The sequence below is a fragment of the Dromaius novaehollandiae genome, chromosome 1 (genome assembly GCF_036370855.1).
Source record: "Dromaius novaehollandiae isolate bDroNov1 chromosome 1, bDroNov1.hap1, whole genome shotgun sequence".
NCBI lineage: Eukaryota > Metazoa > Chordata > Aves > Casuariiformes > Dromaiidae > Dromaius > Dromaius novaehollandiae.
Genome location: NC_088098.1, coordinates 79,586,636 through 79,638,001, shown reverse-complemented (window position 1 = coordinate 79,638,001; position 51,366 = coordinate 79,586,636). Strand labels below are relative to the sequence as shown.

The following is a 51,366-nucleotide window of genomic DNA, read 5'->3' as shown; positions in this document are numbered from 1 at the left end:
CTATTTTGTCATTTACTTAAGTAAATCCAAAGTGCAGCATTTCTATAGCCTTTAAATTTCTTCTCATTCTTTTAATAAAAACTATTCACCTATTTTGACACAATTCTTGTTTAGTTCTTATTGTCCCTTTCTCCCAGCTCAGCCTTGAGGTGAAAAGATCCCAAAACTTGCTGAAGCTTAGTTATGAGACCCTTAAGGTAGGATTTAATTTGAGGTTAACACGCCGACATATATACGGAAGTCTAAATATATACAGGAGCACCCATGTTCATTACGTGTTGGTAGAGACCTAGAGTTCAGTTCAACTGCCCACACACAGGTGTCTAGTCCCATTCAAGATGACTGGTGGTATTCCACTGGGCCTCATCTGCTGCCCTAGCAGGGCATGGGTCTCTGGCGAGTCCTGTCTTATCTCTGTTAGCCCTATGTGGATGTCTTCGGCATACTAAGACATCTAAAATGGCAATGTAATTCATCAGTGAGGACAACCAAAGGAGCCTATTTCTCATAATTTTGACACTTCTGTTGTGATAGGTGATAGGAACAAAACTAAACTTTGCTGTCTAAAATGCTTGTCTTCTTGTACCATTTTCATGACTTTGTCCTTCATTTTATAAAGGTGTTAAGTATCACAACTCTGCAACTATGCTCATGCCAAGACTGAAATATACTTTTTTGTTTCCTTTTTGTGTTTGTTTTTGGGGGGGGGGGGGCTATGCAAATATGCTATATTTTGATTTAGAGTAGAATGGTGAGAAGTTCACTGTCTGTGAAACAGTAAAGGGAACAAATGTAGAAGTAGTTGAGTTGGTCACTTGTCCTTCAGATGAAATATTTCTTTCCCAGAAATGTGGATTATTGAAACCAAAACTTTTCACATACACATACCACAATTATCAAAATTTTGTCAGGGAATGGTTTCAGTCCCCAGTGGAATCTAGGGACAAAAAACAAAGAAAAAGAAACAACTGCCCTAATGAGCTAGTGAGAAAGAACATTTGGTAGGTTGATATCCAGCTTCTGGACCGTGTGGTATTTGGAGCAAGGCTTGAACTGGAATCTACTATCCCAAGTCAATACACAGTTAACAGAATATTGGCTATTAGGAAGGGAGGAACTGTAGCACCATAGTCCTTTTGCCCCCTTTCCCCCCCCCCCCCCCGCCCCCCAAGCTTCAAAGTGGTGATGGAATCGCTGTTGAAGACAGGAGCATTGTAGGTCAGGGACAGAGGCATTTTGGAACTGATGCAAACAGCACAGCGTCTACATAGGCATTTTGCTGACAGACTTGTCATTTGAAGGCTAGGAGCACTGAGAAGTACAGAGAGAGGGTCAGAGATGATCGAGGCTGACAAACTGGCTTTTGCCTTTTTTTCTGACATATAGGTAATAAAGGTTTGATGCATACATAAGAGACTGGTCTTTACTTCATGGTATTGTCTATAACACCCAAAAGCTAGCATTACAAATACCTTATACTCTTGGTTACCACCATTGCTCCAGGACAGTTGATTCCCTACTTATTCATACCAATGTTACAGAGGTCGTAAAATATTATATGCACATTGTGTAATGTGAAATCAAAGCAATGCAAAAAAAAAAAAAAAAAAAAAAAAAAAGAGAGAGAGAGAGAGAGAAAGAGAGAAGCTGCAAAAGCTCTGCCCTAGATTTCTTGTACTTTGTTCTGAGAGTTTTTTAGGTACATTGATCCAGAGAAGCAATCACTAACCTCAGTCTTTTTTTTTTCGATTTACTACAGATGGATACCGCTGCACCCCTGTGGCTCAATTCTACCCTCAAATAAAGTAAGGTGCTTTTTTTGTTGTTGTTATTTGGGATGAGGTGTAACCCTTAAGGACTCTGTTCCCAGATTAAGCTACAGTATTCTAGGTGCAAGCACAGACCTCACTGTTATTGTACATTGTTCTGAGTTGTATTTGGTGGGCATATCACTCTTGTATAGGGGATTGAAGAGCTGCCAATAACCATGCACTCAAACTTGCACATGCCAGCCTGTTACAACACTAGATGGCATTCGAACATTAGCAAAGGATCTGAAACCAATGTACAGGCAACACTTCACACAGCTGCATCTTCATGTTATTTGGATTCGGACTGTGGGGTTTTAAGATTGTGGTATCTTGATGAAATGAGTATCTTGATATCTTTAATGAAATTAAATGATATCTTTATTGACCTCGAATACAGAACTAACTTCAGGCTGAAGCATGTGGAAGAGCAGGGCACAAGAGTTACAATCCTCATGGTCTGTTCTGGGCTCTGGCAGTGACTGTGAGTGTGACTTATGGCTATGATACTCACACAGCTTCCTAAGAGGGGCAGTGGAGTGTAATTTTTGAAAAATGCATTAAATTCCTGAAAGGAAGCAGAACCTAGGAGCATGCATTATCATTAGTTTTTACAGACATTTTGTCAGAAGTTTCAAAGAGAGAAGAAATATAAGCACTTATTCGATGAACAGTTGTATTCTCACCACTTGATTTCTTGCAGTTCTGTGTCCTACCTCCTGTAAACACCAACAGTTGCAGCAGTGCTGGCTCCTGCAACTTTCGTTCACCTCAACATCGTTACTTCCCTCCACTTCCCCTATAGGTCCCATACCATGCTACTCATTCTAGCCATACACCCTCTCAACCCAGTTATCTCCACTGTAATATCCCCAGCCCCTTCCATCTCCCACAGTCCCTACCTGCCTTTGTTTGGTCTGCTCTCTGGACCAAAGGAACAGCACACCCTTCAAATGATGCAAAAAGATGCATGTGCTGACTGTCCAGCCAGGGTTTCTTACTGCTTGGTATGCAAAGAGACAACTGACTATAACCAAATTCTCCTGCTTTTCCCTCACTGGTTACACTAATAGGATCTCTCTCTTCTACTCGACATCAACTAGAAGATGGGCATACCAATGAGCAGACAGACAGGAAAGCAATCACCTAAGCCTCACTTTTTGGCAAATATGGCTAAACAATGAGTCAGAGGAATCTTTTCAATATTTTGAAGATTTTCCTGTATCTGATGGATCTGCTTGTGTCTTTTCTGCAGAAGAAATGAAGGCAGGGCTGATACTTGAAGGCTAGATCTTTCTGTCAGGGCATTTCTATCAAGTATATTACTTGTGGTCTCTGAAAAAATCTAACAGTTATCTAAAAGAGCCCTTATCATGAAAGATTCTGAAGATGGAAATCACTGTGGAGGCTGAAGGAATTAACAGAGGAAAACAGGACAGCAAGTAAGGGAAGACAGGAAATACATGGGAGCCAATTAGCTACATTAAAAAGATAACAGTCTGCTTTCCATGAACAGAAGGATAATCAAACCAAATTGCAGTCCCAGCTGACTGACTTCTCCCTCAACACTGAATGCCTTGAAAACCCATCAGCATATGCTGTAAGAAGTAATATGATGCTGCTTGCTACAAAAGGCTATTGAAATGCCTTAACTGTGAAGAAAATGCAGCTACAGCAAATGAGCCCATACGTCAGACTGGATTTACAGCTTTATTAGGACTAAGCACTACTATCAAGAACAGCTTGGTATAATTGACCTCAAACTTTGCCTCTAAGGTAAAGACATACACGCAACTGCATAATTCTGGTAAGAGATATTTTAACTTGGAGGAGTCTAAGCAGTCATGTGAACATACCACAACAGAGATGAAAAATGAACAGCAAGTGAATTGAAACATTACAAATTCCATTTCCAAGAATGCAAGCCAGGATATCAGGATACCCTTTTGCAGTTTTTAATCTGCACTGAACTCTTGCACTTAAACATAAACCCTTGGCTTTTATCTTCTGTGTTACCTGCAAACAGCCCAAATCTTCCTCAAATACCTACACCAATTTATCTGAATACTCCATGTAACAAGGGATGAATCATTCAGCTCTCATCAGGGGTGGAAATCCTTCTCTGTGAAACATTATAAGGCTCTGCCCACATCTTTATCTCTATGTTCTGCAAGATGGTCACCCACCTTGGATATTCTATGTCATTACAGAAATGTAATGCACAAGAGAACTCACTTCTCCTCGTACATCACTACGGTCAATATGGGAGCATTTTATATTTCCAGGATGGCTCAGCTACAAAGGACTGTGTTTGAAGCCAGAGGTACTGGCATTCTGGTACTGCAAGCTGACCAGCCTGTCAGTGATGGCTTTATCACAGAAGGATGATATTTGTCTGTCAAAATATCTTTATAATTCACTGCTCAATTACATTCAATAATGGGCTACTCCCCTGCTTGGGTTACTCGTCTTCCAGATGATTCTTCATGAATCCCAAGACTTGCCTGAAACTAACAAAATGATCATACCGTATCTTGCATACCATTTTCTATGCTCCAGTTCTTCTGAGATCACTGTTATCACTATAACTTTGTACTCAGTAGGAGAGCACACCGCTGTAGGCCTTTTGTCATAAAGTCACCTCTGTACCCTACCAGATGGCTGGTGTACACAAGAGCTGTGTTATGAGTGTTCTCATGTCCTGTGGGTTTTTCCTTTGCACATAGAACCTGTGGGAGCTTGCTGTTATGGTGACTCTTAACACCTACAATCACTTAGTCTCTTGGGATGACTGCAATATCACTGTTACAGTAGTGGCTGCATTTTGTAGGATAATTTCCTCTTTTTTTAAAACAAAATTACAGTACTATTTATAGGCCACAGTAAAGGATAATAGTCATAATGAAATGGATGCTTTATAAATGCAAAGAAAAGATAGTGTATTGTCCAAAGAGCTTAATGCTTAAATTAATTATGACTCTGCTCAGGAGTCATAGAAATCTGTTCTTCCAGAGTATTAACTAAAACTCTGCCTGGAGGATAATTTACTTGAATCAAAACTTGCTGAAATTCATCCTTCTTGTTGATATGAATACAGAGTGGGTTCCCTGCAGAAGTGGGCACAGAATATGATTCCCCTTTGTTGCTGCTAAAGAGCTAAAGAACATAATCTACATTTCTGACTCTACTAAGAAGTGATGCCAATGGCTTCTATGTAGTGCTTCATTCAGAGAGAGGGAGAAAGGGAGGAAGACGGAGATGCTGGGTTTGATTTCTTTTACTATTTATACAGAAGTAAACTAGTAATCCTATCCGTGAATTCCTCCTGATTTATGATGATACAAGTGAAAGGATTCAGATTCTTTGACGTATTTGTTTGTTTAGCTCCAGGAAGCAGAAACCCTTAAATGCGAAAGTCTATTATAATATCAAGTGTAAGCTGCTCTCCACCTCTACAGTCTCCATTTTATCAGAAATAGTGCCTCTAGCTGTGAAGCAGCTCTGATCATAACAAGGATGTTAGTGAGGAAAAAGACTGTTTTTTACATTTTGTTTTGGTTGCTTGGATATTCTACAGTAAAAAGAACATTAAGAGTATCTACAACATGTGCAGCCCATATGCAGAGAGATACAGTTTAAAGTGATGTTCCTGAGTACATACCTATAAAATATACTACATATGGGACTGAACCAATCATTGCTTGTATTAAATATTACTTAATCGTTGGGGGAAAAAAAAGAATTTTTTTGAAGAGCTGTTTCACTACTGTGTTCTGCTTGATTTTTTTTGATAGCCTTTTCCACTTGGGTCTTCAATTGCTTCTCTGGAATAACAGGTTTCCTTGTGTTCTGCACTTCATTTTCTACTGAGCATGTGGAGGGCACAGTGGGAGTCAGTCTTTCAGCCAGTTCACTTTTCACTTTGTAAACATTGTCTTGACAGATATTTTCTATTAAAAAAACAAAAAGATAGCGTGAGACTGCAAACTGTCTGAAACAGGTGAACGACTCATCACCACAAACTCACAAAAGATCAGTTGATTTTTTTTTCTCTGGGATCTCACAACTATCAATGCATTCTTCAGTCTAAAAGCAAAGTGGACTATGATCTGGTATCAGATACCATATCTGATTATTTTGCAATAAAGACAGAAAAACAGAAAAGCTCTTTCTGTGTGAACCTTTAGTGCTGTCAGTCGTCTTCTTGGCAGCCATTACATGACATAACCATTAGGTAGATCTGTTTCTACAGAAGTGAGAAACAGTGGCTCTGTCCACCAGAATCCATTATATGCATACTGTTTATCATCACCTCATGTCACTTCAGAAAAATACTGTTAAACATAAAGAAACACCAAACACTGATATAAATGCACTTAGTTCTCCAGTTGGCACATGCTTACAAATATTCTCTTTTCTCTTTTCTGGTGTAAAGAAAGAGCCATCACTCATCTTCCTTGAAATCTGTGTTTTCTGTCTTCCTCTGAATGTTTTTGGTTCCTGGATCCATGCATGCTTCATTGCTTCATCTGGAGTCATACGCAGGGCAGGTTCCCACCTTAAATCCACAGTAGATAGATAGTTATTCAACAGTATTCAACAGCAGCTGCAACTGAAAGATAGTTTAGAAACTAACATCCAAAACATGTCCTACTGTCTCCTGAAAGTCATGTCTTGAGGACATTTTCTGAAAGAAAAGAATTTTAACTGAAAACAAAGGAAAATCTTATATGATATTCTTCATACTTCTACTTGCTAAAATATTCTCTTCATTTCAGTGCTCTATGCACTGCTGATCAAATCCTTTGCAGCATAAAGACATTTCTAGAGGAAAACACATGAGTTCGCAGTGTTATTAGCATCTCTATATTTGTTTCAAGGTTTTCAAATTCTGTTGATATTACCTCCCAGAAAGGGAACACAAATGAGACACAGTGTTAATTCACTGGAAGAAAAATCTTCCCTAATTTAGCTGTACCTGAGACTACTGCAGAGATTTAGTGTAATAAAATTCATTATGAGATCTTATTACAGAAGGGGAAGGTGATATTTATTTACAAATTTTATCCACTCACAGTTCCCTCAGAGATTTTGTTCACTCAGTTCTCACACCCACATACTCACAAGTACCAAGTGTTCTGGCCAAGATCACTTGTGCGTGACACTGAGGACAAGCGATGTCAGCTACTGAGCCCACGTCACACCTCTGTGGTTCTTCTTGATTAGTGATGATGAAATAGTCTTTGGACAGATCTTTTATACCCCTAAAGAGTCATCAGCTGCTTGGGCATAGTCCTTCACTTCAGAACCTTGCTGACTTTATTCTCCATAAATCTTAGGCAAGGTACCTGCTCGTGGTCTGTTCTTCCTCGCAAGTTTGGAATATATGCCTGTTTTCCTTTGGGGATAACAGGAAAAGGAATGGCATATGTGATATTCTGCAATGCTGTTGCTACCCTCCTGCTGTGAGTTTGCAGATTTTTCACTGATGGGTCATCTGTGCTGTGGTCTTATATCAGAGTGCTGGCTTTCTGGTTTGTGACATAAACAACACATTCCTCAGTTTTACTTGTGGGAGTAGAGTCCTGGGAACAGCGTCCTTCATTATCAATACAGGCCATTCTTCCAACCATTGTTCTGCTGTTTCTCCCAGTGTTAACACACACATACATTGCCACTCATACTGCATTCATACCAGTCCTAATATTTCTGTTACAAATCTCTACATTAGTTGCAGAGTAGTTTGTTCTGATTTTTCTAATATCAATGCTGTCCAAAACTGTACAGAAATAGGGTTTAAAAAGATACTTTTGCTACCGCAAGAGCTGAGTGAATTTTTTTGTGTCTGATGTTTTCATCTGCAAAACATGTATATACAAGTCGATCAAAACTATTTATGAAGTCATGACAAATGTATCAAGCTGCTTTGGACAAACAAACTCAACTGAATTGGGAAATGAAAAAGGCAAAACAGTTCAATATCTTTTTTGTCTCAAAATGAGTTTTCATTTCAAACCTTGCTTTATTCCTTTGAAAATTAAAAAAACCACCACCATATAATATTGTTTTCTTTGTAACCTGAAATGACTTCTATTTACTGGAGCTTTTTTCTTCATTGAGACTACTTTTTAAATATTCTGATTCAGCCAGCAAACCAAAATGAATCACTGATTCATACAACTTTAGCAAATAAAGAGGAATATTAAAAGCAACCTTCCTGTGAAAAAGAGAGGGATTTTTTTCATGTAAACAGAAGTTTGCTCAGGTTTCTTTAGGAAAGTAATACTTAAGTGCTAGCAAGAATCTCACAGTCAGCACTAAACAAAGTACAAAATATTATTCTTACATAAGCCACAGGTTACACTGGAAAAGGCATGGGACCAGCTTTTGCTGCCATTACACAATATAAATTAGGAGACAAGCTCTCCATCTGAAGCCTTACTCCATCTATGCATGAGGTCACTATTTAAGGCAGCCAGACAAAAATCTATTCCTGCACTCTCAGTCTTTTAGGTTGCTGGATGAGTAAAACCCACTAGCAACCCTCTTCCAAGATAAAAGACACATATTCAGAAAATAACACCTCATACCAGCAAGGTCCATAAAGTTCCATCCTGTAAAATCCACAGCAACCTGAGCTCCCTGCAGAGACTCATGATCAGTTTTGAGCAGTCAGATAAAGTTCTGCTTCTCCTGCACCACTTCATTTATAAACAAGTCACATTTACTTTGTGATGATAGATGATATGCTGGTGACATCCTGAAACCTCAAGCATAGCATTTTAATTTCCACATGAATGCATACTTTTTTTCCGAAAAGAAAAAAAAATTAAGACAGTCCTTATACTTGCTGATAGCTTTTCATTTTTTGTGTGGTGCCCACAGTATGAAAGACACTTTACAAGTCAGAAGAAAGACAGTCCAGTCTAAAGGGCTGTGACCAACAGTATGGAGTCCAAGTGGAAGGTGTTGGCTGGTTGTAGTTGCATTCCTCAGGGGCTGATACTAGAGCTCCTAGAGTTTAATATCAATATGACCTGGATGATGATGGAAAGCATTCTCAGCCAGTTTGAGGACTATACCAAATTTAGGGAGAGCAGGCAATACATTGGAGAGTAGGGCTGCTATCCAGATGGTTACAGCACAGAAAATGCTAATCGGATATTAGGAAAAATGTTTTCACCCTGGGGGTGGTTAATATTGGAATAGGTGCCCACGAAGGGTGTGGAATCTCCATTCTTGGAGATATTCAGAACCTGACAAGGCCCCGAGCAACCTGCTCTAAGTTTGCTCTGCTTTCAGTGGGGGTGGTTGGACTAGATGACCTCCAGAGGTCTCTTCCAACTTGAGTTATTCTACAACACTATGTAAAGAGCTCCTGGTACCAAGAATATGTCTGATTTCTACCTTCTGTGTAGACTGTCACCAATTTCATGTTATTTGCATTTACCAGTCTACAAAACATTGAAATCATTTAAGAAAATATCTTTAGAGCACTTGCCATACTAAGCATCCAGTGGCAAAATTCTTGTTGACTTGAGTAGAGTCAACATTTTATCCCAGAAATGAACAGACTCTGATACATATTACACTCTTATTTGATTCTGAATTCCACTGATTTATGAGATTCTATTCCAATCAAGAGAATGGAAAAATATACTATATAATTCTTGAAATGCACAATGGTTCTGAAAGCAGACAATTCTTTTTGACACTGATGTTATTTTTCGTGACAGGAAAAGGAAGACAGTGAGTAGAGAAGAGGAAATGGTAGGAAAGAGCAAGAGGAAAAGCTTTGAAGAGAAAAACAGTTAACATGAAAATAAAAGTCTTATTTCCATAACTGCCTGAGATTAAATGGTTGTTGCTTAGCAGTGAATATTTAATGCCAGCCTGACATAATACGTAGTTGGTAGCATTTCCAGAGAGCCTACAGTTTTGTTGTCTCCATTCTTCAACCAGTGAAGTAAGTATATACTCTTCTCAGTTTAATGATGAGGAAGCAGAAGTGCATAGAGGATATATACCCTGCTCTGCTTGTATTGTATTTCATATTCAGCTCCAAAAAGAGAAGGCAAGCCAGGAGCCACATATTGCAGCAAAGCAGACAGGACAGTGATCTCATGAACAAGGGTGCAATCCCAGAGTAGCTGAGCAAGGAGAGCGGAGTAGGTCTAGTGACAGTAACCATGGTCAGCCAACAGTTCAGATCACCAGGCAAGTCCATAGTGATGAGGCAGGTTCAAGACCAAGCTAGAATGTCAAGTCAGCAGGTTAGGTATAGGATCTGGATCAGCGAGGTACATGGCCAAACACAGGCATAGCTGCAGTGTAGCTCAGCCAAGGACTTGCGGTAAGAGTCTCAGCTTAAAAGCAGCTCTTGAGTGAAGGAGGAGCCAGGCCCCTGCTTCCCACAGCTCTTTCTCACACAGCCCACTGATTCAAGGTTGCACAGCTGCACTATGAGAGTTGGATCTGAATCCAGGCAACCAAAGCCCGAGGAAGAAGGGGTGGGGGATGTGCTCAGGGCCCTGACAGGTGTATTCTTTTTTAAAAAAAGCAATGTAGGCATATCTGACTCCTGACTACATCTGCTTTCAGGCAGATATGTCCCTGCCTCCCAGCAGTCTGGGACAGTTTTCACAATAATATTTGGAATATGGCTAGCTAAATGGCTAGAACAGTCCAGTACTTTCCATGTAGGTGAAGACAACAGAACTGGCAATTTTTCAGTAGGAAAAATTGAATAACTTATTTACTAGAGGGGGAAGGAGAAGGCGAGCAGGCTAGAAACCCTTCCATGAGCACTACTCAAAGCAGGGCACATCGTTTCAGTCTTGTGACAAAGCTGCCTGTTTCGCCCTTATGAGGGCTGAATCTGCCTTAAGAGATACAGTATTGCAGTTTCTGTAGGATTAAATTCAGAGTTGCACAGCATCTCTTCTTTGTGACCACAAGGGGAAGCACTCAAGATGGTCCAAAGGGTGCAGCAAGAGGGGCATGTCTGAGACCAAAAGGACTTGGAGTTATTTTCCATAAAACTACTTCTCCTTTCCTCCACAAGTATAAGAACCAAAGAGGATGTCACTGAGAACTCAAGGATTGTAATCAGTATGCTAATGAGACCCTCCTTTTTCTGTGAGCCTATACAGTGAGGACAAGCGGATCACTTGGTTGAACAGATTAGCAGGTATATGAAACATGAATAAAAACCCTAGTCAACAATACTCTCTTCAACAAAAGTTAAACAAAGAAATGTTAAGCTGTATAATACATAAAATGTGCAGTTATATGAACAACATTGAAACATGTTCCAGGCTAACAGCTGACTGCTGTCAATGAAAAATAAGTATAAATACAGTAATAAGAAAAAAGGCTTAAATCAGTATGCAAGCTAAAAGTTAATACTCCAGTAATTATGCTAAGTAATCCTCCATGCTAACTACCACAGTCACAAAGAAAAAGCAAATACTACCAGTGGTTCTGGAAAGGAGAAATGGCTGAATGTACTTTGCTCTTTTATACTCTGCAGCAGGGGGAGGTATATGGCATATTGGCACTTAAAAGATTCTAAAATCACCCAAAAGCCAAAGAGCATGCACGCTGAGAGCAATGTCTTTGTGAACAGATATACAAAGAAGCAGACTGCTCTCATATATATACCATGGCATATCACCTGATTGCAATTCTGAAGGCCTGACAGTTCAAGTCTGCTCCCAGTATAACTCCCACTGGAGGAAATAGGAAGATTTTCTTCCCACTGAAGTGGGAATTAGATTTAAGTACAAAATCAACCTTCGATCTCCAGATATGCCCTATCTTGGGACAACGCAGTACCATTATCTGTGCTATCCGAACAAACCTTTACCTTAGATAAGATAGAAGGGATTAAACATGAGGGCCTCCAGGCATAAATAAGGTTGCTTTGAGAGTTTAGTCACTAGTATCAGAAGAAAGAGATCTGCTTTTACAGATGAGTATCCCAGATTTCCTTTGTACCATGGACTAATACTTTACAGTCTTTTGGTTCACTGATATTTTCTTGAAGTGTGCTGGGAAGGATAAAACTACTGGGAGGAAAAAAAAAACAGATACAAAGATTTTGAAGGCACAAGAGAAAGGAAGCAAAGTCAAACCAGTCTCCTGTAGATAAGTCAAAGCTATGAACTCACATTAGACATCCTTTCAGAAAGTCCAGAAAAGCAGCGTCATAGGTTTTCAACACTGTGCTTAGATCCTTGGAGTCTGGGCATCTCTTTTTCCCCTTGCTGCTGGTTATAGATCTAGGCAAACCTTTGGAATCTTGGAAAATAAAGACATGCTCAGAAAAAAATTACATTATGAATCCTAACCAAAACTTAAAGAGAGTAGCAAAAACAGCACAATCATATCCATCCCACTAGCTCAGGGTTTGACTTGTTGGGCGGATAATCTGCCAGCAGTGTGGCAAACAATGCTGGTAATGTCCTAGAGGCTGCATACTACTCTGTGTTTTTGGCTCATTTTGTATATTTTGCAAAATCAATATCATATCCAGGAGAGTGAACTTAATTTAAATTAGTTTCCTGAAAACCACTGCATTCTCTCTGGCTATAACATTTTTTTTAAGGAGTAACAATGGAATGGATTTCCCAGTCCCTTCCCTATCACACTGGCAATGACAGGCCCATAAAACATGAAGAGCACATCACCAGGTTCATTTGTAGGCCTCATGTTGCCCTATTAGGTTCTCAGGAATACTTCTTCCTAAGGTTTTGTCACCTAAGAAGCAGCTAAGGTTATTCTAACTCTAGGCTCTACCAATGCCAGTGACTAACTAACAGACAGAAATCCAGCAAGGAAAAATAATCATAGGCAGTTACCAAAGAATGTATGCCTTCTTGATGCGGTCTGAATAAAATCAGCTGGTGGAAGACCCAATACCTTCAACATAAAAGAAATGAATACATGGAGTTACTCCTCATTTCATTTCTAACAGCTATCAGGACAGATATGGTATTTCACCCTCCTCTGTTTGAAAAGCTGAATGTGTCAATTTATGTGCAAGGTCTACAAATCATTTTTTCTTTTGCCATTTATAATGCCACATAAGATAAGGGATGACACTGTGATCTTTACTACCACAGGTATTCTAAGAACAAACATCTCTATTAATGCCAGATATTGTAGAAGGCAGCAGGGAGAGATGCTGTCTCTGAAAAAAACTTGCAAAAACTAACATGACACTGGAAGGATCAGAACTCTGAGGTGAGTTCAATATCAGATCGCAATTTAGGGACTGGTATGGAGTAACTATGTAACTTCCTTCCATGGCTCAACTTTGCACCTATTCTAACATTTCTACTGGATAGGTGATCTGAGGCAGGATATGTCAGAGTACATTCCTAAAACAATTTGAAGAACAGTTACAAAGATAATCGAGCCAAAATCCTTGGCAGGGGCAGACAGTATAAGAAAGGTCAACAGGCACAAATTGCAACTTGAGAAGTTCAGGTTGACTATAAAGAAAAACTTCTTCACCAAGAGGGTAGAGCAGCATGGGAACAGGTCACTTAGAGAGCTGGCAGAAACTCCAGACTTTGAGGTTTTCAAGATTTGGCTAGACAAAGTCATAGCTGACTGATCAAGTGTTAGCAAAAGTCTCACTCTGAGCAGGAGTTTAGACTAGAGACCTCCAGAGATCCCATTCAATCAACATTTCTTTGATTTGTAAGAGAAGAGAAGCCTGTTATAATTCAGATTGCTTTTTCTTCCCTTCAGGTATTTTTCTTTTGCCCTAACTTCCCTGTAGAGTTTCTGACCAGATTAAAATGTGTGTCTTTCATAAGCAAGACAGCGACTGTGCAAAGCAAAGTTTGCCACATAAAATGGAAATAACCGTTTTGCATTAGAGCTCATCCTTCTCATAGAGCTCTGTAGCTGTAATAAAACTGCCTATAACAGACTAGCCCATCACCAAATATATTTCATCATCTCTTGAGATTTCTTTTTGTTGCTGGCAGTGTACTTTATCAAATGACTATGTAATTCAAAAAAGAAAAGAAAAAAAAAAAAAGAACAATTCCGAAAGTTACCTCCATGATGCAGACAAGTTGGTCAACTTCATTTTCTCCTGGAAACAGTGGGTAGCCTGTGTAAAGCTCAGCCATTATACAGCCAAGGCTCCACATATCAACAGCCATAGCATAAGGATGACCAAGAATCACTTCAGGGGAGCGATAAAACCGGCTCTGAACATATGTGTACACTACGTCAAAAGAGAATATTGAACAAGAAGCAAAATACTATCACTGGGACAGAAATTTAGATTCCAGTTCTCACAGAAAAGTGAAATACATGTTCAGGTATCATGTATCTACGCTCTCCCTCAGCTGCCATTAAGAGATTGCCTTGCATAGGCTCTTAAACCTTCCCCGTGCCATCCTAATATCAGTGAGTGGTATGCCTTCCACCATTTTACTTGGAAATTGTTCTTCAGCAGATCTCACTGCAAGAAACTCTTCTTCTAATGCTGTCATTCAGCTCATCCCATGTTAATTCTCTTATTTGCAGGTCTTCCCCTTGAATCAGTCAACAATTCTTCATCATCACAGCCTTGCACTGTATAAAACACTGGCTCTACTCATACCTAGGGAATATCTTCTACTGTTTTCTGATTCTCCTCATTAATGTACTATAGCCCTACAACAGATGTCAGATCTCATTCCAAGACTGGGACTTTCACAGTGAGTAGACTAACCCTTTTAACTCTTGGCATTCAGACAGCTGAAAATGATTACAGCATATAATTGATGTTATTTTCTTATTTCTACTGCTCTGCTGATCAACTTTATGTTTCTGCACTTCTTTGCATCCCCACATATTCAACATCTTTCTGGAAGCAAACTGCCCTGAAAAGGAAACGCTGCACAACATATGATTTCATCAAATTTGTGCAGGTAAAGAGTACTGTGGCTGCAACCTGCACCCTTGTGGATTTGACCAACTTCATAATTGTTGGGTTTTTTTTTGTCATTCTTGCCACGAGAGCTTCTTCTCTCTGTCATTTTGTGTTTCCAGTGATCACTCTCTAGAAATATTTCAAGTTGCATCTCAGATTACATTCTACTCAAACATGGGCAAACCTAAAATTATCACGTCCCCCTCAAAAGTAAGATGTAAATCTAATGGGCTGAATCCCAAAATACAGATGAAAGGGTTTGCCTGGGCTTATATATCAAGGTTTGTAAGAAAATATGAGCCATTGAAGACTAGTTGTGTTTTTTCTAAATTAAGGAAATGCAGTACAGAATTCTGCCCTGCTCTCTACAAGTGCTATTTGCACTCCTGAATGATTATACCATACTTGAGTTACAACACATCTATAAGTGTTAAGATTTATTATTAGGTCAGTTTTATACACTAATTTCTCTCTTACAAATTTTCTTCTTGTTATACCTTGTACGTTCTATTTAAATCTTTGAAAGAAAAAAATAAAACTGAAATCAAACCTTCTAAACTTTTAGCATAGTTTCCATTCCCACTCACTAACTTCATTGTATTTGTACAAAAGATGCCAATTATAGTTTAACTATGCCCATTCCTAAGGAAAGGGTCTCTGGATCTGATCCTGATCCTGTAAACTCCAGGTGAAGCAAAGCCATTGGGTGTACCCTCATGGTCCCATTTCAGCTAACCGCTCTTGTAAAGTGCAGTTCCTATTTCAACAGCAGTAGAAGTGCTGAACAGGCTCAGCACAAAGAAAAAATGTGATTATAGCTTACTTATCTCCTACCACTATTTGTTCCACCACCATCATAAAATTAGGGGCATATGCTACTATATTAGCTCTGTCAAAGAAACAGTTTTCCACATTATTTAAGATTAAGAAAGCTTATTAAGAAAATTACATCAACTTGGCATTTCTGCAAACCTCTTTGGTGTTCATAGCAGCTTGATCCAAAGTCAATAACTTTAACTGAACCTTGGTCTTTGTGGTATAATAATATGTTCTCCTAAAGAGGAAAAAAATCACAGGGAAAAAAATGGGTTTAATGCCCCATTGGGTTAGTGAACACTTTGGTAAAAAAGCAATGCAGAACACATTGGGATTACATTTATTGACATAAAATCTTAAAAGTTCAGCTTGCCTCTGAATGCATTTGCTAACATGAGTGGGCAACTGCATCCAGTAATGCACAACTACCAAAGGAGAGGGGAGATTTGTAAAGGTACCTAGTATGAAGGTTAGCTAGACAGGAACGCTGGTGTAAGAATGACATATGGTCTAAGCAACTGCACTGCACAGTGTGGTGCTATCAAGGCACCAGCCGATGAATGTGCTTGCTCTGTGAACAGAATGAGTTCACTAAAACCCACTGCTGTTAACCTAATGAGAGACAAAGTGCATCCAGTTGCATTCTGGGCTAATCTAATCTGAGCCATCCTGTTCACAACCACAGAAAGTCCCTGCCCCATGAATGAGTCATGCTTAGCAACAGTTCCCTCCATTGCTTTCAACCTTCCCCAGATTATCTGTAAGAATATCTCTACTTTGCAATAGTGTTGTGCAAAGATCCCAAGGTAGTGAGGAACTGAAATGGTAAGGCCAGATGGGCTTATTACCTGAGTGCAGATGGTGTACAGCACTGTCTGCCTACAATTCCAGCTTGAGGACTGATTCCTATACAGCTAGCTCGGGAATAGCTGCACTGATGAGTAAACATAGTCTATTAGCTCTCTTCTGCAGAGTTGAATTTTGTCCTCACTAAAAATCTGTCTTGATCAAGATTTCCTTTGATTTATTTTCTGAGCATATTGTATTTTACGCTTCTCAGGAAAAGGATGGCTACCTTTTGGACATACTTGTAAACTGATTTTGCGTCAAAGTTTTAAAGGACTGAACAGTTGATGCCAGTGGATCCCAGGTTGATGCCAGCTAGTGACAAAGTAGTTTTTTAGGTTATCACTAGACTTCTAAGGAAATACTGTGATTCCTGACAGGAAGGAGAAGTTGATACTGATGAAAGCCAAGGCAAGGGCTGACTTCCCCTGCCTGGTTCTTGGTTCTGTTATTTGCAGCTAGCTAGCCCTTCATCTTCGTGGTAGGATTCTTTCCCTAATACTGGATCCCTCATGCTGTAAAGAAGCTGTTTAGCTGCAAAACCAGGTTCTGGAGACAATGATTACCTAGCAGGAAGCCCAGAGCAGCTCCATACCCTACCTTATGTTGAGGAATATCATAAGAGGCAGACAGAATAACAAATGTAAGTTTCAAATAATAAAAATCCAAGTCATGAAACTGTATTATCATAGAATTAAAACAAAATTCTCTTTCAGTTAGCACACTAAATGTTCACTAATATCCTACTCTGCCTAAATACAGAATATACTCATTGCTCTTTCCAACGTCATTTCTTGTCAGTGGCTGCCTGGGAACAGACTTCGTACCGGGCTAATTGCTTCTGATTAAGATATTGTGCTTACCTTGCCAGCATCACTTCTCGCTGTAAATTAGTCTGACAAAGATGCTGGCGAGACAATGGGTACAGACTGTATGTGACTCTTTGGAGTTATGAGTCAAAGTATATTATGCAAAGGGAGAGCAGAATTTCGTCCTTAGCATTTTTACTGGTGAGCTGATTAAATTTTTTTTTGGTTTATTTCCAGTTGTGGAAAAAAAAATCTAGAGAAAAGTTGGCTTGAAAGGAAACTAAAATTGAAATACTTAAGAATTCTTAACAAATTGCATTCTAAACACTGTACTATAGACTTGCTTTGTCACTTAATAGGCTACTTAATTTTATAATTATGAATATGGAATGTAAGAGAATTAACAGGATAATCTGATAAGGACTATCTTGTGAACATTCGATTGCATTATTTTGCAAATTGTACCTAAGTCCTGTTGTAAATTGAGCCCCTCATACTGAAATATTTAATTTCCTGAAAACTTTTAAATGAGTTGTTTTGATGACTCAAACTTTTTTTTTCTTTCTCTAAGCAAAAACTCATTAGCTGAATTTGACCCATATTTGCACAAATTTTGGCAGCCCAATATCATGTATAGTATTGCAGTGAATGAACAGAACCACTGGAAGGAATCACTCAACTCTAGTAGTAATATAGTCTGAAATAAATCATAGCTTCTGTACAAATATCCTGCTGTGCTTTAAGGATTCATCTGACAGTTCTTCTCAATCAATAATAATCAATAATCAGTAAGTACATGACTGTACTTACAGTTTTCAGATCACAGTGAATGATTCTTTCCTGGTAAAGCACTTGTAAACATCTCAGCACACACTGAGTGAAGTGTTGAATTAAAGACAGACTGAAACCTTGAAAATTGTTCTTTTTTATCAATTCGTACAAATTTATTCTGAGGTGGGGGGCGGAAGAAGAAGACAGAATGCAGAAAAAAGATTAGGGAACTTATTTTTAAAGGCATGAGTAGTTTACAGTGCATTAAGATAGTATCTGGGCTGTTTTCCTACTTGAGAAAGCAAATAAATATCTGCATGAGGAATAAAGTAAATAAAATTCAGCCAGAATAAAATGATTGTTTTTCTCCTTGGGAATGATGTTCTGCATGTAGTATGCATAACATCTCCCTGAGCCTCCAGATCTAATGGTGATGTAATATCAATGGACTTGTTTGCTTACTGAACTCAGTGCATGCTGCAGTACTGATTTTCACCATAAAGGTCAGCTATCATTCGGGAATTGAGAGAAATATTCGATTCAGTTTCCTTTTTCTCTCATTTATCTTTGCTTTGGCCCCGTGTAAAAATCCTTTTTGTCTAAGAAGTCTTTAATCAGTAGTAAATCATTCTGGATAAAAACCCTGACATTCACCCCTGGTTAGGTTCATATATCCCTCTTGTCACCATCGTATTTTAGCTTCTTCCAGTAGTGAATTAAATGATGTGACTTAACTTCTACCAAGTGCAGTTGATTAGATGTGAATATTGTCAGGGCCCTGAGGGCATTAACAGGTCATTTGAGCCCACATTCATAGGAAGCCAGAAGAAGCTATATTTTTAATTCCTGATATAAAAATACCTCAAAATAGTGAATGACCATTTTATAAAATGTTCTTTAAAGCTCACATTCGCCATACATCTAGCTATCTTTAAGTCAAACAATGCTATGGTAAAAGGTAATGTTCACTGGTTGTTCACACTGCCGAGGTCCTGCATTTTCTTCTACTTTATCATCTCTACCAGTATTGTGAGAGCATGAGTTTGTTTCAGTCCCAGATTCTGAGGGGAACTTCTCAAGGTTTGCTTTCCTTTGCTAAAAATTGCAGTGTTGTACCTCATTTATATGTGTCAGACTGACTACTAAGAGAAACCTACTGTATCAAGATATTTTTTCTATTAAACAAAATAAAACAGGCCAACATCATATACCCTGAAGATTACCAACCTCAAATTCATTGATTTACTCTGTCCCCCTTAGATCTTTCACAGAAGACTTCAATACACAGCAGGGAAAATAAGGGATGGATCATGTTGTTGTTTGTGTGAAGTTTGATGGGGTCCTTTGTCAATTCACCTTTGGTGATCAAAGACTCAGTTACAGAGTCTGTATTTAGACAGTATTCCTTTCTTGTGACATTAAGAGATGTAAAATTCTTCCAAAGGCATAATTAAAGCTTCTAAAGCACAAGATCTATGATGTTCCTTAAGATACATATGAAGGAAAATATACTTTACCCCAGCAGTTCAAAGGAAATACAGAAGTGATTGCGAAAGTAGAAGTACTCCTTCATGTGGATGATATTGTGAGTATTGTCTTTGTCCTTTTTCAGAAGAGCATCGAGGATCTTCACTTCCACCAAAGCCTGACTGTGAAATCTGCAATGTCTCATGACATGGGAAGCGTTTAATTAACTCAGTCTAAGTTATTATAACACAACATATGGGACAATGATTACAAATTCATGATTCACCCCTGCTAACTGTTTTAACTCTAAGTCATTATGGTTATTTCCTAGTCTAAATAGACTAGGCTTATATAGCATTTAAGCCACTGTCAACAATAGTTATTTTGACTTATCTGAAAAAAATATTTTAATGAAAAAGTGTTTCAAAGCAACATCCAGAATAAAATCTTAGTTCTTCCATAATCAATGGGAATGTTCCCATATACTTCAGCAGAGCCATATTTCATACCTAGCAGAGCAAGATAGTTTTGAAGAGCATTTTTACATTCAGTGTTCACTGGGTGGGAAAAAATTAACAGCTAAGACTCCAACTACAGCTGTTCCTGGAGTCAACAGCATCATTCTCATCTACTCCAATGACTCCAGTTCAAGCTCAACTCAACTAAAACATGTATAATCAGTCAGAAGATGAGATGAGGTTACTTAGGACCATAGCGTAGAATTTTACATGATAAAATAAGTCACTGGAACCTCCCTGCACAATCTTGATGAGGGAGGGGGGTTGGATATTGCTCTCAGTCACACAGGGGCTGGTTACCTATGCTGTGTATTAACTGTGTCACAGAGGAAGAGACCTCCCCAACAGTCTGGAAAATCTGTGCCTGCCTTCACAGAATGCCTCCCCACCTGGCCCAGGCCAGTTTCAATTCACTGACATCACCTTTCTTCTCCCTGTTCTCATTGTGTTTATTGAAAGCCTAATGTACAGGTGGTTTGTTTTTGCCTTGTTCACATTATCCCAGACTGTCACTGCCAATAAATTATGAAGAGTTGATTGTATTGGTTTAAAGTCAGAAGATGCCGCACCTTTTCTTATTCCTTATTATTTTCACTGCCACCAATTCATTGGTTTTATGATCCAAACATTTGGCCACTTGCCCAAATGACCCTTTCCCAATGACCTCCAGCACTTCATATTGGTATGCAATATGGTCATGTAAAACCTACAAAAGAAAACAAAATGATACAGGCAGCAAGAGAAAGATCAGGCTCTAATGCAATTCAAGTGTGTGCGAGTTTACTATCTATGGGCTAAAAGTCCAGCAAGTGAAGTCCTGATTAAACAAATGTGACAGAGGAAATAACAAGTGCATGCTGCTTTAATCCACCTACCTTGCATCAGTCCTGACTGAGGCAAAGTGAGTGTCTCTTTAGGATTCTTTTCTGAGGCTTAAGGTGATTGGTAGTGATGTTTTCTCTATGTGAATATTTATCTTGTAGAAACAACATTTGTCTCACATAAATCACCTAGGAGTTGTCAGACAGTCACTAGAAACTTTAGATCTGAAAATGAATACTACAATTTTTCCACTTACCTTTAAGTAGGAACCATGTTCATCATCATAACAATTATTCTGTGTTTCAGGCAAACCTTCAATCTTTTTAGCTTCCAGCCCAAGAAACCATAGCTCTGTATAGTTGAAAATTTCTTTTTGCTCATAGACTGTTAACTGGTTTCTAAAATATTTCAAGGCTTCTAAATCAGAAAACAAAAATATAAAAACAAAGATCAATAAAATGTCAGAAAGCTTATGGGAAATCATCTTTACAATGAAACATTTTGCAATAGAACATCCCATTTTGAGCAGGAGGTTGACGAGATGAGGTTCCTTCCAACCAACATTTCTATGATTTTACAATTTTGACACTTTGTACAAATTTATGTTTCTTTTTCCAGATTCTGACTTATTATGTCATTATTATTATAGTATTCTGTTCAACAAAGCATTTGTCATTTGTCAGAATGACTTTTAAAAGAATTGAAGTAAAAATTACTTGATTCTGAGCAAAGTTATGTACTAGATATTTTTTAAGATCCCATCTGTTGTCTGTCTGCTTCAGCAGCTTAATAGTCTACATAAAAAATTGTATGTTTTTATTGATTTGATTGTTGTATTTATTAAATGGCAGTGACCTTTGGTTAACCAAAGCTTTTAAGTACTTCTTTTTCTAATACAAAATGTCAAGTTCAAATGATGTTCAGATGTACTATATCAGAATTTATGCATGAGGTTAGGATTTAAATAGGACTCAGATCTGCTGTGGTTGCAGTTCTGATTCTACCTGCACAGAAAAATTCCAGCCACACTAAGGCCTCTCCACTTATATTACTATATGGAGATTGTAGAATTACAAATCAAAGTGTTCTCTAGGCATCTGTGTGGGTGTTTGTTAAACACTGACAGATCTTCATCCACTAATGAAGGAATGCTACTAAATTATTTCAAAGGAAAAGGCCACTACATTTTTTTCTCATTCTAAACTCATCCGAGACTCATTTTAAACTCATTCTAGACTCATATAGATGAGTCCTCTAATCATCTAAACTAGATGAGTCCTCTAGACTTATCTAAACTCATCCTAGATTCATTCTAAAAAGTAGATGAATTCTGCAAGAAATTTTCCAGTTCTGAGGATTCTGAAAACGCAATTCAGTTCAAATAGATAAAAACTCACAAAGCTACAAGCAAGGGGGAAAAAGTGTTTTATCATTGTAATAAAACACTGCTGTTATCTGTATGACCTGTCATAAATCTTAGACAAAAATAAATTACTTTGTATACTTCTCTCATTTATATATTTGTTAGTCTGCTTATTCTGCTGTTGCATACATCCTGAAGTAGGATTTTAGAAATCACTGAACCTGTCCTTATTCCTGCCCTCCAAATTGTTAAATATTTTCGTGAGCATTTACTATGGGATCTCTGGTCAGTGAGTATGCTGACTGTGTACAATCACTGTGAGTGCAGCCTGTCACCCCAGCCTTTTTTGCATGCTCTGTGTATTCTACCTGATGCTGTCATAGGTAGTTTGACACCAGTGCTTGTGTTTTCCAGTTCTGATGATTTTGGCTGGGCTCTGGTATCACTTTCAGGAAGACTCTCGGGTAGGTTAAACTGCAAAAAATGACCTTGAGTTTTGTTTTCCTGCCAAGCAAAAAAAAAAAAGATTTATTTTGTTTTCAAATATTTCATTAATTTTCAGCTCATCCCCATCTATAAAAATACTGCTACATTCCCAAAGACAGAGCTGCAGGAGCTGGATTTCTTGAATGATCATCCTGTCAATTTTGTGCTGAGAGAGGACAAGCATGTTTGGGGCTAAAATGCCCTACTTACCCAGAGAACAAATTCTGCCAGTAGCCCTGGAAACATTTTCATAAAAATGCCTTTACTTTGACCATAAAAACATATATCTCTAAATAAGAGAAGGGAGATCATCTTCCAGGTCCATTCAATACATGAGCACTCAACACTGTACAAATGCTACAAACTGCTCTAGCTTGATTAAGCTGTAGTAACTCATGCAAGCTAAAGATCTGAGTATAATCTTCCTAGAACACAGGATAGGAAAGATAATCTAACAGACATTTTCCATCTCTAAGCCCTATGTGGGCACATCTACTGGAGAGTTGTTCTGGAATCCTTGAGACTGCTTATACAGCCCACAGTAGGGCAGAGATGCCAGCTTGGACTTCCACACATTCTTCTTTTTGAAGAACAAGGACTGCTGAGTGGGAACAGGACCTATTTGATGAAGTAGGGCAAGATTGTCATTGCAAACAAGCTGGCTGAATGAGGAAGACTTTTAACTAGTTATGTCAGGGAAGATTTATCATAACCTGAAGAAAATCAAAGGCACAGGAGACAGTGAGAAAGCACATAGGGACCGCCTGATGGGGGAGGCTTTTTTATCTTCTCTGTGAAAGCAGCACAAATGGAAGTCCACCAGTATACAAATGCACATAGCATGACAAATAAATAGGACAAATTAGAAGTCAGTGTACAGTTGCACGGCTATAACCTCACTGGGATTAGAGAGGCATGATGGGATAGTTCGTAAGACTGGAGTCCTTCACTGTATAGATATAGAACTCTTCAGGAAAGACAGGCTGGGTGAGAGGAAATTAAGAGCTTGTGGTTAACGATCAGCAGACAAAGCAACATGGGTGATGTTGTGGCAGGCATCTCCTACAGACCACCTGATCGAGTGGAGGAAATAAATGGATTCTTCCTCAGAGAGCAGGAAGAAGCTTCACTGTCGCAGGCCCTGGTGCTCATGGAGGACTTATCTGGCTGATACACCAGAGGGCTGTGCTGCCATTCAGAGGGACCTGGACCTGCTGGAGAGATGGGCAGAGAGGAACCCCATGAAGTTCAGCAAAGGCAAGTGCAGGGTCCTGCACCTGGGGAGGAATAAGCCGATGTACCAGTAATCACTACAGGCTGGAGCTACAGGTTAATCAGCCTCACCTCAATCCTTGGGAAGGCATGGAGCACTTTCCTACTGAAAACTATTTCCAACCACTTGAAGGACAAGCAGGTGACTGGGAACAGCTAGCATGGATTCACCAAAGGCAATTTGTGCCCTCACAACCTAAATGCCTTCTATGGCTTGGTGAATGAAGGGAAAGCAGTGGATGTCATATACCTTGACTTTAGCAACCACTATGACACTATCATCTCCCACTATATGCTTATAGCCAAATCGGTGAGTTAGGGATAAATTGATGATAATATGGGTGAAAAATTTACTGGACAATCAGGTTCCAAGGACTGTGATCAGCAGTACAAAGCCCAACAGGCAATTGGTTACTATTGACATCCCTTAGGGATCAATACTAAAGGCAATACTGTTTAATATTTTTATTATTGACCTGGATGATGGGACAGAGTACACCCTCAAAAATTTGCAGATTATACCAATTGAGGGGGAAGGGTTGATATGATGGAGGGTAGGGCTGCTATCCAACCTGACAGGGTGGGAAAATGGGTTATCAAGTACCTCAAGAACCTGAACAAAGACAAATGTAAATTCCTGTAAATGGAACAGAATAACCCCATGCAACAGGACAAGCTAGGGGACAACTGAAAGAAAGCAGCTTTGCAGAAAAAGACCTGGCAGTCCTCATGGACAACAACCTGAACATGAGTCAGCAGTGTGCCTTTGCAGCAAAGAAGGCCAAATACATCCTGGGCGATATTAGCAAGATGATAACTAGCAGGGATAGTGAAGGGATTCTCTTCCTCTGTTCAGTTCTTGTGAGACTAGAACTGCATCCAGTTTTGGGCTCCCTAGGACAAGAAAGACATTGACAAACTGGAATAAGTCCAGGGGAGAGGTCAGGACATGGTGAAGAGCCTGGACCACACGATGTATAAGGAGAAGCTGAGGGAAATGTGTTTGTTCAGTTTGGAGAAGAGAAAGCTTCAGAGGGGATCTTACTGCTGTCTACAGTTACCTGACAGGAGGATGCAGAGAAAACAGAGCCAGGTTCTTCTCTAAGGCACATGGTCACAGGACAAAACAGATAGATGGATAATGGATACAAGTCGCAGCACAGAAAATGATGATTAGACATTAGGAAAAATGTTTTCACCCTGGGGGTGGTTAATATTGGAATAGGTGCCCACGAAGGGTGTGGAATCTCCATTCTTGGAGATATTCAGAACCTGACAAGGCCCCGAGCAACCTGCTCTAAGTTTGCTCTGCCTTCAGTGGGGGTGGTTGGACTAGATGACCTCCAGAGGTCCCTTCCAACTGAAATAATGCTCTAATTCTATCATTCTTTGAAAAAATCCTAACAGAATCCTAACAGAAAAATCCTGACAGATCATTTAAATACATGCATCTTGGTGTTTGTGAGTTTTAGGGTAAGAAAGTGTTAGTGTGAGTAAAATCAGTTTTGTTTTAAAATAAAATCGTATCTCAGACTTGCATGGAACCTTGCTACTTTGATGCAGTATTAACTGCTACAAAATCAGGGCAGCCAGGAACAAGATGCACCACTTGAACAGCTGGAGTCCAGGTCTGTGCTGACATAGTTCACCCTACAGCTATCCCCTCGAGCCCCAGCTTCAGATCTCTGCCTCCATTCCACTACACAGTGCCTCAGTTCAAACCATGCGGTGTTCTTCCCAACAAAGAGTAAACAAAAAAGCTTCCCAAACAGAGAGCACATAATCATGCTTTCTAGACTGAAATTTTTGTATCCCCTGGCATTTCTAAGCCAAGCAAAAGGCTTCTTGCAGTTATTTTTGCAGCTTCTTACAAAAAAATATATATTCCAGAGCTCTTTCAAAAGACAAAATAACTCTGTAAAATTCTTGGTTCTCATCTTTTCACAGAAAATAAAATGGGAGGGATGATTCATTTTCAGATTCGAAAACTTAATTATTGGCTTATATAGGACTTGAGTGAATGTGATGAAAGCCACAAAATTAAGCTTCTAAGACAACCAAAATGCTTTAGGAGGCATACCTGTTCCACCTCACCCTTCATGCCAGTCTGCATCTTGTAACTTCACCCAACCCATACACATATTGCTAATCAAATTAAACAATTTGCAGTAATGCATCTGTGGCAAGTTGCCAGTTTCAAAGTCTAAATACTTGAGATTATTCTTGGGTTCAGAAACAAAATGCATTACATGGGGTCTTCTAGACCAAGAGATCCAAAAAAACCTGAGCCCTACAGAACCTGTAAAGTCTCTCACATAGAAAGACTCCACTGAAGCAGAGATAAGTTGAAAAAAAGAATGATTGGAGATGTTCATGGTAAGTAGTGCATGTCCCTCATTCACTGGGGAAAGAAGATGCAAAGGGAGAAGAGGAGTACAGGCAGGGGGTGGATACAGACTGTGAAAAATAAGAAAGGAAGAAGAAAAGCTGGTTTTATAAATGCTAAAAATGAAGACAACTTCAAAACATTCTTGCTATGTTGGGTGTACATTACAATCTCTGGAGAGAGTCACAAATTAATCGCTAAGCAATTTATCTATTTGATTATTTATAGTTCTTCTTTTTTTTAACCAAGAATGAAAGCAGAAACTGATGCAAGTGCTGACACTAAATTATTTCTCTCTTCCCTCACACAGACAAAGAGACACTTTGCCACTGATGTGCTCTCAGCACTGCTAGAGAGAAGCTGATTAACCAGTGAAACACAAGATGCCTGAGAGCTTCACAACTCACCTGAAGAGAGTGCAGCACATTCTGCAGGCTCTTTTTTGTTATCTGAGGCAGGCTCCTTTCAAGGCAAGGAGGCTTTGCAGTGTCTGCAACCAAACCATGTTTTGCTTGGCCTTCCAGAGGTGGGAGGGAAATAACACTGCAATTGACTTTCTAAAAAGAAAGCATAAGTAGATATAACATAGCAAACTGGCAAGCAATTCTTTATAATGACTTTGAAAGACATGAAGATTCAAAACATTCAAAATGTGTGTAGTTCACTTTTGATACCTGTTGGTGAAGCGGAAAAGAGGAGGTGCTCTCCGAGAAGCCAGATGGACAGACTCCCTTGGAGGAAGAGTTTCTCTGTTACTGGGAGGCAAAAAGGAATGGGACAAACCTAATTGCTTGTTATTTGGTATCACTGGGGTCCTTTCTGTTCAGCATGGCAGCATTTCAGAGATTAGGTGTATGTAAAACTTACAGGCATATCTCGAAAAAGATAAACAATTAATTGTCCTCACTGTGCTTGGGGTGCTGATTCAGCCCCTCCACATTTTTAAGTCTGCCACAGGGGGGAGAAGATGCCTTAAGAAAGGAGAACCAAGGAAGAGAAATGAAGTCTCCCTTCTGAGGCACAGAGTTTGTAAGCATCCTACCTCCTTACTGATGCCTTTCGAAGACTTAAAATGATAGCATAATAGAAGAAATTAGGTTGGGAAGGGACCTCTGAAGGTCTCTAGACAACTTCTGCACAAAGCAAGGTTAACTTCAAAGTTAGATCACATTGTCCAGTGCCTTGTCCAACTGAGTTTTGAAAATATCCAAGGATGAAGATTCAGTGGCATCTATTCTTAACCACTTTGTGAACTTTTTACCCCTAATATCTAGTCGGTATTTCTCTTATTGCAATTTCTGTTGTTGCCTCTTATCCTTTTACTGTGCATCTTTGAGAAGAGCCTGGCTCTATTTTCTCTACAATCCCATTTAGGTAGTGGTAAATTTATCTTTTCCTGGCTAACACAGACAGATGCATGCAGAACAAGGCTAGCACTGAATATGGATAGCTGGAAAGATTAGTAAGGAAGGCTGCAAGCCAAGGAGAAAAGTCTTGGAGAAGGTGGTGACAGCAGCTCCCAGTTGTACTAATGTGTGGAAGGCAGCTGTCCAGGTAATTGGGCAGCCTGGTACATTTTAGGGCATGAAAGTTTCCCCACACGGGCATCTCCATCCAGCAGCACAGCAGTGACTACTTCAGCTGGGAAAGGCAGTAGGGTTTGAAAGCTGAATAGCCTTCTGGGAGAGTCTTCCCTGCACTGGATTCTCAATATTTCCTTCGTCCCTTATTTCCCATAGAGTTCTCTTTGCTTAAGTCCCCTTTGCACCCTTTGATAGTGAGGAAAGGCATTTTCTGTGCACATATTTTTGAAAAAGAGATCCTTATAACCATTTGAAAGCTCCACGATAATCAGGCCTTCCTGAAGACTAGTCCCATTTGCTATCTGCAAAACATTTCTACACCACTTATTCTTTAAACTACATTAAAGATGTGGTTTTACGAATGCTAGGAATTCTGATATTGTTGGAAATCAATGATGAGAGAAACCACCCTCTTATCAGCAAAGAAAATTTTCGAGGTGGGCTATTTCTTTTGCAAACATTAAAAAAGGATTTGAAACAGATGTGAACTAGATCACCCACACACCATTAAATGTGGGACAAGGCCCACAGAAGTCAGGATGCAACCCTTATGAGCCTGTGAAATTTTTGTCATCAGGGAAGGACAGAAACATGATTTTGTCAAACTTTTGAAAACAATGGAGAGATTTGATATTCTCTCAGAAAGCTAAGAAACAGAGCTCTCAATCCAACCAACTTGGATGAATAAATGTTCTTTTTCAATACTATGGAAAAGTCTTTAAAACCTTAGAACTGAGATTCCAGTGGATTTGTCATGAAAACATCAAGAAACAAAAGTGGCTGGGCAGAAGAAATAGCCTCAAATGCTACTGAACAGCTAGCAGAAAGAACATACAGGCATTTGGGATAAAGTCATAGAGCTACAGGGAAAATGGGAGAGGGCAGGAAAAAAAGGATTTCTCTCTGCTCAGATTCATTTATTACATGGGGTCTCTTAGAAAACAAGCTTTCAGAGATTCTCTAAAGTCAGCTAAAGAATTACATACCTGATGGAAGACTTTGTTAGACCCCAGATGATCACTCTCTTGAATAGTCAGTTGAGACTGAGAAAATGCATCCACATTGGAAGACTGCAAACATGAGATGATGTTTCCTTTATAAAAATGATTCTGGAAAAAAACTTCAAATTATGGTATAGTTTATGCGTTTCTTTCCTTTGTGACAGTTTCTGTGTCAACACAGTATTGCAGAGGACCATGGAAGCAGCTGAAAACACGCTATGCTCTAGCAATTCCTCTCCTCCTAATCGAACAGCTGTTTCGTGGGCAGCTGCAGAGACAGCTAATTTGGCCTATTATGCCTGTCAGTATGCTTGATATGCTGAGTCCCATGTAGTCAGTGGAGAAGAAAGGGGGCCTTGGCCACACCTAAATCTGTGCTCAAAAGCAGACAGTAAGTCTGCTCAGAAGAACAGCTTTAAACTGACTCTCAAGGTAGCTTGTGAACCCGTCCATTGTTAATAGCAGCATTAAACTGAATTAACTTGTGGCACAGATTTTGTAAAAACATAACGTGATGTTTAAATTTACTGAAGAATGGAAAAAAATCCATTGGTTCAAATGCAAAAAATGAGACAGATACTATGATTAGCAAAAATTACAGAAAAAGAAACATGAGGAAAGTGCTAAGCAGTTAATCTTTTTCAAGATTCTGCTGTGCTTGCAGCAGTCTTTCTATAAAAAATAACCATGCTAAGAACTATTGTACATTTCTTCTAATAATGGACTGCAGTAAATCACAGAAATCTGTAAGATAATTTGTGTATTGAAAACTCTGTCATTACAGCAGCTTGGAGTTCTGCTCTACAGGGTGGAGTGAACCTCACTGAGTTCAGTCAAATGTCTTCTCTCATCCTTGGGTTCTGAGAGAAAGGGTGCTATTCCACTTACAGTCGAAAAATCACCTTTATCCAATCAGCAATTCCACCAGAGAGTTCTAAAATGGCAGAATATCACTATTTTCTCTAAAAGCAGAGGAACTTGGAGGCATGAGAGGGAAACTTTAATTTAGAATTTCAAAAAAACGAATTTACAAACAAAATATCTTATAGTTGTGAGCTGCTGATTGAAAATATTTAAATAAAGAAGAATGGTGGTATTCTTCATCTGCTTTGCAGCCAGGGCTGCTGTGGCCTCTATCTATCACACAGTCTTAGAGGAGCAGAGCACCTGCTGATGACAAAGGAAAGGAAGCTCTTTGCAATGGCCAATCCAACGCCAATGATACTGGCCTTTGGTGGTGAAAGGTCCTTTGGTGGTGATACAGGTGATACAGGTCCTTTGGTGGTGAAAGAAGACATTGCTGTTAGCTTGGTCTGGAATTTCACTCTCCATGATAAGATTAGTTTCAACAGGCTAGCCAGAGAAGTAGTTTGGAAGGTGGTAACATATGGAAAGAATCACTTTTTAAAGGCCTTTGTGGTGGACTTCAGTAAAATTAAAATATGACTGCATGCTGAAGGACTATGACTGCTGTGTTTTGTACTGACTAGTGCTATAAAAAGTCTTCCATGACACAGCCAAGCTACACTATAAAAGGCATCAATGCTATTTTCTTTCAGGCTCACTGTCTGACTTCAAGAAAGGGACAGCTCAGGTTAGACTACTGCATCTGCGCCAATCCACTGCATATCTACAGGAGCTGCATTGAGTCTAGGATGCTTGTGTACAAACTTATCTACAGTGACCTTGATATATCCAAGGCACACTGGAATTGCCTTAAAGGTGCAGATCAAGCTGAAGATACATACACAATGAATCTTAGACATCCTGCCCTGTAATTATGAAACAGGTGCTCAGAGAGGCCTGTGGGTTCTCCATCCTTGGAGATGGGATTGGGCTAGAGACCTCTAGAGGTCCCTCACAACCTAATTCTTTCTCTATGTACAAATCTACATGCTTGCACAAATTAAATCATGTTCTCTAACATGGAGGTTCCATTGTCTCACCATCAACCATGATTACATCACTAAAGTTGGGCAGGTCGGTTAGAAACTGGTCTTTGGACAACGCTGCTTTTAGAGTCTATCACAGGTATTTTCTCTTTAGTTGATCTATTAAAAGAGTTGGGGGGGGGACGGGGGGGAGAAAAGTCCTCCTGCAGGCCTAAAGGGAAGACTTCAGATTCAGAACAAGCTGGGAACAGCTCTGGGTTTAACTTGAGTATGCAAATTGGTTGCAGTTTGAGAGGAAAGCTCCTGGGTATCTGTGGAGCAGAGGAGAATATCAGGAAGAGGAACGGTAGGAAAACCTATAGTCTGTATGAGACAGAGTCAGTAATTCCCATCTGTGGAACTAGAGATCGGCTTGCAGGGGAGAAGTGATTATGTGCTGTAAATCCGAAACATCTCCACAGCAACCACAACAAATGCCCCCAAAACAGAACCGGTGGATTCCTGCATCCTACACACGAACGTCCTAAAACATGATATACTTCACTCAGTGTGCCAAATGTCCTTATGGCCACTATTCACCGGCATGAATTTGCATAGACAATCTATGGAAAACCCAAAGCCAGAATATTTTGGCAATCACTTCACATGTAAACTGCATATCCTGAAATTCAAGAGAGAGACACATTTCTTAAGAAGATGAGCCTGGAATCCACATTCATAATTCTACTAGATATAACAACTGGGAACTTTTAATAAGAGTATTGATTTTAAGGCATGTTATACTTTTTCCCGCTTTCACCTACACTTTACTACCAACAAATTTTATTTTTCAATTTCTGGACTTGTTGAAAAAATTACGTTCTCTAAAAACCTATTTTTAAAAGCATTTTTAAATAGAAAAATAGCAAAGCATTTTTAATAGAAAAAAATATTTAGAGAGAGCATCTTAACAACTGTGTGCTTTTCTAGCCACAAATCAATATAAAGCCAGGATTTTAAAGAAAAAAAGTCACTGGAAACCAAATAAGTTACGCTGGATCTCACATACCTGTACAGATCATACAGTCTTCACTCCAAAATGGCACTTTATTTTTTAGCAGTACTTAAAAAAAACTCTGCAGTGATGTCTATATTACAAAACTTGAATTTTAAAATGTAGTATATTTACTGATAGATCATGAGGTATTCACAAAATGCCATTAAAACTCAGCAAGTGCTAAGAAAGTATGTGAGTGCTACAGCACTTGTGAATCAATTCTAGTTCTAAGCACTGAGTAAAGATCAGTAAGATTCTGAGATGGACATTTCTCCTTCTACAACAAAATATAATCATAAATACAGATTTTATGTACATACGCATTGGCTCATTTCATTTATTCTTTCTGTACTACTTTGTGACTGTATGCGTTTCTGTGGCTACTACCCATTTACACAGCAAAAGCAGAATCAGTCCATCAGTCCATGGTTGTGCCTTTTTTTATTACAGAAAATTGTGATTCTCTTTGTCTCTCTTTGTCAAAACCTACTTATTAAGGGTTTATAGTTCTTCAGGACCCTTTGTGCAATTCATTCAAAGAACCCTGAAATCAAGAACTGATCAACCTTTATAACATTCCCACTAAATAGGTAGATTGCATCATCTTTTACCAGTGGAGAAATTGATCCATGCTTACAACAGTCCTGTCAGTGGCTGGATGGGGAACAGCTGGCTTAAGCATTTAGTGCCCACAGTGACTTATTCGATGATGATGAACTAGATGACCCATCAGTACCTGCACTAGTAAAATCCTGTGCATCTAGCATAATAACTACAGCTGAGCTTTTGTGACTGATTTAATCCTGGCAGATGTACCCTAAAGAAAAATTGCAGCAACTGTTACTACTCTACTCTGTTTCATTCCTGTCTGTCCTATTAATACAGTACTTGGCCTACCCTACAGCTCCAGCATTAGGTTTCAATCCCAAACTACAATCTCCTGTTATTCCAGCCCTTCAAATCAAGTTTTACTGGCTGTTACCTTGCTATTTCCAGTTATCAACAAGAAATAGAACAATGTTCCTGTTCACTACTTAATCTGCAATCATAAGCAGTTTTAGGTACTGAGCATTCAGCATTCTGCAAAATCAGAAATTGTGACACATCCTAATAATGCCTAAAATGCCAGCTTATTTTTTTCAGTACTTCATTGACCACAGAAATCAGAAACATATTAATATTACAGAAATGATAAAATACACAACTACATAAAATACAGACATTGTCTCTTTTAAATGGGTGCTTTATTCTCTCTGTCCTTGATCAAAACAGAATAAAGCCTGCAAAATGCAATATAGTAAAAAGCCATAGTAAATGCACTCTCACTCACTCAAAATACAGAGGAACATAAACATTTTCCCCACCTTGTCAACTATTTCTGTCAGCATAGCTGCAAGAGATGTTCATTGCAGGAGAGAGGCTGTTCATTCAATTTGCAAAAGACATTTGAGAAAGTCCACCTTCATCTAGTCAGAGCACAGTGAGATCAGTTTCATACACAGTATCCTGATCTGAAAAAAATGGATAACCCTTCTGCTTTGCTTCAGATTTAAATTTTTATCCCTGAAATATGCCAGTGACTACTAGCTGCTCTTGTATTCTTTTAGTGGCCATCTGTTCCCTTTCTCAGCCTCCTTCTAGCCAAATATAATTTTCCATATTTAGCATGGCAAGTCAGTAATAAGAAAGACAAATGTAACAGGATTAGCTTTTATCCTGGCTGTATCAGTCTGTTCTCTCTCACTGAGACAGTATGCCTGTGAAACCAAAAAACACTTGAATGTGTATTTTTTCAAAACTTGTCATAGTGACCTTACTATGCAGTGAGTAAAATCTACAAGCCTGGAAAATGAAGATTAATTAATACCTCAAGGGCTGCTTTCTCATTGGACATTAGGTTTCATTTACTGAGGGCCAAACTGTGGCATTTAGTCTGTGGTCCTTGCTGGCATCAGTGTAGACCTGCTCTGCTCTGTGAGATAATAGGGCTCTCCTTTGGGTACAAAGAGTGAGATAGAGCTTAGCTGCCATCCTGTCTTTCCCTTACCTCTTCTGGGTGTTGTATATGTGTGAGAGAGCACTGATGGAGGTATCCCTACCTCCCACCATCTTGTGGATATATCTAAGACTGAAAATGCTTTCCTCCTTCATACAACCAAGGAATGGCTTGTTCCCTGCTGGCTCTAAATTGGTTGACAACCCAGAATAGTTCTATTTTCACTCAGAAACAAGAGTTTTCAAATAAGAAATACATAGAACCTAGTCTAGAAGCTGCCACCTTTACTAATTTTCCTGGACTGAGTTTTTCACATCGTGGCCAAAGGGCAAATAGCTATTCCTTTGCACTCATGAATGTCTAAGCAATTCCCTTGCCCGACGCTATTGCTGAAGTGCACCATCCCAAAAGGCATGCCACTCCCATTTTCCATTCTTCCACCTTTGGCAACTCTCCAGTCAACAAACCCTCACCAGTATTACATTTTGCATACGAGAGAAACACAGCTTCTCATTCTGTAGCCAAATAACAGCAGACACTCTCATGCTGGTAGGGCAGGCTCAGCCCTGGAAATGCATGGAGATTCCTTGTGGTGAAACAAAAAGTAAACAGTACAAACAAGCATCAAGTGTGTCTAAGATAAATCGCACCCATGCAAACATTCGCAGACAAACAAGCATGCATGTGCACATACCACTAGGTACATTCAAACTCTCATCTCCCACAAGTATAACAAGCATTTCTGAGTAATCTTCACCAAGGTTCACAAGAAGGGATTTAGTTAGTGTTAAACAATGTAGTGTGTTGTAGGCACTGTGAACTGTTACATTTGTGATACTGGAATTTAGCAGTGCAGTCCCCTGTTGATATCAGGTATGTGTACTACATAGATGGGATGTATCACAGTCACTGCCACCACTTCCTAATACCACTCTTTTATGAGTCAGTATTCTGCTTACAAGCAGCCCTGCTGGATATTTGAGGTGGGGTATGTGACAGAAAGATGTATGCTGCATTCCCTCTGGTTTGTTTGCAATGCAGCCATTTTTTTCATTAGAGAGATTTATAATACACACTTACATGGTTCCTGAACCCTCTAGGCCCCAATTTCCCATCTCAGGTTTTGACTCTTAACTTGTTGAGAATCTATTAACATTCCCAAGAGGGCTTACATAGGAGGGAAAGAGGAATGGATCTGGACATGACATGCATACAACTGTTCCACAGGAAGAAGACTGTCTTCTACTTCATTTTCTTTGTTTCTCTTCCTCATAATGCTTTCCATTCTCCACATTTTACTTTATGCCATTCTTGTAAGCACATTAAATTTTTCCATGTGCCAAGTCAAAGGTTAGGCTGAATCTTAGAAACATGCACTCTTAAAAAGGCAGAACTTTTGATTCCAGATTAATTCAACTCACTAGGATTTCTATACATCATCTTTTTCTCTCTAGAATTAGATATAGACCAGCTGTTTAAAAAATATATCTTTTTTAACAAGCCACAAAGCCTCTTATGAAAACCAAAAGATGAATCTGAAATTTTTTGCAGAAACCAAGGCACTCTGGGATTCTAAAAATTAACCACTTGCTCATCATTTATGCAGAAACTGATAAAATGCTCCTGTGACTTAAAAATGCAAATATTTCCTAACTTTTCATCATTAATACTGTTAAAGTTTTCATTTAAAATTGTCATCTTAATTCCCCTTCACCAAACATTTAAATAATGATTAATCTAGTTAAAATACCGTGCAGAATTGATGGTGCACAGTACAATTGATCAAGCTGTCTTCCTTCTGTTTTCTAATACTCATTTTCCATTCCACACAATAGGTATGTCATAAACTAATGCTAACATATGTACACCGAAGAATAAAAACAAAACAAATGCCAACCACGATTACCTTAGGCTGGATTCTTCTATTTTTTCTCATTTGTAAATAAGAGTTATTGAAGAAGCTGAAATCATGACAGTTTTCGCTGCTTCTTTCTCTCCCCATAATGACAAAGCTCCACGTTTAAAATCTGTCTCCAGGAAATTGTTCATTTTTGTAATTTAATCCTGACATTACTGTTTGTCTAATCCAACCCTGTCACGCAGGTCCCCCTCTACAAATAATAGCATGGGAGATTTGGTGATTTTTATGGGTGAGCTCTCTGGAATCAAATCACATGTTGTTTTACCAAAGTTCCATGGCATTGACACAAATCAAATAAAATCAAACTTAACTGCGAATATTAGCATATTTGCTGACGTGCTAGGAAATCTTTCAGGACTTAGTGCAAGCACAACATGTTTGTCAATTAAGCTCAGCATGCTTGCATAACCATTCCCTTGAGGCACAAGAGCAAGGTGTATCATTTGCTTTCCTTTTCTTTATCCTTTTCTTTTTCTTCCAAAGAAGCATCCACAGTGTTAACTCTCCTGCTATAAACATAAACTCTCTAATGAAGGCAATTCAAACTCTCTAACAAAGGCTGCAGGCAGCCTTTTAGATATTCCACCAGCAAAACAAATGCTTGCAGAAGGAGCAGCTTTAGTTTGGAATACTAAGGGAACAGACTTCAGTGGTCTTTTTATTCAATACTCTGTAATTTGTTTTTATACTCCTGATGGGCTCCACGGGGAAATAGCTAACCCTTAGTCTCAGTTCATTATTTTCCTACTTTTCATCCAGAATGATAAAGCAATTCACATTTCATAAAGACCAGAAAACGCAGACAAAATCTATGTGAAAGTGAAACAAAGATTTAAAAAAGCAGAAGAGAAACACAAGCATTATGACAAAAAACCCATAATGAGTTTGGAATAAAAAAGAAAACTCCAAATCTGCTTTTTGGAAAACACTCATACTAATACTAGTTAAACAACTTATATTTTTAACTTTAAAAAATCATTTTTACAAACATTAATGTTATTTGGTCACTATTGCAAAATGTGTTTTCATGAAAAATAAGATTCAGAACTGCAGAGACATTAAAATTACATTGTTTCCTTTTTCAAAGTTTTTGTCTTTTGGGAATTTAAATAAAATCTGATGGGGAGGAAAGAGAAGGACAAGAACAAAGACAAATGTAAAAGAATATCTGAATGCTGAGAAGTCAAAACCCAAAACTGTTTTGCCATTTAAAAAATATCCCAAGTCCGTAACTTTTTCCTGTAATACATTTCATTTAGTTTTACCAAATAGAATCTCAAAACTTGAGAAAGCTTTCAGAGAATCAGCAAAGAGTTTGTTCCACATGACAGGAGATACAGCAATAAAAATAATAAATGGAATGCCTTGCACTATAATGTCTAAATGAACAGCAAATTCTGCCTTTGGCTTTATATTCTTCTCCAATTTACATCAATGAAATGATCTTCTGCTTTCAGGAGTCAAATTAAGAAGCTCAAGGATAAGAAAGAAAGGGATGGAAAATGGAAAAACTGTATGACACCCAAAGCTTAATTTCTCTTCTTTTTTTTGTGGAAATTTATTTGAAGATGGACCATTCCTCAAATCCTGAACCATAGTCACTATGAACAGAGTAAATCAACAACAGAAAAGTGAGCTTTTATGTAAGCATTCAAAGGAATTTTTGAGATACTTGTCAAGACCACCCTAGTTTCCACAAACACAGCATTCTTACGAACCTGACAACCAAAAGATGCCAAGACCTACAGATAACCTTGACCATTTCAATATAAGTTATATATGTTACAATACATGTCAATCTGGGGATGGTGGGAGGGGGAGAATTGGTCCTAGTTTCAGTCACCTGAAGAAGTTAAATTTATTTGGGAGGAGAAGAGGAACAGGTAAAAGAATGTGCATCAGCTCCTTTTAGCGCTCAACAAATTCCAGTGCATGGCAGTGACCCGACAGCAGTATATCACTAAAGCATATGTTATTCCTGGTAGGAAGGTAACAGATTTTAAGAGATGCTGAGCCTACGGTGCAAACTTAACTGGTTCCTGCAAGTGCATGAATTCACCTGCACACTTGTGAAAGACTGAGTGGCTGTGAGCAAACAGCAGTCTAAGCAGGGCACAGTCCAGATCTCCCATCTGCCAGCTAACTAGGTGTTTTCCAGACCCTTGAAAGCTGAACTGCACTTTCTGGAAGTTAAAACTCCCAGTGCTCTCTGCCATTGCAGCATCTCCCTTGGTGGTTAAATGTTTGCTCACCTTACAGTGGGTAGCTCCTGCATCTGCTGAATAGACCTAAGGCCTACCCATAATGCAAGAAACAATGTCACTGACATGATTCTTCTTCAGGACATTTTTTTTCTTACACATTAGACTCTAATATTTTATTGACAGTCTTGCAAATCATGTACTGTCATATTTCCTTAGTTATAAGTTCCAAAAGCCCTGCTGCTAACGATAGGCCACATATTTTCTGCCGTCATAAATGTGCATCACTTATTCCTCCACAGAGAGAGGGCTCAAAGTAGAATGAAATTACTTGTTTATTAGGAGTGTACATACAATCATGCAAGACCCCTCTTTTACCTCGCCTCTGCTCTGTGCTTGCATATTGCTACTGTATCATTCACTACATCTCCCATTCTTCTGTCTGCCTGCATACAGCAAATATTGGATTAATTTCTCAAAGAAAACAAGTCAATTTTTCAGATACTGAAAGGATGGAGAACTCTACCATAAATAGTCCTAACATCATCATCCCAGCCTTCTATGACGGGATGACTGGCTGGATGGATGAGGGGAGAGCAGTGGATGTTGTCTACCTTGACTTCAGTAAGGGTTTTGACACTGTCTCCCATAACATCCTCACAGGCAAGCTCAGGAAGTGCTAGACGAGTGGACAGTGAGGTGGATTGAGAACTGGCTGAATGGCAGAGCTCAGAGGGTTGTGATCAGTGGTACAAAGTCTAGTTGGAGACCAGTAGCTAGTGGTGTCCCCCAGGGGTCAATACGGGGTCCAGTCTTGTTCAACTTATTCATCAATGGCCTGGAAGAAGGGACAGAGCACACCCTCAGCAAGTTTGCTGATGATACAAAACTGGGAGGAGTGGCTGATACACCAGAGGGCAGTGCTGCCATTCAGAGGGACCTCGACGGGCTGGAGAGATGGGCAGAGAGGAACCTCATGAAGTTCAACAAAGGCAAGTGCAGGGTCCTGTGCTTAGGGAGGAATAACCCCAGGCACCAGTACAGGCTGAGGGGTTGACCTGCTGGAAAACAGCCCTGCAGAGGAGGACCTGGGGGTCCTGGTGGACAAGAAGTTGACCATGAGCCAGCAATGTGCCCTTGTCGCCAAGAAGGCCAATGGTATCCTGAGTTGCCTTAGGAAGAGCATTGCCAGCAGGTCAAGGGAGGTGATCCTTCCCCTCTGCTCAGCCCTGGTAAGACCACATCTGGAGTACTGTGTCCAGTTCTGGGCTCCCCAACACAAGAGAGACATGGAGCTACTGCAGTGAGTCCAGCAGAGGGCTACTAAGATGATTAAGAGACTGGAGCATCTCTCTTATGAGGAAAGGCTGAGAGAGCTGGGCCTGTTCAGCCTGGAGAAGAGAAGACTGAGGGAGGATCTTATCAACATGTATAAGTATTTGAAGGGAGGATATAAAGAAGATGGAGCCAGACTTTTTTCAGTGGTGCCCAGCGATAGGATGAGAGGCAACAGGCACAAACTGAAACACAGGAAGTTCCATCTGAATATGAGGAAAAACTTCTTTACTGTGAAGGTGACAGAGCACTGGCACGTGTTGCCCAGAGAGGTTGTGGAGTCTCCATCCTTGGGGATGTTCAAAAGCTGTCTGGACGCAATCCTTGGAAACATGCTCCAGGTGACCCTGCTTGAGCAGGGGGGTTGGACTAGATGATGTCCAGAGGTTCCTTCCAACCTCAACCATCCTGTGATTCTGTGATCATCTTGTGAGATGTCATAGCAAAATCCTGCTGCCACCGCAACACACTTTTCTGGTGTTTTGTTCTCTCTCCAGATGCAGACACACAAAACCTTTCACTAGCACTGACTGCTCAGACAGATAAAACGTCAATGAGTTGGTGAAGAGCACTAATGATCCGCTGTAGATTCTTTGCATATCTCAGATCATGTCCAAAATACTACAGCTTAAAGATAGTAACAGGGTTTAGACTTGAACTTTACAGGGATTACTTTCACCTCAGAGAAGCAAGCATAAATCTAAAGCACTTAACGGATGTCTGAATGAATGATGTGAATGCATGAATGTCAAAATTACTTCAAATAAGACATTCAAAGATTTATATTAATAATAAGGGATAGTATCTTATCTTATTAATATCATACAATAATTATAAGACATGAATATTCATACTGAAGATGGTCACAACAGTTTAAATTACCAGTCTTACCATTAGAATTATTATATGCATTACATTATAATTGAAAGAGATGCTGGCCTTTTACTAATGAAGGGATGTGTCTTGCCCCATCTAACCAGGCAAGACATGGAGAAGAGTACTGACATAATACTGATAGCCAGTAACAGCAAGATTTAAGAACTGAAGAGGATTTGGTACCAAGACATCCACTTTGGAGGTTCAACGAAGATTAAACAAACAACTAAGGAAGTGGCTGGTGGAAGTCTTAGTTCAGATAAAGTGTCCTGGCAAATGAATTGTCGAATCCTGATGATTTGGACCAGTGCTGGTGACAGCAAATGTCTCATGGCAAAGCAGACACATATGATCTGCATCTCTCAATCTGCTAGTTCCATTTAATTCTGACATTTTGAAAGTACAGTGAATACCCCCATAACTAAATGCTGATAGACCAAGCGGGGATCTAGGTGGCTTTGCAGTGGATTCCAAAGAATCTAAAAAGCTGTTCAAAATCATACTTGTGCCAGACATAATACAAAGGGATTTTAAGGTGTGCTGTTGTTATTGATTTGTGGTGGTACAAGCAAGCACTTATTCCACTAATATTCTAATAATAATATTCTAACACTTCATTAGCTTATGAAAATGACAATGCAATCTATTCATCTTTATTTATCCTTCTGCACCACAGAAGGACATGAGCTTAGGCAATGAAAGAGAATTAAGGCCAACTCATGATTTGCTTCTGCTTTTTTTTTTAATTATAAGTTCTTAAAGCCTGATCCAAACCTAATGAAATCAATGAAAGAACCCTCCTGACATCAGTGGGCCTGAATCGGGCCTTCAGTATAGCAATATCTGGGTCTCAAATGTGGCAAAAGAGAATTTCTAAATCTTAATTTTGACTGAAAGGGTGTTTTAGTGACATAGTGTTTTAGAACATTTTCCAGTGTTCTATGGTTTTACAGAGGTTGAGTTTGGAAAGAAAATATACAGATTTTCCTTGGTAGTATTCCTTTAAACTAAGTATAATGCAGATTTTGCTATGTCACCAATATCATTTAAATTCAAAGCACTAGAACTGAAATGGAGTGAGTTAGTTTAGACCTATATCCATATAATTGATTACAAAGTAGGCCCACAAATCTCTCATTTTTCAAAACTTCTATTTGAGTCCTGATTTATCTAGATCAAGAAATCTTTTCAATTGTATGTATCATATAATTGATTTCACAGCCATATGGCTGTACTGTTCCCTCTGCTAGGTCTGGAAGTGACTGATATGAGAAACACTGTAATAATAACAGCTATTCCATTCACTAAATAATTGTTCTTTGCATACATATCTTCCATACTTCGCTAACAATAATTTTCCTGTATATACACAAGCAACTGAAACGTTGTTCTTTACAGTTGGTGATGTAACTCAGGAGTTACTTTGAATACTTATTCTAATTCACCACTTACCAAAAATAATTGAGGGAATTGTACCTCACTGGATGGTTTTTGTGCTGCTTTTCTTTTGCATACTGAATGACACACATCTTCTTTAAAATTTTTTTCTGTTTGAAGGAATATTGTGGGAGAGATCCAGCAACAATATGTAAATGGAATATAGTAAGTAAAACAACATAAAAGCAATGCACTTAGCTTATATAGGCAGGAATTGCATCAAATTCCTCATTCTGGTAGGCAGGCATCTAGGTACAATTGCACTGAAGGAGGAACCAGGAGATTTTCTTACTGTAAGCACTATTCTTCCTCCACCCCATCTCTGACTTCTGTAGCTAGTCTGTAGGGACTTTAGTGAGGCATAATGTGATGAAAATAATTAAATTGGTAAAGAAAATTTACAAAAATTTGCATGGTGAATTAAGGCATGACAAATCAATCCACATGTATGTAATAAATGACATTTTGCTGTGTAGATTTGGGGTTCCTTGAGGAGTTTTTATTTAATTAATCTCTTTTGGTTAATGTTTTGATATGTTATTTGATCGGAGTTATCAGCCAGGTATAAGGAACAACTTTGTGCTGTTAATGAAACTTGACATTGCTAGGAAGAGAGTGGCCCAAAAATGTAGTCTCACCTAAAGCTGACATCAGTGTTCATAGCAAACAGGAAGGTAGAAAAGGAAGAAGGATATGTGATCACAGCAGAACAATTAATTGTTACATGCTAAGAGGCAATCATAGACTTTCATAGCCAAATGGCAGGGGCTTTTAGTAGGTAACCTGGGAAGAATGTTGGAAGAAGGGAAGATTTAAGAATAAAGATGACATTTTCAAAACTGGGCAGTTCAACTATGAAAATGCGAGTAAAGACAATAACTGAATGAAAACAATGGGCAGCTGCATATGCAATTGCCTGAAAATGTGATCTCTTCCTGACCTTATTATGACTCCAAAACTGAGGAAAATCAAGTCTCACTCAAAAAATAGAAGGACGCAGTTTTTCTAGGCAGTGGCATCATGGCTGCAATGAACATTTAACACAACAAGTCTATTGTAAACACAATCTGAATGAGTGGAGAAGCAGAGAAACAGACTTCAGCTCTGCAAATGAGCTAACTAATTATTATTAGAAAACAGAACACACACACATATATACATACATACATATATATACATACATACACACATACATATATATAAAACAGAAGCATGAACAGAAACAGAAGCAAATCTATTTCTAACTATTTGAGTTACTCTTATGACTTTCTCCCAACCCTACTTCTCTTACATACTGAGTCCATCACAATTGCAATTACATGGCTCCTACTAAAAAATAAAGACAGTCTTACTCATTCATTTTTATTAAGAATAAAAAGAGATGTAATGATTAGGTGGACATATGTAAAGGCAGCATGCCCTCCAGAGAGGGCAGAAGTTCAGCCACATCCATCTGCCTACAGTTTGCTATTGACCTGAATAGCTCTGAGTGGGACACTCCAGGTGAGCCCTACAAGGGCTGTACATGAAGACGAGGGACCTAACTTAGGCAAGATGGACTATCTATATACCACTAGTAGCTACTTTTAGCTGTTACCACTGGTAGCTACTTTTAGCTGTTGACAGGTCTATCCTAGCTACTCTGATTCCAGTGGCCAAAATCCTGTTTTTGTAAAAGATGTAAGCACTTAAGCATATCAAACACACTGGTGCCTGCTTAGTGCAGTGGTTCCTTGCTACCCACTTCTCCTCCTGCTCTCCTCCAGAGAGCTCATTTAGTGGTCCATGCTCATCCCCCAACACCTACTTCCCAGAACAGCAGCAGCAGTGAGCCTCAGCAGCACAGCTGCAGCCAGAGGTACAGAGATACTGGAGTATGAGGATGAAGGGGTGCAAAAAATGAGAAGGGCCTGAACTGCCTCCTATACCAGCAGAACTACCATCCCTACTGCTGCCTCCCCAGAGTATTAACAGCTCCTGGCAATGCTGTGTTTGGCAAAGGGGCCAAGCTAGCAAGCTGGGCACACCTCCTTGATTCACCTTGGATTGTTGTTCATCATCAGCTGGGAATGAATGGCCTAGGGAGGTATGTTTCAGTGCCTGGACACCATGGGAAATCTCTGGGATTCAGACTGCAGTTTTCATTTCATCTGCAGTTATCAAATTGAGCAATCAGCTATGACTTGAATACATGTAGTTAAGGCAAGACCTCTGTGGGAGAGACATGCATTAATTAGCTGTCTCAGGCCCTGATTCAGAAAGACATTTCAATGCACAGCTGATTTGAAGTATGCAAGCAATTCCATTCACTTCAAAGGTGTGTGCTTACAGTCTTTGCTGGATCCAGGCACTGATATCATCTCGATACATAAGCTGAATTTTAATACATTCACCTTACTGTATTAACGATAGATGTGCCAAAAAGTCCAAACCTGGCACATGTGTACAGCTACTGTTAATTTAAATAAAAGATTTGAAGCACATATTTTGTTTCACTTTCTCTTTGGAAAGGAGGAACATGCTAGAAATTATGCCCCTGTGGTATTTCAGCAGAAATATGTATTTAATAAAGGAGTCTTCCTGTGACTCAAGAGAAATAGATCAGTAATACTCTCTTCCTGTACATTATAAAGACAAAGAGTATTAGGAAGATTTCAAAGGAGAACTATTTCTTTAACTATTATTTATTATTGTACAAATAATAATTACAATAGCACTGCTTACCATACACACAAGTGTTGTGCAGAACTGTCTTGATACTGGTTTTACTATATTCTTGTCTCATACTTTGGACAATAGTACTCGTTTTCTTATCCTGTGTCAAAGACACTCTCTGCATCCTCAAAAACAATATATAAATTAATGCTATCATCAGAACAGTAATAAGTCTTATTACATGTTAATAAAGAAGAAATTTGCTCACAAATCCTTTTCTATTACAGTGAGATGCACAGAAAGCAGCAAAACTGTACACAGGAGTTTCTGCAGTATATGCTCAGTAATATGGCTCAGCAGTGATAGGGATCAAAATTTGGGAGCTAGGCACAATTCCCACCTAGGAACAGGTTGGTTGCGATATGTGGAGGACAGAATGGTTCACATCACTTTAATAACATACTTCCCCACTCTTTCAGGAGCAGCTGGAAAAATCCTCCTCCAAATTTCTTTGGCTAGAACGACGAATAAAAACAAATCAAGAAGGGGAAGTGGAAGCTGATCTCTGAACAGAGACAAGCTCATTCATATGTTCCAAAGTGTACACAGTTCAGTAGAGAATAAAAATGCTATTATCACTTATGATTATTTATCATAAACTCCCTGGGGTTAATGAAGATATAGTGCACAAAGCTGACGAATGAGGAGAATCAGACTTTGTATATACCACCCCATAAAGTAGAGGTGGAAAAAAATATTCCCATACAGACCATGTGTTTTCTTTAAATGATGGTTTTAAAAACAGACACCAGTCCCACACTCATTCAGTATATTCAGTGCCATATCTGTATCTTACTGATTTAAATGCTCTCAGGAATTTCTGCAGCTCTCCACAATTACAGCTCATTTGTAGGTAGCCTGAATACCTTATCTTAGTCAAAATATTGCATCTGCCTTTGCTTTGTGGCCACATCTGAATCTTCCTATAAAAGGCCATCTTTTCTGCCAACACTGGTTACATGGTCCATCATAAGGGCAGATGGACTGGGTGGGTGCAGCCAGGCAAGGCACAGAGTGCTAAGGCCCATCTGCGTGGCAGGAAAATGAGCTCAGGAGTGTTCACTGAAGGCTCCTTTTTTCAAATGCATCAGCTGGCATGCCTCTCCAAAGCATGCAGGCCGGCAGTGGCTTTGTGATTACTTCTGCCCAGCCATGTGAACACAGCCAAGGAGAACACCTTTTACAAGGGATTTCAGTTCTACCTGAAAGCGTTACAGAAGAGCTAGATATTACTAATATTGTTATGATCAATCTGCTAGGTTTTCATATATGCAGATGCAGAATCTTAGCCTACATTATGTCCTGCAGAAGATTAATAGGATATAATATAGGATATGATTAAATCCAATCAATGCTGAGAGGGTCAAGCACAAGTACCGGTTACAGATTTTATAAACCTATCATTCTGATTTATATCTTACATTTAATTTCCTGAAAAAGTTATGACTTTTAACAAGTAGTATTCAAGAACTTACTAAAGCCAGAGTATCCCATAATCAAGCTAAGTATACACTGGGGGCAGTGAATATGATTACTTTTAGTAGAATTTCTATGAATGAAGTTCTAATATTTTACAATATTTCAAAAACAACTTGAAAGACTTCAGAATATAAGCATTTCCTTTGAAGCTTTTCAGCTTATGAGACTACCTGTAAAATTCATCCTGAAATTTTAAATGGTAGTCTGGGAAAACACAGATGATTACCAAAACTGTGCAGTTTTTTAAATCTGGAATCTTATGACCAACCTAACTAAGTATGAATGATCACTATAAATGGGGAAAAGGGCAAGAAAAATGCCTGTGAGTCATCAGACAACGGTCTTCAAAGCCATTTTAACTATGCTGTTTGGAGACTGGTACAGGAACCAAGAAACTCTGCACCTTAAAGTAGTCTAATTCTATCTTCTTGCTACATTAGATACTAAAGTAGTCTTCAGTGTTGAAAGCCCTTGTGTCACTCTTGCCATAACTCTATGGCAAAAAAAAATAAGGTGGAACATAGACATATTTAATATTCAATCAAGTTTATTCTATTTGATGCTTATTGCCAAACCATCCTCTTCTATGAGTTTCAAACCTGGTTGCAGGTTTGAAAAGAAAACAGCCACCAACAGTATTTTCAGCTACATGCATCTATGCACCATACTAGGGTATGAGAGGGTTGATGGATTTAGCATCAACCAGCTGCTCCAGGAGTCCACAACAGAGCCACTGGCTCTCAGAATGCAATACGACCATCTGAGGTGTTTAGACCACCAGCTTCGGCAGTGGTACCTGTCACGCGTCCTCTGTATGCTCCAGCGCTGGGAAGTGATGAAGGGGACACCCTAAAAGGCAACTCTATCATTATCTTGGCTCCCTTTTAAGCAGAGATAACCCTCCCATACCAGCAGAAATTATCCACCTTGCAAAAATTGTGACCAAGTGCAAAAGATCATAGTTTAAATTAAATGTCTTTATATACTAAGTAGAGAGGGAACAATGGTGCCTTGCTTTAATTTCTACCTAGGATATCCCCAGAGGTTGATTCAGAATTGTTCCATTTATTGAATTCTGCTGTGGTTTTCCAAGATCAGTAGGAAATAAATTATTTTTTAAAATAAAAATTGATAATATCAGTTATTACCGAGCATCAGCCTCAAAAGACCTGGCCTAAAGCCTCCTGAAACCAAGACTAACTGGAATTTCAGTTGACTTTGAAGGAAGACTAAAGAGATTTCAGACAGGTATGAGGACCTTGTGGTTTAAACGATGTTGTTATTGTTAAGGGTAACTTTCCTGAGTTGAGTTGGTTGAAATTCATTGTATACATTCTGAGAAGATAAAATACAGGTAATATTTGGCATATATCCCTCATCTCCCACCTCTTTTCCTAATGGGACGTGTTATCACAGATCATAAGGCTAAATACTGAAGAAACTGCATATATTCAACATTGCTGTTGTCTGCTCTCTTCTCCCATGAGTTTAATTAAAATACCTTTTTAAAATGTTACTCTTTCAAACATCAAATTACTATTTATAATTAGTAACAGCAATTTGGTATGTCCAGACCGAGAACAACTGAGCGCAGTAAGATGTTTCTTCATGTGTATTGAGACACAGACTTCAGCAAGAGATAGAGAGGCTGGAAGAACACTGTAGTTTCATGATCATTTTAAATGAACACTGTTGCTAAAAGAAGATGGAGGGCAGTCTGCTTCTGCCTTTGCTATTTTTTCTTAATCCTCAGCTGTCCTCTCTTTTGTGCCAGCACAAATGTTCATGAAGTCATACAATAAATTGGATCAAAAACTAGTTCAGGTTAAAATTAACCCGGGGGGGGGGGGGGGGAGGGGGGAGGGGGAAGGAGGGAGAAAAAGCTCAGCTTAGTTTCCACCTGCATCAGTTCCCTTCCAATTTAACTTACAGTGGGAGAAATGTTCAGTGTGGGTAAGGACAAGTGACTGGGGTTAGAGAGGGCCTGAGTGCCTTTTTCAGTAGCTGCCTTGCCATGCTTATGGAACAACACTGTTGGTAGCATCTCTGTTGTGCTTAGCCACTGCCTTTACTATCTGACATTTAAATTGGGAGCACAGAAATGTCTCAGCTAGGTTTGGCCTCTCTTGCTGGGAGTTTTAGGAGTAGAATAATTAACTGTCCCCATCCCTAAGAGTTCTTAGTTTCAAAGGCAGTCATACCAGGTGAGAAAGAAAGGAGAAAGACAGGTACTGTTTTGCAACTTGTGAATAATTCTTTGCCATGAACTTTGTGTCAGCTTAAAAACTTTATTTTAACCCCTTTTAGAACTGAGTTTTTTAAGATATTGAAATATGGTGACTCTAATAATTATATTTGGAGGAAAGTAAACACTTATCTCTGCCCTCTGTAGAGCTGCGAAACCCAGCATACATTAGCAGAGGCAATGTTGACAGTCCTCATTCTTACTTAATTTTGAAATTACAGTATTTGAAATTACAGTTTGAAATACAGCATGTTACATATTACAGAAACTTGCTTAGCCTTTAGTTTCTTATGTCCTGTTCCTTTTACATTCAATAAAGCATAGCTACTCTGTAGGAAGATCCCCCACAAGCATTAATATTCCCAGCAGCCTAATTCATTGGATTACTGATTTTCCCTGGTAGCAGTCGAATAACAAATCCAAATCAGTGTCAGAACCCTGACAACAATTAACAAAATAACTGTGAACACTCAAGCAGAGATTATTTTCACTGAAATTAACTGACAGGACTTGAATAATTCAGTAGGACTTGAACAGTCCAGCAAATGGTAAAATCACAAACTGCATCTGAAATTAAGCACACTATAATAAAATCAGCTATGAATTCCATATTAATAACTTATGACTGAGAATGAAATGACAACATCAGAAGTGCTGTGATTACTCAGGAGAGTTCAAATAAGAGAAAAGCAGTTATTCTGCACTCTTAGGATTCTAGACACCTGCGAAACTATTGATGTATGGAAGTTGTCCCTAATGCCAAATTTGACTAGAACACACATTTAATACACATAAGATATCATCTTGAATCTTTCTCTCACTCATATTCTACTGTCACCTCCACAAATCTCTCCGCTGCTCATTCCCCCATTTTCATTGCCAATTAATGAAAAAAAGAGTATTTCCCCCAGGTTGCATATGGGACATCTATGTCTGTGCTTTTGGTCTTCTAGCAAAACACACAATAATCCAAGATGTGCAACCATGCAGCACAACATGACTTACTTACCACAGTAGGTTGAAATACATAAATGATTGTGTAGAACAACAACTTTATTTTTCTTTTTATTTTTGTGCAACCTTGAGTCAGAAAAATCAATTTTGGAGGAGAAAAGAGGACTATCGGGAAATCAGGATTAAAAGAAATTCTTCCGTTATTATTATCATATTTTGTTTTTACACAGAGAACCAACGCTATTGGCAGTTTCCCCAGCCAACAGACCTCTGGGTCTCCTTCAGTCATGAAGGAGACAGATCACCATGCCTTTGAAATCTTTGGGCAAATTGTTAAAATTCAAAGAGGAAATACACAGACAACAACAGTAGTAGGTGGCCAAGACTACATTGGCTGTGTCGCAGAAGTTTTCCATCTTTTTATATTCTTAGTATATAACAACAACTCCTCACATCCGAGGGAGTTGTGAGATGCAATGCACTAAAGAACAAGTCTACTGAAAGTGCTATTAAGGGAGAATCAGGAGAAAAGCATCTTCTTGCCACGACAATTAAATGTGTAAGGGAGACTAAGCAAGCCAAACCAGGATATGGTCCACCCTGCCATCTTAGGCATTCTGGTCCCTTCCAAGTCCTTAGAGGGAGGTATGTCTTAGGGCACAGGAAGTTAAGTTTCCCTGCACTGCTTCAAGTACGAAGTTCATAATTACCACTGGCCTTTGTGAGAAGAGCCCAGAGAATGAAGGAGGATTTGGATGATTACCATGCAATCTGACCCTGCACAATAGCTGTCAACTGTTTCCTAATTTTAATACAGTGAAATACTGTGGCTTTCTTAATTATTGAATAAGTTAAACTTATGCCTCCAACTTCTGCGCTCTGCACAGTTCTCTTACCTTTGGTTGTGCTGAGTGCATTCTTTTTCCTGAGCTCACTATATTGGGGAAGATGACAGATCTGCTCATTCTTACATTTTCAGACTTGTAGGTAATTTTGTTCCTATGAAATGGGAACAGAGAAACTCAATCAGCTGGGCCACCCTCACAAGTTACATCAATATTATTTCTACCCAGTTAGGAATGAAACTTTGCTCGAGGAAAATGATATCAAATATCCTGGAAAAGAATTATATATTGAAACTAATCAACCAGGTGAAATAATGCAGGAAACACCTACTCTTACATAATTTATCTATGAAAGAGTATTAGACTAAAGCTGTGTTCTTGATAAGATGATTAACGGTTATTAAATTTCTATTTGTTCTTCTATTCTAGATGATATTTGGGAGTAAAAACATAGAGCGCTGGAAAATGTAACCTTGGAATATCTTCTGGTGTTTTTTTCTCTTTCTCTTCAGCTAAGCACATGAAGCATTTAAAGCTCCAACATACATTAGGGCACATATATTGTAATGTAATCTTTATTAAATGATAATTGCCTTTTTTATAGAACACACATGTTCAAAGAATCACTGACATTAAATATAGAAAAGATTTATAAGATCATCCTCAAATCAGTGCACATTTATTTTCTGCAGGAATTAGAGTGGAAACACACTTTTCTAGCATTCACCAATCTCAATGATTTGGATAACCAAACACTGGGCTGCTGAAAATTGTAAGGCACCAGTCACCATTAATGCAAGTACAGTATATACATTGGAATGTCTTCATTCTTATTTTGCCTTCCGTCAAAGTATTAAATATAGCAGACAATTCTATAGCAGATGTGAAGAACAGTTAACTACGCAAGGAAATACCACCATTCTCACCACCTATTTTTACCTTCTGTTCTGAGTTTCATTGCAGCACCTTATTTCCATTTACAATCTCTGGTATTCACATATACCATCCAACTCTGATATGAGCACACTTTGCAAATACAGATGTTAACCACGCATTCTTGGCTTGCTGGAGTAATAGCAACGTACTTTCCTCTAGGGTTGATTTTTTGTATATTGGTACAAACGTCTGCATTCCAAGAAATGTGTACCTAACTTTTTAAGTTTCTGCTGAAATAGAGGCTACGATGTATTTCTGAAAAATATATCTGATTATAATTCTTCAGAATCCTTCAACTTAATTAATCCTGAAAAATTAACAGAATTAAAGCAAAATTTATACAGATTTAGGATGGCTACTGGAAGTAAAGAACCATGAGATACCTAAGTAAGATCTCTCCTCTGTTCAAGGAGGGAAACAGGCAGATGATCTGTCCTCTTTGGATGTACTTCATAAGGTGCCCTATCTCTAAGCAGATAAATATCATCTGTCTTTCATGTTTCATCAGCTCTACTGTTTCATCTTTGTTCTTCAGACTCTGAGTTTTGATGACACCATTAAGTATGACTGCCTTGGCCCTAAGGTCTAAGATTATGAAAAAGGATTTGGT

General features: G+C 38.9%; 1 protein-coding gene across 1 annotated transcript; it reads right to left on the bottom strand.

The window, feature by feature from the left end:
- Positions 1 to 3,505: 3,505 nt before the first annotated feature.
- DYRK4 (dual specificity tyrosine phosphorylation regulated kinase 4) lies at positions 3,506 to 50,333 on the bottom strand. The gene is given in 14 exon segments (XM_026106316.2): positions 3,506 to 5,758; positions 6,212 to 6,366; positions 11,981 to 12,110; positions 12,671 to 12,731; positions 13,883 to 14,055; positions 15,721 to 15,802; positions 18,030 to 18,168; positions 19,508 to 19,648; positions 20,545 to 20,681; positions 21,054 to 21,214; positions 22,529 to 22,664; positions 26,712 to 26,861; positions 28,874 to 28,957; positions 49,872 to 50,333. Coding segments are annotated over 14 exon segments (1,851 nt in total). The 5' UTR covers positions 49,941 to 50,333; the 3' UTR covers positions 3,506 to 5,525.
- Between the last annotated feature and the right edge of the window lie 1,033 nt (positions 50,334 to 51,366).